Source organism: Vicia villosa, linkage group LG1, assembly GCF_029867415.1.
Source record: "Vicia villosa cultivar HV-30 ecotype Madison, WI linkage group LG1, Vvil1.0, whole genome shotgun sequence".
Lineage (NCBI taxonomy): Eukaryota > Viridiplantae > Streptophyta > Magnoliopsida > Fabales > Fabaceae > Vicia > Vicia villosa.
The window spans coordinates 154088399-154160487 of NC_081180.1; the positions used below are offsets into that span (position 1 = coordinate 154088399).

The window sequence follows — 72089 nt, forward strand, 5'->3', positions numbered from 1 at the left end:
TTCCTGGAAAGACAATCCTGAACCAGTTGGGGCCAAAACAACTGTTAGAGAATGGGGCCATAGATGAAAGGAAAACCTTGTTGTCTAGGAAAAGTTTGACGAACTTCTTAAAGTTAGTTTTGTTAGATTCACATTGGGGAGTCTGTAGAGCGAGTTTGATGCCTTCGACACTTCGATCATGCATGACTTCCATGATAGATGGTGATACGGTGAAACCTATGTGTGACTCAAATGTGGCATTTATTCAGTGTTGTAATAACCAGTAAGGTCCTGACAAAGATAGTTGTTTTGGAGTTAAATGAAGGTGTTTTATCCTTAATGAGGCTAAGCCTAGTGCATGATAGAGATAGGCTAGTAGAATTTTGCCTAAAGAAATCTTTCGACCTTCGTGTATCTGAATGGCCGTAGGTATATAGGCTTTTGCTACCTGAACGGACACAGGGCAAAATAGGAAGTATGGTAGCCAGAAAGTTAAGAAGGCTACATGTTCTTCGTCAGAGACTTCAGCATTGTCTGTGACATGATGTTCCATAATATATTCGGTCATGGTGGCGTTGTTTAAATTGAATTACATTTTTGTCGGGAGTGTGGGGTCGAAGGTTTCTCCTAAAGGCAAAACCCCTGTAATAGTTGCTACATCAAAGAGCGTAGGTGTCGTCATTCCACAAGGGAAATGGAAGGTGTTAGTCGAACCTTCCCAAAAGAAAAAGGAGGCTAGCAGCATGCAGGAATTGACTCTATGGCTATTTCTTGAAAGTTGAATAGCATCAAAGATGCCTAATTCTTCCCACCTTTGTTGTTTCTTCGCCTGAACCTTGTTAAGCCAGGCTAAATAGTCTTTGTTTCCAGGTGGTGGAGTTGAACAGAATACTCTCATTGTCAAATCCATGAAATTTAGGTCAAGTTGACGGTTTTTCTCAAATGCAACAGGCATAGTGGAAGAAAAAGAAGGAAAGAACGAGTTTACCTTGCTAGGGTGTGATCGGTGGTCAGGATACAGTCCCGTGAAAGCCAAGAGTTTATCAGAAGCTTGGTAAGGAATCAGCATTTGGTTCTTGCAAATAGTAACTTTCATTTCATCAAATTGGAGGTTGGGGAGCGAAGACCAGTCCTTTTTCTTCATCTTCACGCGATATGATTGCAGCTAAGGGATTAGCACCCGTGTCATATGCAGCGGAAGCGGCCGTTATTGAAGCTTGAAGAAGGTGGAAAAGAAATTTTTCAAGAGAAATTGATAAAATGCAGGTGGTAAAAGTGTTAACAAAATGGTAAGAAGCTCTTTTATAGGGGTTTTTTGACTAGTGGAATACGTCATTAAGTAAGGGCGTGAAAAGAAACGTCTTTTCATTTACTTTGAAAACTGAGTTTTTGGGGTGATGGCAGTTATGAGCCCACTACCTAGGGGTTAGGTGATGATGATTGTTATCTTGGAAATCGTAGCGTAATCATGGCATTAACGCCAGTTTTGGAAAGTCGGAAGTATAAAGAAGTCAAAATGCTAATCTTCTCCTACAAAGTTTCAGTCGAAAATTGGCCTTTTGAGGGGGAAATTTGTTACCCTTGAATTTCGACTTACTGTTTACAACGTGATTTGGAAGCGTGTCAATCCAAAATAGGAAGTTTTAGGGGTTTTTGTCGAAGAGCGTTCGACTTCAGTAAAGAACACGGTCGACAGTGATAGATTTCACTAATATTATACTTGGAAGAAAAGACTTGGAAATATTCATGTGTTTTCTAGGCAGAGGTTGGTCGAAGTCGGACTTAAAAAGATAATATCAGACGACTTTTCAATGAGACACGTGGAAGCCTGAAGGACGAAAGTTGCATGGTTGGGACGCGTGGTGGCAGATGCTTAGTTGACCGTTACAGCAATTATTATTTTAGATGTCTATATAAGTAGTATTGTTTGTAGTTTTCGGAGGTCCGCATTCCTATATTACTAAAGAAAACTCTCAATCTCGGTGCTGAAATGAGAAACGAGTGTTACTTTATGAAAATATACGTTTGCGTACCATTTTATATTCATGCAATAAATTTCCTTTATTTTACAAATTCATGTTGCCTTTTATGCCTTTCTTTCATGTCATTTACTTAAATTATGTGCATTGTTCTTTCATGTCATTTACGTAATTTTTATGCATCGTTCTTTTCAATATTTTTTTCACGCATTAAACACAAGTCAAACAATATTTAAACATAGTATAGCACAATAAAGTCCTTAGATTTCCTAGTTGATCCTGCAAGTAAGCTTTAATAAGAAACTAGTGGTTGCTTACCAAAATTATGGGTAAACAGGCACAAGGTGAGGAAGTAAAGGGCATTCTTTGTTGGTGAGTAAACATCACCTGCAGGATTGCATGGTCCTATATTGGCCAGATTCCTATCAAAATTCCTTCTCTCCACATGATTAATCTTCGCCATATAATAACTCTGATTTGCTTCTATATTTTAAGCTATTCCATCTTCCCTCCAAATTACAATCCTTTGGTGAAGTGAAGATGGGACTACCCCATGCCACGAATCCATTCACGGCCTAACAGTAAGTTATAATTGGCTCTCGCAGCAATTACCATAAACATGGTGGGTATGGTGATCGAACCCACTATCAATTCCACTTGGATGACTCGCAGAGTTTGGCCTCATTGCCTTCGCAATTCGAAAGCACCATGTTATGAGGCTTGATGTCTTTATCAAACATCATGATCCTCCTTATCATGAATTGTGACATCAAGTTCACTGATGCCCCTCCATCTGCTAGGATCTTATTGATCCCAACATTTTGTACATTTCCTCTTATAAATAGGGGTTTCAGGTGATTTTTCATCCCTTGATCTGGGCGTTCGAAGATCGCATTCCACTCTTTGACTGCATCATTATTCATTACGTACTAGCACACATGCCTATGTTTGGCCATCTCGATCTCATCAGTTTCTTCATCTTCATCTACCTTCGTTACTTGGTTGTATTCATAGGGTAATACTAAAACAACGTTATAATTTAAGTTGAGGGAAGATTCTCCGCCTGATTCAAAATTGTCACTCAGCATGTCTTCATCCTCCATTAGATTCTCAAATCTCTTCTCATTGATTTTTCATTGTCTTGGGGAAAATAATTTCCTTCCCAGTGGTAACCTCTCCTCAGTTTTCTTCGGGTTGACAGGGTTCTTCCCATTCGAAGGGGTTAACATTTTACAAAGATAAGGTGGTCCTTGCTTTAACTCATCCAGGTCCACTTTGCCTTCTTTGAAGGTTAAAGAGTTATTACATATGTCTTGTTCGCCCTCCTTGGCCTCGACATATGCAAGCCTCTCCTTTCTATTACTTTTGTTCGCTCTAGCCTTTTCATCCTTCAAGCGCTCTACTTGTCGAACTCTATCCGCCAATTAGGCCATATCTCTATGATAATTGGGATCTAATTTCTTTCTTATAGACAAATCTAACCCTCTTGAGCCATCTCAACCAATTCATGTCCAGACACTTGTGTGAAGCACCTTGCCTTTAATAGGTGAAACCTATTGAGATACTCATCTACGGGTTCACTAAACTTACATTTCACGTTGGCCAATTTGCTCAAACTTATCTTCGACTGGCCTATATTCAATTGTTCATGGAATAACCTTTCCAAACGAGTCCAATCTTGGATGGAATTGGTTAAGAGGGTGGTAAACCAAGTGAACGTTATAACAGCCCGGGCCATCGCATGGCGCTCCTGGAACTATTACCTCACGATCTTCTTTACCCACCTCTCTAGTAAAGTTTTTGCCTTCCTGGGGAATTGAACCATGTACCCTGGGGTTCAAGTACATGCTCAATCCATTCCCGCTACCAATTGAGCTACTACTTTTTATGTAACAGCCCAGGGCTCTCGCAAGGCGCTCTTGGAACTATTACCTCACGATATTCTTTACCCCCCTCTCTAGTAAAGTTTTTGCCTTCCGTGGGAATCGAACCATGTACCATGGGGTTCAAGTACATATTCAATCCATTCCCACTACCAATTGAGCTATGTCTCCCACCTCGGTAAGATACATGGCTATGTGTTCGACGGTCAATTCACTGGTGTCACAAGAGAATTTCGTGAATTTTGGGACTTTCCAGACCCTAGGTAATTCGGTTTGCAAGATGTACTCTGATGTGGGGGAAGTATAATTTGGCATTCGAAGGCTAACATTTACCCTATTTCGTGCCATTATCCTTTCGATCATGGCCGCCAGGTTATTTTCTCCTAACATCTCGTTTTGTCGAACGCGTTGGATAACCTCATCAGCATTCTGGTTTTTCGATCAACTAACATAACCTTTTGTGGTTCTTCTTACCTAGGCATATCATGTTGATTTCTGGGTGGTTTGACCCTTATTCCCTGATTTTGCTTGCCAATATTTTATGGGACTGGTTGGGCTTGGTTAATTGTTGGATCCTCTTAAAACGCTACACCCTATTTTTCTCTCATCCAATCACGACAAGGTGGTTGAATTTCTTCCCTGGGAGCCCCAAAGAAATATGCAATTTTCCCCCATTTGCGTTGCCATTTGTTGGTTCGCTTGGGCACTTTGTAAGTTCGTCTGGGTTGTATTATGGATTAAAGAGTTGAAGATAGTACTCATTTGTTGAGCGACTACCCCTACCATCTCGTGATTACTCTCATATATTTGCTGCCTCAAAATCGTCGAGGAATTTATGGTTAGTGTAGGCAATTGGGTAGAGAATCCTATTGGTCAGATATTTTGACCCAAATTATTAACACCAGAACCTGATCCTTGTAATTGTGAGAATGTTAATGTTAACGAATTTGTGTATGTGGATGTACTACTATGTAAATTTTCCATAAAAGACGTTTGCATGTCATATGGAGGATCTCGCATTGGGATGGAAAATCCTAGTGTATATGGCTGGATACATTGAATCCTGGGGGTCTTGGGGTCATGGGTTGATCCTGAGTCATTGCAGAGGAGATGTTTGGTCCACTCTGATAATTCGAGGGTATGGCCATTGAACCTGTCGTCGAAGGAATGGTCGTTGTACCTTGACTAGATGGTATGGCTCCGGTCATACTTGCAGCGACCATGCCTTCTAATATCGGAGGATGAATTTGTTTTACATTGTTATTGGAAGGGTTTCCCATCTTTCTATTGTATTTCCTTTTGGTAGTGATTCGTTGGTGTTGGCTAATTTTCCACTCTTTAGTCTCGTGCAACAATGTTAATCAGAATGATACTAAAATAAAAGAAAAACGCAAACAAATTTATGACTAAAAAACTAGACACTAGTCAGTGGGCATGCTAAATTGTTTACCCTGAAATTTGGTAAACAAGCGCTAGTCTTCCCAAAACACTATGTTCTGGTTATTTGCAGGATCGACTAGATTGACCCTAGGACATGTGTTTAGTTTTGATGTTTTGACGTCTTTCTGATACACATTCTTTCAATTGTTATGACTAGTTTACAAGTAAAGGGAATGTTTAAAATGAAATAAAGGCAGGAAATTAAAAGACTTTGAATCGAAAGTAAAGAAATCTAAAAGACTTTGGTAAAGATAAAAATTGGTAATTTAAATAAATTATGAAGAATCATATGTACATTCTCATAAACTCGTTTCTCAATATAAGTTGGTACTTTGAGTATTATTGAGTGTTTGTACAAAATTGAACATACTAAATCCTAACGCTAAGACTCTAATTTATATTAGTTCGACCATAATAGCCTTTTCCTATCGGAATGTCACATTGATTCCTTGCATGCTTCTCGATTTCTAAGGGTTCCATGCGTCCTTTCGGGATAAGATCAACCATTTGAATTTGAATCTTCTTCCTTTCGAGGTGCCAAACCAACCAATTTGACCGTCGAAGCAGTCTATTTCGAAAGCCTTCAAAAATATTCTAAATTTCATCTGCCTTTCGAGAGTAACTCCCTTCGCTAAAGCTTCTAGCAAGAAAAATCTTTCATGAGCTTAATATTTCGAACAACCTTCATAAGTTAGTCTTGAACTTCTCTTCGAAATACCTCTTCTTTTCAACAATTTTTATTTCACCTTAATACTTTCTCATTCGTCGAAATTCCCAGCTAACACATCCATATCAAATCAAATAAAACATACAGTACGATATTATAAAACAAATCATACAAAACATAATAGCTTAAGAGAAATCAAATTTACAAAAATCCTTATTTTACACTTATCTTTATGTATAAATATGCATGCTCTTATAACTACATGATCGAGATATAATCAACCCGCCACTAAGACACCACACATAATTCATCTCATATTAATCGGGAAAATAACCTGCCACTAAGGCAATCCGCAACTAAGCCAACCCTCCAGAAAGACAAACAATGCATATGCTACGAAATGATGATGCAAATGCAAATCAGACCACTTATGAAATCATATAATCATATAGTATCACATCATCCAACACGTCATCTTAAAATTTATTTCACATAATCACCCATCTCCATAATCGATTCACATCACAACCACACATAATAATAACAATCACTCACAAAAAGAATATTCATCAACATTACATAATCATACTCAAATACACCATATATCAAACTATTATTCTAAATTTGAACAAGAAATTAAAATTTATGGAATAACACTATACTTCAATTATCTCTTCTCTTTAGAACAATTATGCATTATATCATTTTATTCTATAATAACTAACTATTAGTTTCGTTATAATTAGTATGGGGAAGCGCCCTTACCTTAGATGTTTTTGTTCACAATTGCATTTAAGGATTACCACAAGTAAGATCATATCTTTATCATGCTTCCACATACTGATTTGAGTTTACATGTAGAACTTTTACTCTCTCGACTCCTCATCCTCCAATTGTTTCATTTTCGATCATTTATGAATAAATATTTAAAAATACGATATTAAAATACACTAAAAATACCAATTTCAAAATTTGGTAAAATAAAATTATTCTAAAACAAAATTCAAACTTGATTAAAATATCACTTACGTTCACCCCGTCGTTTTGACGTTTGTTTCGTGTAAATCAGAGTTACGGTCAGGCCCAACTCAAGGGGTAGGCCACCTAGGCTCTCCTACATTAGGCCTCTAATTCTTTTCCATGTAAATTCAATATATCTTATTTTTTATATAGTATAAATTTACTTTTGATTGTAAAAATGTTTAGGTTTTTTGGTTTTATCATTTATGTCAAAAACTAACATTATTATTATTATTATTATTATTATTACTACTATTATTATTATTATTATTATTATTATTATTATTAATAAAAATCGAGTAAATTGATTTTATTATCTATAGAGAAGATATCTATAATAATATATAAAAGGAATATTTTGTTTGGTGTAGCCTATTTTTCTACCACTTTTACACTTATAAAATTGTGTAATTTATATAATAATTTCTATTGAAACTACTACTTTTAACTTCCATATAACTCCTTACTATTAACTTTGACGTGCTGTATTTTTTTATAAAATTAAATTTAAATTCAATCGTACTGGTGGTTGAAATATTTTTTTTATGGGTTTCAGGGTTAATTATCATCTTTGAAGATTGGTGTTGTAATAACGTTTTGTAGTCTTTTCTGCGATCGTAATATATCTTTTAGCTTCTTCTTCAAAAAAAGTTAAATTTAAATAAAAAAATATCATTTATATTTTCATGCGCAATAAAAAGGGTTTTAAGAATCTAAAAATAGAATTTGAATATTTTGTTTTTTATTTTTTTGAAGAAAAAATATTTTATATTAGATATATTCATAGTTCGTCTTAAGTCTCCATATGTATTGGGTTGACCCTGATTACAGTGACGAAAATACGAACATAATACAAACCATAATTTAAACATGGTAAAAGAAAATTTAAAAGAAAATAGAAATATTTAATTTAGTAATCAATAGAAATAACATATTAAAATTTGTGACAAATCGAAGAAACTTTTTTGCACAGCTAATTTAACACCAGAACAGAATTTTAATTCCTATATGCATTTGCCGTTACTGTTGATGATGATGGAGGAGAAATTGCTAAATTGCCCGTACTGTAGCATTTTTTTAGAAATAGGTTGATTTTTTATTTTATTTTCATTTATTTGTTTGTTAGTTATTTAACTCATGACCTGGTCCATTTATTTAGTAACTTAACCTCTTTACTTTTATTATTTATCACACTAAATAACATACACATTTACTTATTTATTTTATTTATTTTTAATTAAAATATTAATATTAAGTATTCTTATTAAAATTCTATCATATTTACAAAATTATTAAAATATAAATAAAAAATTGTTGGCAAGGATTTTCAACTACTTGGAAAATCCAGCCAAAAGATGGATTTAGAAAATATTAAGTTTTGAAGACAAATACTTAAGTCGAATCTGATTGCTTAACTAAAAGTTGATAAGGTTTAAATTGTTTATTGGGCCTAAGAAAGACCAAAAGGCCCAAACGTGGGTAAAAGCCCATAAGATTTAAATAAAACAACTTGTATCACGCAAGAGATCATTTTTTGCGGGAAAACGACTGAGTGGAGAACGTGAAGTCGTGGATTGAAGGATACATGGAAGAACGTGGAGTTGATAACCTCCGTGAAATAGTTATTTTTATGCACTATAAATAAAGAACTTTGTACATAGTTTAAGAGGTTCACAATTTACAAAAGCCTACACGCTACACACTCAGAGTACCCAAGCGAAAGAGAAAAATGTGTCAAACAAGGGCTATGTATGTTTAAACCATTTACCTTTCTGCAAATTTTAATGTTATGTCATGCATTTGAATTCCTGTCGTTCTCTTTCTTTATTGTTGGTTTGATTTTCATCATGTATTTTTTACAAAACTATTATTTGCCGATCAAGCGTGTCGAACTCCTCTCTTTATTCTTGTTGGTTTGATTTTCACCAAGTACGTTAGTGAAAATACCTCTAGCAAATCCTGAACGTGTCAGACGTCGTGTCGACGCTATCATAGAATCAAAGGACTTCTCACAAAAATCTCTTGAAAACCATAGCACTGTTCTGAGATTCTCTGGTCGTTCTCGCAACTAACCTATAAGAAGAGATTAACGAAGTTTATCAAATCCAAAGGTAAACACAAATATAATATTATCAATTATTAAATTTATTAAATATCTATAAAATTACCATAACTTAGTAAGTACATAGAATTAATTTTAATATTATTAATTTATTAAAATAATTATTTCTATAATATATAATTACAATATAATGATATAAAAATGATCAAAACCAATTGTAAATAAATAATAAACTTATTAAATAAATAAATTTATTGTATATAAAATATAGGAATGTTACAACAAACACCTAAATGAATAAGTGCAGAAAGAGGATGAATTTTGAATTTTAGTTTTAAATAAGTCATTCAAATAAAAAAAATAAAAAAGAAGCTTTTAAAACGAATCAGTATTTTAATACCTAACAATGTTGGTTCAATTTGAAAACTAATATCTTCTAGAAGAAAGATTTATAAACAGATAATATTTAAGAATTTAACATAATTTATGATCAAATATACATTTTTAACTTCTTACATATATTTTTGTTTATATTTCACTCTAAAGTTAATAAATACTACTAATTTCTATAAATGAGTTTCTAGAAGACAGAGAAAAACAATTTCACGTATCTTTGTCATGGAAGTTTAATAATTATAGAAAGAGTTATAACATAAATAAAATACAGTAATACTCTTAATCGAAAATGATTATCATAAGTACCAAAAAAAAAAAAAAAAAAAAATGATTATCATAGGAGTCACTTTAATGTTGTTCTTTTCCTTAGCAAAAAAAAACATAAGCTTCTAGAAAAAACAGAGTTTGATTCTGTTAATAACTTAAGGGTCATGCTAACGAGTGCCCCAGTGGCATTGGTTAAGCATTCCTAATAAAGAAAATATGTATATTCAATGCATTAAATATACACAATATTTTAAAAAAAAAAAGTTAATTATCTATGTTTTCATGCATTGATTACATATATTTTAGGTAAAAAACTTATCAATGCATTAAATATACACAATATTTAAAAAAAAAAAGTTAATTATCTATGTTTTCATGCATTGATTACATATATTTTAGGTAAAAAACTTATCTTTTTTACTTTATTAAACAATGTTTTCAACTTATCTTTTTAATCTCTTAACCAGTACCCCTGAGGCACATTACCCACGTGGTTGAATTTCAAAAGTAATATCATTCCATTCCTGTAACAGGATATAATCATTAGTTAGTATGAGTTTCTAGAACAAAAATCACTTTTACCTGCATCTCAACCGCAAATATAGTTATTATTATTACTATTAAAATAAAATTTAATACTACCTTAAATAATTATTATAAATAATGTTTATGAATTAATTGAAATTAATTTAGTTAGTTAGTCTATATATAGCTACGAGGGAATAAGAAAAGCAATATAAACAATCTCAATATTTTCTTCCTGTGATAGCAACCCAATTTTAAGATGGAATTTGAAACTTTGGTTCCTTTGTTACTTTTTTCTGCAACTCTAATTTGGTTCATATTCTTATCCAAATTTAGATTATCAAAATTCCCAAAAACTCCCTCCTCCACCGCCACCGCCATTCCCAAAGCTTACCCTATTGTTGGTTCCGCATTTTCTTTTGCAGCCAATTTCCACCGACGCGTGCAATGGACCTCCGACATTCTCCAAACAATCCCTTCCTCAACCTTCGTATCCCGTCAAGCCTTCGGTTACCGCATGGTTTTCACAGCAAACCCCGCGGTGGTTCAACACATTCTCAAAACCAACTTTCCTTGCTACAACAAAGGTCCCAAATTTCACCAAACTCTATTCGAATTTCTTGGCGATGGAATTTTCAACGCCGACGGTGAAACCTGGAAGATTCAACGACAAATCTCCAGCCATGAATTCAACACTAAATCTCTCCGTAAATTCATTGAAACCGTCGTTGATGTTGAACTTGCTGATCGTCTTCTTCCTATTCTTTCCGAAGCTTACAACAACAAAACAATCCTTTCTAATTTTCAAGATATCCTACAGCGTTTTGCATTCGACAACATCTGCATAATCGCATTTGGATATGATCCAGAGTATCTCCTCCCTTCTCTTCCAGAAACCCCGTTTGCAAAAGCCTTTGACGATAGCTCGAGAATCAGCATCGAGAGGGTGAACGTCTTGACTCCATTGACATGGAAAGTGAAGAGAATCCTAAACATCGGATCGGAACGACGGCTGAAAGAAGCAGTTGCTGAAGTAAGAGGACTCGCCACTAAAATCGTTAGGGATAAGAAAAAAGAGCTTAAAGAAAAAGCAACGTTGGAATCATTGGATATTTTATCGCGATTTTTAAGTTCTGGTCATTCAGATGAAGCTTTTGTCATTGATATTGTAATAAGCTTTATTCTTGCAGGGAGAGATACAACTTCAGCAGCACTCACATGGTTCTTTTGGTTACTCTCTAACCATAGTCATGTTGAGAATGAGATTCTCAAAGAGATTAATGCAAAATCGGAATCAGTTAGTTTCGATGAGGTGAAGGATATGGTTTATACTCACGCGGCGCTATGCGAGAGTATGAGGTTGTATCCTCCAGTTCCTTTGGATCCTAAAGAAGCAGCTTACGACGATGTTTTGCCAGATGGGACTGTAATAAAGAAAGGGTGGAGGGTTATGTATCATGTATATGCTATGGGAAGGTCTGAGAAAATATGGGGACCTGATTGGGCTGAGTTTCGACCCGAGAGGTGGTTGCGTCGGGATGAGGATGGGAAGCAGAGCTTTGTTGGGATGGATCCTTATGCTTATCCGGTTTTTCAGGCTGGGCCAAGGGTGTGTTTAGGGAAGGAAATGGCATTCTTGCAAATGAAGAGGGTGGCTGCTGGAGTTCTGAGGGAGTTTAGGGTTGTTCCGGCGATGGCCGAAGGGGTTGAGCCGGAGTTTGGTGTGAACCTTACCTCGATAATGAAAGGTGGCTTTCCGATTAGGATTGAGAAGCGTTGCCATGCAAGTGAATGAAAAGAATAGCGCTGTGATTGTAACCAAAATAAGAGTTTCCCAAAATAATAAGGTGGTGTAGTATTAGGAGTGGTTCTGGCTTTACTCTGATTCTGGTTTGCTGATCTGCTCTGCTGTTTTGGTGTAGCCTAGTTCTGCATAGGATTGTTTCTTTGTTACTAGTGTATTTGTGCTCTTTCTGCAACATCAGTTTGTACTGGTTAATGGCATCTCTTATGCCAATTTCAATATATTTTACTTTTTTGCCTTTCAAAAAAAATAAGGTGGTGTAGTGTTGGGCCATTTTGTAATTTTTATTTTTTTGTTGCATAAAATGTTCTTTTGTGTGATCGTAACGATTTCCTTTATTTTGATACAAATGAACGTATACTAGTAACTAGTGTGATACCCGTGCGTTCGCACGGGTACCCGTCGTTTTGGCGCATTTGGGTTGAGAAAAATAAAAGGTATTAATAAAAGACTAAATTTGAGTTAAAATGGGATAAAATTATAAAAATAATAATATTAAAAAAATTGAATATTGAAAATAAAAAGTAATTAAGAAAATAAAGTTGATATTGTTTTAGATTGAATAATACAACTAAGGATGTATTTAAGAAATGTAGAGGTTCCATTGAAAAATAATTGGTTTTAAAAATAAAAGAATAATTAAGTGTTATTTTATTAGTATGCAATAAAAATTGAAAAGATCAATTATTTACTTAAATTATTACTCTTTTACCAACAGTAGAACAAAATGTGACCTGCATAAAGAATAGACAACACAATGTCGATTGTCCAATGCAATAAACTTAGTCACATTTACTTTCAACATATTAACATCGTTTCCCGTTAATATTGAATATTTTAATTAATAACTCTATGTTCCTGTTAATATTCAATAGTTTGATCAATAATTTTATGTTCCCGTTAATATACAATATTTTGATCAAATGAAGTTATCCAATTAAAAGTTTAAATTTAAGAGTATACATTGAACTGATAGTACATTACTTTTAACCTCGTATTTAACTATTATAATTTATTGATGGTATAAAAAATTATACATCAATGCTATCAATTAAATCATTTTTATTAAGCAGAACTTTTTACTGTAAATATTTTAACATATAATAAGAATTTTTATATTATTTAACTTGAATATGTTAAAAACTTTGTATTTGAAATCAAAATCAAACACAAGCTACTTGACATATTAAACCTAGCCTTAGGTTTTCTAATTAAAAATAATAAATGAGCAATACTTTACTTCCTATTTGAAAACACAAGAAATAGAGACAGTAGTTTAGAGACAAAGCCATTGCCAACTTTTACGCTAGTATATGCCACGCTACTAAGAAAAAATGAACGGTCTTTTACTTCTTATTTGAACAACATGTTGGTGATTTTAGTATCATCAATGCATTTTGGTAGTAATGTGATTTACTATAGGCCAATGCAATTATGCGTTAAGTTTGAAACGAGTTAGGGTAGTGCGGAGTGCACGCTCGTCGAGCCAAACATGCAATTGAATATGAGTAATAGAAACGGGGTTCCAAGGGGCGTAGCCCCTGGCGGGGTGCGGGGCAGCGCCCCGTCGGGGTCCAAGGGGCGGAGCCCCTGGCGGGGTGCGGGGCAGCGCCCTTTCCCAACGGACATAACAATTCGGTTTGAATAGTTGCACCCGATCCAACAGACATAACTGTTTCCGAAAAGGTGTGTCCTTTCGTCTCTATTATTGGTCTCCTATATAAGGAGTCTTTTGGTCTCAATTTGGTTTACGAAATTACACACTTCCTCTCTACATTCTGATCTGTTCTCCATTGTCAGAAACAGATCGTTCTTCAAGAATTATCCCCGCAAAGATTTCGTGAACCCAGACAAAGAATAGGGTCGAAATACTTTGTTCGGAAAGTGAACAAACACGATTCTTGAAGATATCCAGGATTATCATACCAAATATCTAACACAACAAAAGAAATAGAGACATTAATTAAGAGAAAGAATCATATGAAAGTCATTGTACTTGAATGAAATAATTAGTGAAGGTTATCTGTCAAAATTAAGGACAAATGGATAAGACAACAATCACATGAGAATAAAATCTTTCTGTACCAAAATTACAATCTTTTGACGGTGCCCAAGACGAGAAAAACGAATAGGAAAATACTTTCTATGTCTATTCCTGTTTGTTAAATTTGCTTCATTTGGAGATTTTCCCAGCAAAGGTTCCTCATAAAAACTTCCTTCATAGTCATCATCATCGTTTGGCTGATGGCATAGGTCAACTCTGCAAAAGGAACCCAAGTACAGCTTAGAAAGTAGTTCATATTTAGGTGAGACCTTGATAATGCTCTTATGCCGAAACATGTCGTCTCCATATCAAAAACAGTCTGAACTCCATGTCATGTGATTATGAGTCCGCAAGGGTATATCGTGTTGAACATATGAGTTCGCAAGGGTATATCCTGTTGAACATGTATCGACGACATGGTTATCACAGAAGAGTGCAAAAATGCCACAGTAATAGAGGTGTGATAAAAAGTATGGATCACTTATCTTTCAAATGGCGACCTCGGCACAACGGTTCACGCCTCATTCGGTTGGACATTCTGTTGTCAAATTCTGCAAGGACCTACGAATGCATAAACAACAATGCTGGTAGCAATAGAACACAGTAAATAGTTTCATTATTATATATAAGTAGCACGCGGAAGTATAACACAAACAACAATATTGCTAGTAGTAGAACATAGTAGTTCAGTTCTCTAACTAACGATCCAACAGAAAGTTACAGATAGAGAAAATCACTAACAAAAAAAGAATAATCAATGGATGTATATAAAGTTGTAGTATTATATATCATCAAAAGTTGTTAACACAATTACTAAATTTTTGAGCTTTGATTTGAAGTATAAAGACACGGTTATTAAATGTTCAATAATTGCAAGATTCTCGCACCTGCTGTAAACGTAAGTTGGTCAATCCTGAAGTGAGTGCTTGAGCAAGGACAATTAACGATCCAATGGCCATTGTAATATATCACTCTGCAAACCAGAGTTAACAACCTTAGCCATTGTAATAGATAATCAGTTTCACTTCCAATGTCATATTCAGAATATTCACTTTCAGCTTCACAATATTCGTTGGAGTTAGTAGAGAAAGGTTGGGCATCACTGGTAGCAGATGCAAAGTATGTTACAATAGAAAATGAGTCCCCAAACCCAAACTTAGACATTGCATCGGCATTAAAACCGTCTGATTGGGATGGTTCAATACTCTGATGTGCATAGTGTTGAGATTGAGCAGTTTCAACAGAACTATCGGCCTTGAATGGTGAATCACCAAATGGATCTTCAAAAGACTGCCAAAAGTTGAACCAACAGATAGATTATTTTGAATGAAAATTAAAATTTTAACAAAGACATGTGAATATATCTTACAATTCAAAGGATACATTTGAGCAAACTTGGCCAATTCTTTCTCTTGACGTTGCTGCTCTCGCTTTTGCCTATCATCCCGACTACTGCTACCATGCATTTCTTTCATTTGCTTGAAACACTTCATATTTAACATCAATGATTAAACATTAGATAGGGCTAGAGTGAGCTGAATATCTGTTACCTATTTTTTCAGGAGGGATCAAAATCACATTTGAAGCACATAAATATTCTTTCTCTGTGGAGAATATGTATTCATTATTGATCAAAATCACATTTGAAGCACAATGAAGAATATGTATTCATTATTGATCATAAAATAAATAAAATGTTCTGATAATCAATTTGTGAGTAACTGGAAACACAGGTTGACGAATAAAACTTTTTTCTTAATATTGTAAGCATAATAGTTTGTAGACAATTAAGCTTACTACTTATTTCCATTTCAATAAATCAAATTACCAGCTGCTGCTTGTAGTTAGTAAGTGATAGTTATGTATTATTGGTTTATAACAGAACTTCAAGGCTTATTTTGTACAACTATCTTTCTAAACCGTAGCAACATATATAAAAATCAGTTAACACCATTAATCTCTCCATTGTTCCCATCATATGTCGTCGTTCCACAATTTCAATTCCAACAAACACGACACCTCTACCATGGCTAGTTAAATCCAAACCAGCCATTTCTTCCTCAGCAGAAGTCCACAGCAATTTCATCTTATGAAGAATAAAAAACAGTGTTGCCATAGTAACACTAACCCAAACAACAATAGCCACAATCTGCACACAATGTGCACCCAACAACCTTCCACCACCTCCCAAAAACAAACCATAAGGCCTATCCGTCGAACACCCGTAAACTTTCATAACATACTGTTAACGTCATAAACGTGAAACCTGTGATGAAAAAAATTCATAGAGCAGGTGGTAAGTGAAGTAGCTCAAAAGGTTAATAAACTGATTGGTTGAGTTTTTGCACTTGTAACATGAACTATAGTTGTAACACCAGAATGATTGTTGTATCATACTAAAGCAAGCAGATGAATTAGTGCTATTTAATAAAATAGTAAGAAAGCATATGGATTAGTGTTATTTAATAAATTAGTAAGAAAAAGGGAGACATGCTATATTGATTATTTCCTAATTGTAAGGAGCTGCAATTTCGGTTGCCTACGCAATAGTAAGAGTTATCAAGGTGTAAAATACCTGTGATGAAAAAAATTCATAGAGCAGGTGGTAAGTGAAGTAGCTCAAAAGGTTAATAAACTGATTGGTTGAGTTTTTGCACTTGTAACATGAACCATAGTTGTAACACCAGAATGATTGTTGTATCATACTAAAGCAAGCAGATGAATTAGTGCTATTTAATAAAATAGTAAGAAAGCATATGGATTAGTGTTATTTAATAAATTAGTAAGAAAAAGGGAGACATGCTATATTGATTATTTCCTAATTGTAAGGAGCTGCAATTTCGGTTGCCTACGCAACAGTAAGAGTTATCAAGGTGTAAAATACCTGAATAAGTTGGCCATTGTCAGTTGCAGATATTGTAGATCCATAGACACCAGTTGGGATGAAAGATAGAGGCGAACAAAACCTCAAGAGCAACATTTTTGTGTTTCTCATAGAGTTTCTCGGCAAGGTTACGGAGCATGGCCGCCGGCATCACCGATAGAGCTTTCGCCCAATATCTTCATTTCCTTTATCTTCATTTGAATGGAATACGTTAAATGGAATAAGTTAGACACCCAATCATTTCCTTCAACTTATTTCAGAAAATTTGAATGGAATAAATTGGCCACACAATCTCTTCATTTCGTTCATCTTCATTTTTAACCACTGTCTTCAACACCTCATTTTTTTGCTAACAGGGGATTATACATTTCAAACCAGATAAATCCTTTGATGATGAAAAATCTACAAAACAAATATCCATAAAATCCATTAAAAAGCAAAGAATCAGAAGAAAAAGAAAAATAGAGATTGAAAAATGAACTCAGTGAAATCAAAGCATTTAGGTATCTAACATAAAAAACCTAAATCTAATTCCAAGAATAATCAATTGTTCAACTTTTAAGCTAACATCCGATTTTACATCCAGCTATTCAAAACCATACAACTACCAAATCAGTTAATCACAAACCTGATGTGGTTGTCGCTCTTATTTTGCTTTGTTTTTTCTCCTTTCTTTACCCATTACTTTCAAACATCAAAAAATAAAAGATGTGCAAAAAGTTTGGAGCTTTCACCGCAAATCTATCACAGCAAAACCGCACACTACCAGAAACATCATAGCCACCATTGTCACTCCTATTCTGATTGGTACCCCTTTTCTCCTTGATTTCACTTTAATCCATGATTTTGATTTTTGTTTGCAAGAGAGATGGGAGTGAAAAAAGAAGAAAAAAGGTTTCTTTAAAAGAGAGAACCATGTCTGAGAAACTAAAGAGAACCATGTGTGGGAAGAAACCAAATATTGGAAATGACAAGAGAGGGTGGCGTGAATGGATGTTCATGTCTGCAGAAGAGCATGCTTTTGCAAAAAGTAATTAGGGTTTTCAAAAAATTTAGGGAAGAGAAGAAAAAGTGGTGGCAGATACCCATTCCCATTGTTGCAATTTTTCGGGAAGAGAAGAAAAGTGGTGGCAGAAAAAGTAAATAGGCTTTTGCAACTTAATTGAAATTTCTTTCACGTGTTTCAATTGGTTTCTAAGCAAATATCCTTTTGTTTGGAATAAATCAGTAAAAGACATTATTTGCCCCAAAAATGTTAATTTAAACTAAGATAATCAAAGGGTATTATGGTGAATTCCAGAACAGCAAATTTTCTTATATTATAGATTCATGATGAGATTGGGCAGTATACCTAAAATGTTCATTTTTACGATGTTAAAATTGTAATGATATTGAAGGGGAGTGGGGGTGATGTCGTGGAAACTCTTACTTTTTCATTTGAGGAACAAAAACCGACATACTCCCCTCTCTCTCTCTCTAAGTCTAAGAGCACTCCATTATTTGAATGTGAATAATTGAAATGTTTGATGATTAAAAACGAAGGGTAAAGGGAACGAGTGTGGTAAAGATTAAAGAGGGGTTATATTAGATGATTGCATATCCCACACAAAAATCATGCCTCTACTGTGAATGTCTATTGTTTTTTATTATTTTATTTAAAATCTCAAATTACTTCATATTTTAAGTATTATGTATGTTTTATACTAGAGAAGTACTAATATTATTCGGTGTAGTGTAATATTGTAGCGTCAAATTAGCATACGTTTGACATTTCCACGTATATATTACTTTGTTTTATATATTATTTCCATTAAAGCTTCCTTTTAATTAGGCACGTTTTTTAATGAAAATAATAAATAAAACAAGATAGTATACTGAATACTCCTTCCGTTTTTTATTATAAATCGTTTTAAAAAAAAATTGTATTTAAATATAAGTCGCTTTACAATTTCAATGAATAATTAATACTATTTTTCTTATTATATTCTTAAATATTTATTATTTTCTCTCTTTCAATTATATAAATTTATCTTCCACATGTTATTAATGAAGGATAATTTTGTAAAAACTTTCATAATTTCTCATTTTCATACAATAATTATTATTTTCCTTAAGCTGTGTGAAAAGTCTAAAACGACTTATAATAAAAAACGGAGGGAGAAAATTCAGTATAAAATTTTCATTTTCATTATTTTCATTTTATTTTCATTTTATTTTCATTTTCATTATTTTCCTTAAATATTATTTTCCTTTATAGTTTTTTAATATTTAATTTTTTTTTGACAGATAATATTTAATTTACATCTTGAAATTTGTGTCTGTTAATAGTTGAATCATTACTCAGATAAGACTATTTACAATGGTTTCCAAATTCAACACCCTACTTTTTCACATTTTATACTCCACATCATCTTTTCTCTCTCTTCCACCTAATAATTCAACACAAATTCAACTTTTACTCACTACAATAGTTTTGTTTAATAAAATTCAACACCCTACCCCACTACTTTTATTTCATATTCTTATTTTCTTTGAGAAAATGAGTAATGCACTGACAGTGTAAAAAAGTTTTACACTGTCATCCAATCACGACCATGTATCCTACCAAGTCATATTGTTACTTTTAAATTACTAAGATGACATGGCAGATTGATATATTCTCATTGGATGACAGTGTAAAACTTTTTTATACTGTCAGTGCATCACCATTAAACCCATTTTCTTTTATATTTTTGTTTTATTATTATATATTAAAATTAATTATATATTAATATTATTATCAATTGAAATTATGAAAAATGATGAATTTTAATATTATTAATTATATATTAATATTATTATCAATTGAAATTATGAAAAATTATGAAAAAAGTGGAATTTTTTGGTGTGTCCAAATCAAATGAACCAAGTCTCTATTTATAGATAAAAAAATGATGAATTTTGGTGAAAATAAAAATAAATAAAAAATCTATTTACTATAAAATAAATGACATTAAATAATTATCATGAAATAAAAATATAAACACTCACAACAACCAATAATAATTTGCCAAAAATATTATGTGACCCCCACTAATTTCTCATTCAACATGTTGAATGTTTTCAACACTAAATAAACCACATCACTTTCAACATATGATTCAACACACCATTGTACCAATTCAAAATTCTAACACCTCTATTATAAATAGTCTAATAACATACGGTGTAGGATATTAGTGTCACTTTTAGTGTCACCATAGCATTCCTCTAATTAGAGTTCAGAGTGACTCGCGTTTTACTATTGAAACATTCACCAATTTTCCTCATCCTTTAACAAATGAAAATTAAATTTAGAAACTGCTTCCACAATATTAAAAATTTCAAAATATTACATATATTTGTTTTGATGAGTTTGAATGCATATTGTTTTATATATGTTGGTGCAGGGCTCTATTCCTCTTCTTCAATTTTATAAGAAACGGATTATAATAATTGGTAAACATTCATTTAGAAAATTTTGTATAAGAATTGTTCTTTCTATTATAATTATTGGTCACACGTTGTACCCAAAAAAAAATTATTGATCACACTAAAAAGAAAAGGAAAAGAAAATATTAAACTGAAATTGTGTGTATAGTTCATAATAGTGAGCAATTTATTTTTAAATTTTAAAATAAAAATAAAGGAGATAAAATAATAATAAAATTTATTATAAAAAGTTATGGATAATTATCTCTTTATAGGAATGTAATTTTTCACCACGGCGTTTGTTTCACGGTATAAAGAATTAATCTCAAAAATAATTTTTTTTCAAGCATGACATTCTAAAAAAAATTATAAAGATGTTTGTGTAGTAATTTTAAGAATTTTTAATTATTTAATTAATAATATATTATAATTTTAGATTAAAAAATAATTATAAAAATAAAATAATATGTAGTAGCGGGGTAATTAATTATTTTACATAAAATTTGATGGTAAGTGTGGGAATATAAATTTCTCACCCCCTATAAGAGGGGATACGAAAGTCAATTCCCTTCTAACAAACATAAGTATATATATGTTCAATCTCAAATTGTCAGAAATATATTTTGTATCCATAAAACAAACACATCAATACTAATATAAAATAATTAAATTATGCATAGATTAAATTCTTAAGAATAGGAGATGAATGAATTGGCTAATAATCTCCAAGATCATTTCTCGACCTCTCTTAAGAATGCTTAATACTTTTTGAGTACCAACCATCCTTCCTTAGTGGTTTCCTTAGGAGTTTATCCTTCCTCTTCTATTTCTCAGGCTCTGTCTCTTCTTCCTCTAACTAGTGTGTGTTCTTAGATTTAGGTGACTGCTTTATGCTTAAGTGTTCCCTACTTTGCTATCTACTGCTCTATGTTCGTTGTGCTTTCATTTTTGTGTTCTTTTTTCATCTACCTTCTCCCTTTAGACCATGGCAAAATAGTAAATATATTCAGATCTAACCCACTAAAAAAACAAAACTCTTTTAGTGATTAAATCACCTTAAAAAACATGTCATCTCAAATTTTGTGCTAGGGGGTTTAACCCCTCACAAAGTTGCTGGAAAATTAACCCCTAGCAATGCCTATAAAAAAGTAGACTATTTTTCTAGGCTACAGAGTAGCAGGTTGGCGCGGTAGAGTGATGTGATATATTTTACTAAGGATTAACCCCTTGATAATATAATATAACATGTTAAACTTTACGAGAGCTAACCCCAATGCATCCTACTTACATCTTAGGCAAAGAAGAGGTAAGTAAAAAGGTAGATCAAAAGCTCTACAGAGGCATGATCGGATCACTACTCTACCTAACTGCATCTAGACCTGATATTCTGATTAGTGTGTGTTTATGTGCAAAATTCCAATCATATTCTAGAGAATCACACTTGACTGCTGTCAAGAGAATTCTGAGGTATCTGAAAGGTACTACTAATGTTGGACTATGTTACAGAAAATCCAAAGAGTTTAACTTAGTAGGTTATTGTGATGCTGATTTTGCTGGAGATAGAATAGAACGTAAAAGTACATCTGGAAGCTGTCAGTTCCTAGGAAATAATCTAATCTCCTGGTATAGCAAAAAGCAAGCCACCATTGCAATATCAACTACAAAAGCAGAATATGTTGCTGCTGCAGGCTGCAGCACTCAAATGCTTTGGGTGAAAAGTCAGTTAGAGGATTATCACATCTATGAGCGTAAGATTCCTATTTTCTGTGATAATACTTCTACTATATGTCTTTCTAAAAATCCTATTCTTCACTCTAAAGCTAAACACATAGAAATTAAGCATCATTTCATCAGGGGCCATATTCAGAAAGGGATATTAAGCTTAAACTTTACTGATACAGACCATCAATGGGATGATATTATCATAAAACCAATTTCTGAAGATAGATTCAAGTTCATTCTAAAGAATATTAGTATGGATTTGTGTCCTGAATGAAATCATCTATTGTGCTTATAGTTGAACTATCTGAAGTACAACTTGTTACAAGTTATCATCTAGAAATATTTGACCCACTCGGTTCAGAAGTTTGTTTTCTAAGATGAGTCAGAAGTTCAGTAGATAAAACTTCCTATCCACGTAAATCTGAGAATTTGAGCACATGTTCAATGTCTGAAAGGTCGCGCGTGTAAAGCAAAATGAGTAATAAGTCATTGGTAAATGTTGCATTAATTTCTCTACGTTATCCCTAAAATGTTTTTAATCATAACACTACTATTTCTTGGTCATTGAAACATTTCTTTCTTTTCTCTTCATTTCATAATGCATGCGAGTCTATGCATTGATTACCTAGGTCAAACGTTTCCTCTCCTCATCAATCCCCTATAAAAGTTTTCATGTGTCAAAATTTTCTAAACATCCAACTATCCAATTCGCGTCAGTTTGTTCTCTCACTCAAAAACTTCTTTCCATCATGACATCACAAACAACCCTCAATGTCATAAAAGAACATAACTTATGGTGAACCAAAAGAGACAACTATTACATCAACCTCTGCCATAAACAAGGGTGGGAATCCTACATTTCTCTCTTGAATGGTTCTGTCCTTCCAAATCTAGTAAAAAAATTCTGGGTAAATGCTTCAGTCAGTGAAGATAACCTGAGTATTACTTCCTCCATTCATGGAATTCATCTTACAATTTCTGAAGCATCCATTGCTGAAGTAATTGGATGTCCAGCCAGGAATTATGTTGTATGTCTCACTGTCTTTGACTATGCTAACGCCTTTGTCATTCCAAACGACTTGAGTAAACTAGCTCGTCATCTTAGAAACAACCCGTACTACCTTTCTTCATCTAAACAAGTCTGGTTTAGGTTGATTCTCTCAAACCTCATTCCTCGATGAAAATTCCATAAAATCCTGTATGCTAGAGATCGATTCTTGATCAATCGCTTGGAATCAAACGAACCAATAAATCTTGCTGCGATCATCTTTGGACACTTGAGAGAGTCCCTAATAGCTTTCAAGTGTGGTCAAGAATTCTTCATACCCTATGGAAGAGTTCGGCCAGCGTGTTTTGAATCTGCAGGAATAGTGAACACACTTCGCACCTTAGAACTTCCAAACAAGAGGGAAGCACTGTATGCTGAGCGCTGTGATCGTTTTTTCTTTCATGGAGGGTATTAAGAATTTAACTACTAGGAGTCTGTGTTCCTTGAGTCTGTATCTGTCATTTTCTGATCAATGAATGTTCTCTTTTTACTGTTTCTGTCTGGGATAACATGATGTTTTTAATGCTTATAGCAGTCCTACCTGACTAAAATAACTCATACATTCTCATACATCATCATAAGTTTTTGATTATGAGAAAAGGAGGGAGAATAATTATAGAAACAAACATGTTAATTAAAACCTCTTAGAAATTTTGAAGAATCAGAAAAGGGTAAGTCTTATTTTATATCAAATACCCTGAACGATCTAAACATTATCTAGACAAGTCTTAGGAATTAAAGAATATTTTTAATAACTTGCGTACCAGAAGTTTCTGTTGTTAAAAGAATGCAGGAATATATATTCTTATAACTTTTGTGAAGATGCGCATATAAATAGCCACATCCATCAAACTTCTGAAGAATCAAGTCAAGGAGAAAATTATTCAGGGAAGTTAACTATTATATTTCTCTTTAAATATTTATTTCAGGGGGAGATTTCACATCTCAGGGGGAGGATGTTTCTCTCATATACAACATTTCTGAACAGAACGTAAATGTTTTGTCATCATCAAAAAGGGGGAGATTGTTAGAACATAGTTTGGTTCTAATCATATTTTAGTGTTTTGATGATAACAAGCAAATAAATTTTGTATAAGCAAACATGGTACTCTAATTATATATTTATGATTTTAGAAGATGTACCAGTTCCATCACAATCAAAACTTGGAATATATATAAAGTTGGATAAATGCAAGAGATACTCAAGTCTTCATGCAACTTATGATACTGCACCAAACCGCTGCGAATACATCTACATCAGAAGCTGAAATACAAGGCTGGTCAGAAGATCACAAAGACTAATTCAAAATAATACCGTTAAAGACATAATCATTAGAAAAACGGCTGCAACACTCCAAAAGTGCAATTTCCAAGGTTGATTGAAGAAGCTATCCACATGCAAATCCTTGGAAGAAAACAAAAGCTGAGACAACACGCAAACCATTTAATGTTGCGGAAAGGAGCTAAAGTTAATGGGCAAAATCTTGAGACTATATATACTCATGATCCCTTGAATCAAAATAACACAATCACACACGAGAACATTATTACTCTGAAAAATCATCAAGTGTGAAGAAAAACTCTCTGAAGCAAAACTCCCATATTCATACTCTGAGTTCATTACTTTGTACTTAAACTTAGTGAAATATCACAATGGTGATTACAACTTTCTAGAAGCAACACTATACATTGTCATCAGAAGTTACATGGTAACTAAGTCCTTGAGAGACCGATGGGGTCAGAAGTCTCAAGAAGTCTAGGACTAGTTGAGTCTTAGAAGTTGGTTAGTCACAAACAGTTGGTTTGTGTAGGATTGTTAGTCACCAGCATTTTGGCTCGTGCACTGTATTGTGAGTCACGATAGTTGGTCGTGCAAGTGTAATCAGGTTCTGATTATAGGGGATTAAGTCCTCGTTGAGAGAGGCAAATCACATTGTTGAGGGTGGACTGGAGGTAGCCTTATTGAGAAGGTGAACAAGGATAAAAATAATTGTGTTCTGTCTATCTTTCCTTCATCAAGTTAAAAAGAATCACTTATTCAACCCCCTCCCCTTCTAAGTGTTTTCTCAATCTTCACGGGTATCTTCCTTTCAATCCAAATCTAAACCCAAAATAAAGAAGTTGCCAGAAAAAGGAAATTTCCTTTGTCAAAACCAAGCTTTTTCCAATTTGGAAATGGTCTTAATTTGATCTTTGAAAGGAAATAAACTCTAAGAGATCTAGTTGGAAGAACCTTAAAGTCGAGTTGGCAAAGATCTTGCACATGTATTCATGTATCTAAAATTATCTATCCTCATGAATACTCATTAGTATCCGTCCAATTAAGAATGTATGGTCTTCTTTTATCAAGATTTCACATATAAAAGTATCACTTCCAAGTGACCGTTAAAACTCACATGTTACCAACCCATTAAGATAATCTAGCAACATTCAAAAGTTGTTAATTTGAAATTAACAAAACCTAGAGTAACATTGATGTACAACTACATGCCTAAGCATCAAACTAGAGGAGGTCAATAGTTTATTACCAATCATGATAGATTTAACTAAATCGAATAGATAGAAATTATAGCATATTGTTTAATCAATCTAAAATCAAGAATAATAAGAATGGTGTACCTGATAAGATTGATGATATTGCCTTGAGGGGAGATAAGATGAGAGGATTACTACCCTCATTGTCGTTTAGGGTTTTCATAATGTATTAATCGTCTAATGGAGCAATGCTTAAATAACTAAACGGTTGAGGGCATAGACCTCATTGGGCTTAACTGAATGGTCCAACCCATCACGGTCCATTCAGGCATAAAGTCCGAGTAAATAATTCATCAATAATTAATGTTTAATAATATTGACCATAACATAATTAATTAGTAATTAATTATTTCAATTCATATTTGATTAATTAAATAATTAATCTAACAATCTCCCACTTGGATGACAATAATTAATTATTAAAAATATTGATTCTAATATTAGAATATCAATAATGATCAAAACACCAATCAATCCAAAGAGAAGTAAATTTCAACGCTATAGAAATTGTATCTGATAGGGAAGACAAATCACACAAGTTAAAATTCACAACTTATATCAACAATGATGAATCTAGAGTAACATATTTAAGTTAAGAGTAATATGTTATAAAGAATGGCCCAAACAAATGATATGCTAATAATAAACTCCCACTAACCCAAAACATATCATAAGATTTACTCATGTGTATAAGTCTTTGGGTTGTGATTATACTAGTGAGTTTTTAAAAACAACAACATAAAATCTATGTTTTAGTCTTAATAATGTTTATTTTTCATTTTTTTTCTAAATTGAAACATTGCTTTTGACATCCTATAACAAAAATTAACATTATTAAGACTAAAACATAGTCAAAATCACAATTTTTTAAAAAAGTGGTATTTCAAAAATGATTTTTATGAAAATCTATTTGAAATAGCTTCAAAATTAAGTGATTTTTTTTGAAATTTTGATATCCAAAAAAAATTCAATAAAAAGATGAAATACCTAAAATAATATTTTAAGAATAACTATTCAAACCAAATTTTCATTTGAAGCTTTTATGAAAAGTTTCTTTGTAAATTTTTTTACACAAAATCATGTAACTCTATAAAAATCATTTTTGAAAATAGTTAAAACAAACGGGCTCAATTATCATCATTAGAATTTAACAAACTCAACCACATATTTTGTTTGTAAACATAATATACCATTATAGATATACTTTCACATGAAACAGTATGATGGTCATATAAAAGGTTTACCATCATTTGAGTGACATCAAATCCCTATAATTTTAAATATATGATTATATACAACATCTTAATAATTCACTCAAAACTCAAATGCTACAAATATAACTACACACATTTGAGAAATATATTATGTTATACGCAGCGGAAAAATATGAGACTTTAATTCAATTAATATTAAGGATATAACACAAGTAGTCGTAAATTTCCATCAATAACATAAGATTATACTATCCTCAATATAATTCTCCATAAAATAATATTATATTAAATAAATAATATTTATTTCACATTTCTATACAATTGACATGTTAAATTCTCCCATTTGATAGAGGATAATAGTTGAATTATTAAACCAAAAATTTGAAAATATTTAAACAAATATTTAACTATTTTCTCTATCACACAATGATCATGTCAATTAACGTCACACCGATAGGGTATGTCCATCATTTACATAATAATAGAGACTTGAAATCCATTTTAATAAAAAATATTAAATAAATTATTTGATTTCATAAAGTATTACATGTCTTTAAAGAATAATTTCTCATTTATTATAATCTTAAATGATAATATCAACATAAATAAATAAGAAATACAATAACAATGTACAAATATTGTGTTACAATTTGTTTTTAATATCAATAGAGTATTTGAATCATAATTTACAAAATTATAAATCACAAGTACATTGAACAAAAATAAATTATATTTGTAATAACATACCGATAGGATATAACTATTATCAATAAAATATTTATTAAAATTAAAATGGATTTATTTTATTTTACTAAACAAAATTTGTACATTTGTATTCACGATAGATGAGTTACAATCTTACAAAATTTAAAAAATATATATTTTATTCAAAATAGAAAATTTTGTATAATTGTATCTCCGATAGGTAAGATTACAATTATTCAAATTAAGCGTTATTATCTAGAATAAAAACTCTCCAACTAAGAAGATTTCAAATATACTCAAAAGATTAAATTTTATTTATTTGAGTATATAACAAAAAGTCAATTTATGAAAATAAATATAGAGTTTTAATTTCAGAATATTGTAAAAAATAACAATAATTAATTTTATATAATCACACCATTTTAATTAAAAAAAAGTGGATAGTAATATTGTAAACAGATTTATCCATATGGGTAATTATATAATAAATCATAGGAGGTTCAAAAATTATTATTCAAATTATGACTAACCTCAAAGAGTTTGACTTGCATCCTTTAGTAGAGTCTTCATTTACCTTGATGCAGTGATTAACATTGAAAATTAAAATCAATTGCAAAACACTAATATTCATATAATAGCTATAAAAAATTGATAGAATTTAATATAATATGGATTTATGAAAAACCTTGTAGAATCAATGTGTACGTCAAGAAATAGAATACGATAATATTGGTTAGAAACGTGAAGTATTTATAATACTTCCAGCTTAATAATGATTGTATATAATTTATATGAGAACATTAATAGTATAAAATAATTCACATTCATTCCAAAGAGTAGAATATCATCTGAGAGTAGAGGATAGCAAACATAAACCCTTATTGATATGTGTGATAAAATAAATATGATGGATTAACTCAAAGTTTGATACAAATAAATTAGGTTTCGTGTGATTAAAAACTGAAATCACAAATCAATTTCAAATTGTCATCTATTTGATTTGTGGCTAAAGGTTTATTCCATGAAACCATATTCATAAATTTTAGAATAGCTATAATATGTATCTAATTAGGTTCTAATACCAATTGATAGATTTAACTAAATCGAATAGATACAAATTATAGCATATTATTTAATCAATAATCAAGAATAATAAGAACGGTGTACTTGATAAGATTGATGAGATTGTTGTTGAGGGGAGAGAGTATGAGAGGATTACTACCCTCATTGTCGTTTAGGGTTTTCATAATGTATTAATCGTCTAAAAGTGTTACAACCGACATAATTCTTTGTGATTAATTAAACTAGTTATCTCTTTCCTTCTTTTTCGTGATAACAAAATCTCATTCCTTGTCTCATTGCAACCTTCAACACCACTTACAATTTTAAACCGAAAAACTCGTTGAATGCCTCTTCTTCCACTCCCATCCACCATCAAAATCTTAAATTCTCTATCCCTTTTCTACCATCACCGCATATCTTCCTTTCAATCCAAATCCAAACCCAAAATAAAGAAGTTGCCAGAAAAAGGAATTTTCCTTTGTCGGAACCAAGCTTTTTCCAACTTGGAAATGGTCTTCATTTGATCTTTGAAACGAAATATACTCCAAGAGATCTAGTTGGCAGGACTTCAAAGTCAAATTGGCAAAGAGCTTGCACATGTATTCATGTATCTAAAATCATCTATCCTCATGAATGCACGTTAGTATCTGTCCATCTAAGAATGTATATTCTTCTGTTAATAAGATTTCACATATAAAAATATCACTTCCAAGTGAGCTTAAAATTCACATGTTATCAACCCATTAAGCTAATCTAGCAACATTCAAAAGTTGTTAATTTGAAATTAACAAAACCTAGAGTAACATTGATGTACAACTATCCCACAAACCTAAGCATCAAACCAGAGGAGGTCAATAGTTTGTTACCAATCATCCTTTTCCTTGCCTTCAAAAATCACACTAAGATTACATAAGTATAATAAACTAATAGAGAAACCTATTTCCACTAGGTTGGATAACCCCAAAACGATTACCAGTCTAAGATTGAGTGAATTGACTATGATATCTAGCAAAAAATGACCATTCTCCATAAAGTGTGTGGTCGTAAAATTTCCCTTCACTTCCACTTACATGATAAAGTTATCTTGATAAGTCTCAAATCTCTAATCCATAGGTCACACTCCTATTTTGTTTTACAATTTAGACTAATAGACCCAATAAATATCACTGTTTTTTTTTATTTTCCAAGAAAATTTCAAACCCTAATAAGTATTTTTCAAAAAAAAATCTTTAAAAAAAGGTGTTATTAATAGTGAAATTTAGGGAAAAAACAATTATTCCTCCTTTTTTTTTTGTCGGTAAAATGATCATTCTTATTCTTCTTACATTTGAATACTTATTACTCTAAGACCTAAGTTGATCTCATATGTGACATTAAAATATAAAAATTGGATATAGTATTGTTCCTTCTCTAATTTTATATCTCCTATTATATTCATAATGAAATTTAGAGAAGAAAAAAAATCATTTCTCCATTATTTTCTTTGTAAAATGATCATTTCTCGTGCATTTTACTTATTATTCTAAGACTATGTTTGGATAGAGTAAAATGAAAGGAGCGGAATGAAGTGGAACATAATGGAGCGAAGCGGAATGTAATAAAGTTGTCATTTTATTGTTTGGGTATTTCATGACAGAATAGAGAAATGGGTATAAAAAATGATAAAAAATGATAAAATAAGATGAAATGCATTTTATCCGGTTCCACTCCATTTCATCCGTTTTTAAACAATGAAACATCAATTTATATCATTTCATTCCATTCCATCAATTCAAACATACTCTAATACCTAAGTCGATTGCATATACGACATTACATGAACATCTTATATGATATTGCTCCTTCTCTAATTTTATATCTTCTATTATATTCATCAACTTATACTTATTTCAAAAATACACAAAAATAAATTGAGAAAAGCTATTTCTACACCATTTGTTTACATCTACACCGTAAATGTTGATATATGGTCTACAAATTTTAGTTTTTTAATAATTAATTTTCCTTGATTTATGTGCAAAACAATAATTTGCTTTAAAGCCCTATACGGTGTACTAAATTTGAGTGTACAAATAGCACAGCTCAAATAAATTATACCAAACTAGTACTTTAGACCCGTGCGAGGCACGGGTTAAATATTTTATAAGTAAAAAATCTCATTTTAAAAACACTTATAATTTACAAATCTTACTTATAGCAATTAAATAAAAAACTATATAAAATAGATCTTTTATTTAATATATAATAAAATAAATTGAATAAAAAAAGACAAATTTGTGTTTTTCATAAGAAAGTTGTGTTTTTTATACATCATAATTGTCTCATGTCTAAGATATAATACTTATAACAATTTTTTAGTATAAATACAATTTGCATAGGTATATAATTATGTGTAATTTCAATGTACATATTTCTAATACTAAATTTAAATATTTCATAAACATTAATTTGTATTTTAGTTATAAACTAAAACCCATTTTTAATATGAATCTATTCAATAATAATAATAATAATAATAATAATAATAATAATAATAATAATAATAATGATGATATATAATAATATAAGTTTTATGTTATAAAATTATATCATCTCATTCACTAAAACAAAAACAAAAATGATATACTACATTAGCCTCTAAAATAATTTACTAACACAAATGAAAAATGACTCTTATGATATTTGAAGATAAGAATTTGAATATAATAAAATATATTAAATTAATTTATTGATCTTTATTAAATATAGTAGAAGAATATAAATTGTCCAAATTTTACCATATAAAATTTTAAAGTAATAAATTAGTGTATTAATCAAATATTTTTAAAATTTTTAGAATAAATATTAATATTTTATTTTAAAAAATACAAACTTTTTTGATAAACTAATATTTTAATATAATTGGTTACACTTTAATAGTGTTTGTAATTATAGTTAATTACATGTGTTTTTAAGAAAAAAAATCACAAATAAATAAAGTTTATGGATACAAATTATTATATATTATTTTATACATTTTTAATAAGATAAAATTTAATTTTGATGTAAATTAAAATTTATGTTAAACAAATTTCAAATTCTCAAAATAATATTAAATTTAATTAATTATTTAATTATTGTTTTAAATTCATACATTTGTTATATGTTTAAAAGAATAAATATGTAAGTCAAGTTTCTATGTAATGGTCAGTAGAAAAAAAAATAAAAAACTATGAATATAGAGAAAAAATAAAATTGAAATAAAAAGTAAAAAGATATCAGATAAAAAGTTATTGTTTAATTAGATCTATTGGAACATAATAAAAATAAATATTAATAACAATAAATATTAATAATTATTATAATAAATAATTATTATTATTATTATTGATAATAATAATAATAATAATAATCAAAATTTTAATACTAAAATTAGTATAAAAATTGAAATGATAAAAATAATGAGAAGGAGGTATATCTATATGGTAACGACAATAAAGCTAAATATGGATTATTGTGGATTTTAAATATAAGAGAAATAATGAAATACATTAATGGAATACATTGTATTAAAAAATAAAATAAAAATTTTGTTTTTATTTTTTTAATTGGAATACATGTATTAAAAATAAAAGAACAATCTTCATCTTCAAGCCTCAAAGGTAACTCAACATTCCTATAAGTAATATTAGGGAATCCACCATTAATCCAACTCAAAAAAGCAACCAATGATGTTGAACATGAGAAACATCATATACTTATAGAAACAACTTTGATATCCTTGCCCCTTACTAAAGTCAAACTTTTTAGACATGATTCAGAAAATTAATATCTACTGACAATTTCCCAAGCAAACGCTCAACTAAAACCTTTTCAATTTCATCCAATTGCAAAACCACCTAACCACTGCAGCATCGGCACCACAAACTCCGGTCAACAACGAAGACACACCGCAAACTCTGGTCAACAAAGAAGACACAATTAATCTCTAAAGTTCCACTCGAACTTAACCAAAATCTGACAAACAAAAAGAAAACAAACCGAAAAAGAGTGTTATAGCGGCGACGAAAAATTACACAGCATAACCCTTCAGCATATCTGAAACAGAGGTAAAAAGAGAAACAACCTACTCATGATTTTCAGAAAAAACTCACCATGCTTATATCTCTGCAACGCAAAAATAATTCAAAAACTTTAAAAGTTTATGAACTTTAGAAAAAACCAATCTGTATCTGTATTATAGAAATGGCTCTGAAATGGGATTAGGGCTCTAGGGTTTATATAGGAATACGTTAGAATCTAAAAAGTTTGTATTTTAATGTAGGAGGAAAATCTAAAAGCCATCAAATATTGTTTGAATCAACGAATATTTTGATTAATGTGGGAAGGAAATATCAAAAGGCATGGAAATTGTTCGAGATAGAAAACTGAATTGATTGGAAATATCAAAAGGCATGGAAATGGTTGGAAATAGAAAACTGAATTGATTTAGCCGTAAAAGCCTATCATATTGGAAGCGCATAGAGTTGGTTCACGAGAAACAATTTTTGGAAAAATAAATGGTCCATAATTATTATAAAAAAAAGTGAGAAAAGGGATCCTGCACTGACAGTGTAAAATATTTTTACACTGTCAACCAATCATCACCATGTATCCAATTAAAACATTCTTTTATTTAAAAAAAAACTTTAATGACATAACACATTCATGACTCCCTATTGATGACCGTGTAAAATAGTTTTACACTGTCAGTGCACTACCTTTTAACTCTAAAAAATTTGTAAATTAAATAGGCGGATAATTAATTATTAATTATAAATAATAATGATAAGACCAAAGTGAATATATAATAATTTTAAAAAAAATGAATTATTAAATTAACAATTATAGTAAGATTTCCTAATGTAGAAATAATAAAAATAGTAAGCTCTCTATAATTGTGACACTTGTCAAAATTGCCAAAAATCTCATTTTGCTTTATTATATTGTATGATTTGACATACTTTTTTGTATGCTAACATATCATTTATGAAAACATAAGCTGTCAATCCAATCCAAAAATAATACTAGTTCTATATAAACAACAATTAGTTAAATAATTAGTTATTTAATTAAATGAGAATGAGATTTCATTCCACTCCTATGATTCCAAGCACCCAATTCCTTGCTTATTCACTCTGATGTGAAATTAACTTAGTTATCTCTTTCGTGAAAACAAAATCTCATTCCTTGACTCACTGCAACCTTGCAATTTCAAACCCAAATACTCGCTGAATGCCTCTTCTTCCACTCCCCTCCACCACCAAAACCCTAAATTCCCCATCCCCTTTCTACCATCACCATCATCTTCACCATGTCTCTTCCTTTCAATCCAAATCCAAACCCAAATTCCAATTCCATCCAATCCTCTCTCTCAATCTCCCCTGCAAAGGTCTCACTCTCGCCGTCTCGTCTTCATCGCCGCCGGAGACCAAGCTGAGAAGCGTGGGATCCAAAAACATTGATGTTGCCACTATGGGTAATCTCTGTCTTGATATTGTTCTCAATGTCCCGCAATTGCCTCCTCCGTCTCTCCACGAACGTAAAGCTTTTATGGAACGTTTGGCTTCCTCTCCACCTCCCAAGGTTTCGTACATTCTATCATTTCCATTCACATTATTTACCCTAATTTACATTTTTTGGATTTTTCTATTAATTCTAGAAAATGTATTGCTATATTACCATTTTTGGTGTAGAAAAATTGGGAAGCTGGTGGGAACTGCAATATGGCTATAGCAGCTGCGAGGCTGGGACTTGACTGTGTATCAATTGGTCATGTGGGTGATGAAATATATGGGAACTTTTTATCCGATGTGCTTCGTGATGAGGGCATTGATATGGTTGAGATAAGTACTGGTGATGATACTGTGAGTACCTCTGGTGACTCTTATGAAACACTTGTATGTTGGGTTCTCGTTGATCCTTTGCAAAAACATGATTTTTGTAGGTAAAATCATTTATTTTCATTTGTATGGTCCCTATAACTGTCGTCAATTTTTTTCTCTTCTTATTTTGTTTATGATGACCTAATTGAGTTTTTTATTTTTCTACTAGTCGAGCTGATTTTTGCAAGGAACCTGCATTTAATTGGCTGAGCAAAATTTCTAGAGAAGCAAAATTAGCTATTGAAAATTCCAAGGTTTTGTTTTGTAATGGATATGGTTTTGATGACCTGTCTCCTGGTTTACTGCTCTCGGTAGTGGACTGTGCTGTTGAAGTTGGCACATCAATCTTTTTTGATCCGGGGCCACGTGGGAAGAGTCTTTCCAATGGGACACTAGAAGAACAAAGAGCTCTTAACCAGTTTCTGCGGATGAGTGATGTTCTTCTCTTAACGGCTGACGAGGTTTCACTTATAGCTCTCCTCATATTGCTTCTATTCTTTATAGGACTGTGATTGCTTATAATTGTTTGCTTTAGGCTTGTTCTCTACTATTTATGGTAGGTTTTGTTTAAGTTCTCTGTTCTTTGTTTTATAAACTATGGAATTTTTCTTTCTATCTCTTGTTTGAGAAACATATTTCTGTTTGCACTTTGCTTTCAGATGCATGGCCAGTGCTCCATGTTAATCTTTCTTCATTTTCTTGTTCTACTGTTAAGGATTTCATATTTATATTTTCTGTCTAGAAGAACCCTATTAACCATATCTAGTGTTTCAGCCGTTCCTCTAAAGTGTGGACAGTTGGGCATGTTTTGTTTGTTAGCATGAGTTATTATCTATGTTGTATATACTTTTGTACTTGCATATTTATGGACTCTTTCACGACGTCAAATTTAGTGTGTATCTTGCCCATTAAATATTATAAATTTCTATATCCTTTACTTGGGCTTTTGACATTGCTACTCAAAATCATGTGAAGCAATTGGAACTACGGAGTATAAGGAAAATCTTTAAACTGAGTTTTTCTTATAAACTCTTCTGCTGTGTCAGCCATAGTTTACAGTGTAATGGACTCAGGTTTTTATTCATGACGTGGCAGGTTGCCTGCTGAATTCATAGGCAGTTTCTTACAATGCTATCCTCTAGAAGCTGACCACAACCTTTACTGCATGCCAGCATGAATCCTCAATCCTCTGTTGCTACTCCCTGTTCCCCCTACTGTACCCCTTTGTTAGTGGGTTGTCTAGTATAGCAAGCAGCTCTTGGACCAACCAATTGACCACCACAGGCCTCAAAGGACGGCCCTTTCAACAAAAGAGATGTTCTTGGATAGTAGAGAAACAGGCTTATATATTGGCTTAGGTTGAAAATAATAAAAATGCTTCCGTACATTTGTTTCTCGCCTTCAAAGCTCTCCAATCCACATTGATGTATTGTTCTCTATAGTTTTGCTAGAATTTGTTTCTGCTCCACATTATTTTTAACATAATGCTGAATCTAGTCCTTTCCGCACATTTTTAATATAATGCTGAATCTAGTCCTTTCCGCACATTTTTAATATAATGCTGAATCTAGTTCTTTGCTCAAAAGTCCATTGTTCATCTAGCTTCTTGCTTAAGCTAAATATTATTGGAGTTTTGACTCTGGGTGAAATTTGGAGCTAACAATCTTATAGTTATATGATGCAATTAAAAATGCTTCCATTTTATACATCTATAATGTGTTGGTAGCTTTACAACATAATTTTCAATTTAATATCTTCTTTGATTTTTTTTATTTGCATGACAGGCTGAGTCGTTAACTGGCATAGGAGATCCCATATTAGCTGGGCAAGAGCTGCTTAAAAGAGGGATCCGCACAAAGTGGGTGATCGTAAAAATGGGTCTTAAGGGTTCAATTCTAATAACTACATCCAGTATAGTGTGTGCACCAGCATACAAGGTATCTTCTCATTCTGAGTTCTCTCTTAGTTGCTGCCATCAAATTCTTACAATTATGGAGCATAATGATTTTCTCAATTTATATACTGCCTCTCTGCATAACTTTGCTTTGGCATACTTTGTATTATGAATTTCATAGGTGAAAATTTTAGTTTGGGGCAAATTAATGAAAAGTGTTCAATTAAAGCTATAGCCACATATTACAAAGAATTATATTTTAAAACATAGTCTGTGTGAAAATTGAACGCTGTTTCTCTTACTAAAATATCTTTTTTATTTGTAAGAGTTAAACTTGCATTTCTAACATCCTTATATCAAAGGAATTATCAAGTGAGAGTCTGATATGCTCCAAATATAACTCGTCATTTTTTCTGTGTCCAAAGTATTTTTATTTATGTATGTCTCTCTTGCAGTAATATATCTTAAAATCATGTGATTTTTTTTACAATCATTAGTTTTTTGTGATAACTCGAGTGCAAACTAATTGGATTTATAAACTATATCATCAGGTGAACATTGTCGACTCTGTTGGGTGTGGAGACAGTTTTGTAGCTGCTATTGCATATGGTTTCATACATAATTTGCCAATGGTTAATACATTAGCAATTGCAAATGCAGTAGGTGCTGCAACAGCCATGGGCTGTGGTGCTGGTAGGAATGTAGCATCACTGGAAAAAGTAGTTAATATATTAAGATCACCTAACCTCAATGAAGATGATGAGTTTTGGAGCGAAATTCTCGAAAAAAAAGTGTTAGATCAGGAAGTAACATGTCTGTCAAGTATTATGAAAGGAAACAGAAATCATCTCAACTTTGTTTCATTTGACCAGGTTGCCTCTGAGCTCTTGCCCAAGCTTGAGATTCCACAAACAGTGGAGAATGTTCCAACTTGATATTTTGTGGAGAGTAGATTGTAGCCACTGTTTATCCACTCATGTGAACTAACCCTTCTCTGGATTCTCTTAACTTCTTGGCTCCTTCATCCTCTAAAAGTTCAAAAGCAAGCGTTAAAGGCGACAGTTTTTTCTCTCCGACAATATTACATTGCAATAGGTAATTAAAAAGGCATTGTTTTTGAACAAGTATACGGGAGATTGCTGCTCATCAAGACTTTAGCTTCTTTTTTTTTTAGTTTCAGTCTCAACGATATTCCTTTGATGTAAAGGTATTTTTCCTTCGAGAAAGGGTGAAGTAGCTTTTATCCTCGGACGAATTCCATTTTTTTGGTCTTCATTTTTGCATGCATGTTTCTGAAGCAGTGAAATGTAATAGTACATATTTTGATAGTTAATTGATGGCAGTGGGAAAAATGGTTTGTATGAATTTTCAATATTTTGAATACGGATTATAGTACTAATTTATGGTGCTTTATGATTGGAATTAGTTACAACACATCTGACAAATGTTTTTCTCTTATGACCTGCCAAAAGAGTGATGTTTTGTTTTAGTGGTGTTTGAAATGCTAATTTTGGTATTTATTATATTTGGGCTTATGTTTAAAATTTCTCTTATGACCTACTAAACTCTTGTACTAACAGAAGGACTAATACATGCAGTAACTAAATTGGCTCTTATTAAAGCTAGGTTACTATGGAAGTACAGAAATAATGCCCTGTTATTCTTTTCTTATAGATGCTTTGTTTTCTAAGTTGTTTCAAGGAATTAAAGAATTAGAATCATTGTTATTCTTCTCCTATCACTCTTAATCTTTGTTATCCCCTTTAAGGATTGAGATTTCTCAATTTTTATGGCATCATTTTTTCTTGGATTGCATGGTTAGACCTTTTGTTAATTTTGTTAAGTGTAATCACCAACTTTATGAGTTGTTGCACTTGCATCTTCACTAACCCAAAAAATGTATAAAAAAGGATAAAAGGAGGGAGGATTAGGAGAGGATACAAATCCCACCTAGATTCAACCCTATTATTAACAAAGATATTTAATTTGAAAAAAAAAAAAACTATGAGAAGATAGAAAATAAGGTCAGTTTAATAAATTTCTCAAAAAAACTAAGAAAATAGAAAATAAGGTCAACTTTTTAAATAGTTAAAGTTAGCCGTTCCTTTTATTCTTAATTATATGATGTTTTTCACTTTTTCTTTTATTTTTCAATAAATTTTATTTTATTTTTTTTACAAAAGAGGGTGTAATGGCCCAAAGAAGACAAAACTAACACTTGATCCTAACAAGTTTAGGAAGTGAGACTCCAATATTATCAACTAAAAAATCATCAGGAACACGAGAAAAATGAAGATCTCACAATTGTTATTAGAACAAGACTATAAATGACAAATCAATCAGCACAATGATTTTTTTTCATGCTAAGTATAATTGAACTTGATATGTTAATTCTTGAATCATTTTTCTAATTCTTGGACTAAGTATGGACTGGCCATATCTATCAAAATTTTAGATTCACTCTAAATAAATAAATTTGTAATTCTCTCTTGCCAAGTTAGGTCTATGCCATGCAACGTTGCCCACATTTCATCAGTGAACGCATCATACAAACCAATTTTAGGTGCATTTTCCGTCACCCAATTTTATAATGAGTCTCTAAGTAAGCTTCCACATCCAACAATGAAAGTACATATCTTGTAAATACCATCACAATTAAGCTTAATTCAGTTTCGAAATCGACAATACCAGTTAATATTTCTAATCTTCGATCTCAACAACCCAAATTTATTGTCCATCGGGTTTAGACGCTCACTGGAAGCCTAGACATAAATCCGATGGAGAATGATGGTCGGGCCAATATTAGTATTACTAACAATCAGAAACTAAGAAATATATCTTTCAGCATGACTAGTAGAAAATTTATCATCTCTATGTTTTCCTTCCCTATTAACGACATCCTTAATAGTTAGAGAAGTATCCAAAATCATATAATTTTAGTCCAAATTGAATAAGAGAGATTGTTATACTACATATGAAAATAAGGGATAAAATTAATACAAATTTACTCAACATAAGTCTTTCATTCAAGTTCAAATATTGGTGTTTCATACCACTCGGACGCCTTTGAACAATGCTCAATAGTATGCTGAAATCTATTCATATAGCTTCTACTATGAATAACGTTCGCCCCCAAGATATTTTTCCAAACTAGAGGCTTTTAACCATGTACATTGCATTGCATGATCTCTTAACAAAGTTGGGGATATGTGTTACTTGAAAAATACATTTGAGTTTTTTCAGAGTTAATCATTTGTCTCGATGCTTAACAAAATTGATTCAGACAGTACTTAATATTACTATAAGTTTGCTCTATAGTGATATCGACAAAAAAAAAGGTCATATGTAAAAAGGAGATGAGACACCTGAGGTCTCTCACGTTCCGCATACATAGGCTTTCAATATTTTGTATCAACATGATCATCAATAATACACACGACAAACAATTCATACAAATAACAAGAAGATAAGGAGAAAATGAATCCCTGGAAAAATACCCTTTGATGGAAAAATACCCTTTGATGGAGCAAAGTTAATTCTGGAGACATTGAGTTACAATCCAATTCGATGTCATAGGTTTTCTTCAAATAAATTTTTATAATGGTATTGTGATGAATATTCCTTAAAACTAGACTAACAAGGAGAGATGATATCATTTAACAGAAATTTCACAGTTCACCTCAATTTTGGTCACAAATTTATATATCACAATAGGACGAAAGTTTGTGAGAATCTCTTATTGGTCAACTTTAGAATTAAGCACTATGAGAGTGTTGTTTGCAAAACTAATCAGGAAATAATCACTCCAAACACTAGTAACAAAGTGGTGTAAAGAAAGAGCCACAACATTCAAACAATGCAGGTAGAAAAGAGCCACAGCATTCAAACATGTGCAGGTATAGGAATTCATATCAAACAGAGCATCTTTGATCTCTGTAATGGACGGCATGGCACACAAGCTAATCTGATGATTTTTTTCAAATAATCTACAATATAAGAAAGTTAACTGATCTGGAAAATACAATTCTGCCCCTTTGCTTCCCCAAGCTGCCACATGGACACCTTACTTGAACTCCTTTTCTAAAGCACCGTGTCTGAGTTCAAAACAATCCAAAGAAACCCATTTCAAAATTTTTGCATGTGATAATAATCATTTTATATTGCTATCTTTCTTGATAAACACAAATATTTCCTCTGCCATACTCAAAGTCTTTTCATTAGGTTTTCTTTCTCTCTTTCTATCTACCTCAAGGTTTTTCCTTTTTCTCCAACTCACGGGCGATTTCAAATCTTTCCCAGCTACCATCTTTATCCATCTTCAACCTCTCCATCTTCTATCTTCGACCTCTGCATGGTTCGTCCTATGGAAAAAATTAAGGACATCAACGACACCAAAGAGTTGTGGAAAGTGGCGGTGAGAGTTTCCCATAAATGGAAGGTAGTCTCCAACAACAAGGAGCACTTTGAGATGATATTTGAAGACAAAGAGGTAAGTGATGTTTCTGTTTGTGCGTGTGAATGTTCGCATGGTTTTTTAACTTCTGTTAGTGTGTATCATTGTTCATATGTTGTCGTCTTAATTGTTTTATGCTTCTTCGATCTTTACCTTTTGAACGTTCTATTTTTACCGTTGATGTTGTTTGATGTGTCAAGACCGATCTTTACCTTCGATCTTTCCAGAATCTGTTCCTTTTTTGTGGTTTTGAAGCATGTGTTCTTTCTTCTTTATATTGTAGATATACGAAAAATGGAATGCATGTGTACCATTTTCATGTTTTGAAACTAATTTACATAGTCTGTGATATTTCCGTGTGCGAGGTTGTGTTCTGCATCTAACCCTTTTGTTTATTTCCAGGGTTCTGATATCCACGTTGTTGTTCCAACTGCATGCACGGCCGCATACACTGAGAAGTTTGAGGTGGACCGGACCTATACTGTGTCTAATTTTTCTGTGCAGCCTAATAACTTAGTTTTCAAACCAAGCTCCCACAAGTTCTTAGTGAAATTTACTGGAGGAACTGCTGTTGGTGATGTTGACAAACATGACATACCCCCCAAACCACGCCCCTTCACCAGTTTCCCTGACATCATTAACGGGAACTTTCAGAAGAATGTACTCATTGGTAAAACTGCATCACGATACCATTTCCTTTTGCATTATATAGTAGCTCAATTACTTATGTTATTTGTTTTCAATAATCCATCAGATGTTATTGGTATGCTCGAAAGTGTTGGGTATCAACAGACGCAAATTGGTGGGAAAAAGTTTCAGGCTAATTTCTTACTCCGAGATGCAAGGTATGTCGTCCAACCATCTTCTTTTGGCTTCTTATTTTGGCATGTTTTCATCTGTATCATGTCTTATAATGATAACATTTTTCATCTACTCCAGCAACAACACCCTAAATTGCACCCTCTGGGAAGACTATGCTAAACAGTTTTTTAAGTTTAACGAGGACAACTCTGCGACAACTGGGCCGATTGTTATTATGATTCAGTATGCTAAAGTAAAAGAAGCTGGTATGGCATTTTGGAATGGAAAATACAACCAACGATTCCTTTTAATGCATTGTTAATTTTGATCATGTTACTTAATTTGTTTGTTTTCTTAATTTTTATTGTAGGTCAATACCCTCTCTCCGTTACCAACACATTCCATGTTACGAAGCTTCTTATCAACGCGGATTTGCCGACTGTCAAGGACTTCGTTAAAACGTGGAATCCATTCTCTATTTGTGTTTAACGTCATCTCATTTTTGTATTCCTCTCATGTCCAATATTTATTTTGATTTTCTCATGCAGATTCCCAAAGGAATCGTTGCGCGTCGTTTCTACGCAACTGATCTCTCAGTCTCAACAATACTCCCGCACATCCACAAATGATAATATTGGACAAAGTCATCTGCAGAAATTGCTCAAAGGGGCTATTTCTGTATCACTTAGTGAGATGAAGAAAATCCGCGAGGTAAAGAGGCGTAAATCTGAATTATAATGTATAAGCTATTTAAGGATGTGTATGCTTTCTTACAATACATATTCATTTTTATAAATATATATTTATTCTGTTTATGGACAGCTTACAATATTATTTTAATTTGATTTTTTAATGGTTTTGATAATGCTCATTAATATTCATTTTTATTAGTAATTCTATTTTTTAATTATTGTTTCTTTTTAATCTTCCTCTCCATCTATAGACTTGTGCTATCATTATAATTTCTTTACATTTAAAATTAACTCTAACTATTTCACAATTGCTAATTTATAAAGTTGCTTTATTTTATTTTTTTACGGTTTTTTATATGAAAATGCTCATTTTCAAAAAAATCATGGGATAATATCTGCGCTTTCATCATAATCAATCATGCTTTTTTTGGACTCAATATTTACTCTTCCAAAATATATATTAGAACTCTTTTTAACATATGTATTTCAACAAATATTTATTTTCTTGGATATTGCTGAATTTTATTTAATTTTTTATGTAATATAAACCAAAATCCATCTTTAAAAAATATATATCTTAAAAACAAATTATACATGTAAAACAAATGCGCGTGCCATACCAGAACCCGTGCGAACGCACGGGTTTGTTACTAGTTTGGATAAAAAGAAAAGGAAACGATAGACTCCTTGACTTTTTAAATTTTTTAACATGCATTAATAATTATGCTAAAAAAATACTCATTTAAAGTACTATTAAAAGGGTTGGCTCAGTTGGCAAATGAGCTTTCTCCAAAAAGGGACCGAACCGGCTAGTATCCGAGTTCGATCCCGGCTGGAGTAAAAAACGCCCTGGGACCACGGTGCCGTCGCCTCCGAGCCCGGGTCCGAATTAATCACGTGGGGGCCCCTTTCCCCCGCGGATACCGGTCGGTTAACACCAAAAAAAAAAAATATTAATTACATTTCTCTCCCGTAATTAGTAAATAGTCAATTCTTTTACCAAGTTTATCATGACAACCATTTTTTTAATATCCATAATTTTTGTAACAAGTGCTTCATAATAAGAAACCATTTGACAACTTTCATATGATAAACTATTATTTTATGAACCAGATATCATCTATTCATGCAACTTCAGAGGCCAATCTCACGAATCAGGGAGATAGAGGAAAAAAATTTCCCTCAATAAATTTAATACTGAGGCATTATATGACAAACTGTTTGATTAACCTGTTTATGAAAATACTGTTTCATCATTATTTCATACACCTATACAGAACTCCACAATCCAAGCATTGCATTTTATTCTTTATCATGACGAATGATTATATTTATCATTTTTAACGACATTAAATTCAAGACTCATGATAAATTCTATTTGGAAACATTAAGAAAACTGACAAGGTAACATTTAACAAATATTTTTTTTTTAAAACTACCAAATCATCATATTCTCTAGAGACCCTATCCCAGTGTTATACTACAAAATGCAGTAGAACTTAATACAAGAACTGGATAAAATTGGAACGAATTGTTTACAAAATCGTAAGGCTCCTCAACTAAAATTGAATATAATATTCTCAATAGCCATAGTTGGTGCCATATACAGAGCCATAATCTGCCGAAGGCGCGTGGCCTGCAGCACCTGGTGGCGGAGATGCATAAACAGGAGCATTAGTAGGATAGGAATTATAGCCTTGGTTAACTGATCCTCCCATATGATCTTGTGCCGCCGCAGCAGCAGCATTTGCAGCTTCAGCCATGAAATTCTGCATCAGGTAGATTGTGAGCAATTTGTGAAATAAACTAATTAATGCATCTTAAAATTTGAAAGGGATCTAATAAAAAGGGACTCAAAAATCAGAAGAGGGCCATCCATACAGGGATAAAAGTAGTATCATTTATTAACCTTAAGAGTACAAAAGACTGATAACAACATTTTCACTTTACCCGATAGACATATAAAATTAAGGCTATTATACAGAAATGATTTAAAAAGTACTTGGAAAAACTACTACCTCTGGGTTCCGTCCCTAAATATAAGACCCTCTTAAAAAGTTCTTTTCATCGACACTCTTTGAATCAATGTCAGACAATTCACACAAGTGCTTCAAAAAAATATCTTTACTTCGACACAACTTATACATTTTTTAGACATATCTCATACACATTTAATTGGGTTAAAGATCTGTTGTAGCAATATTGAGCAATGAAGGGATAAAGACATGAAATTTGATTAAAACATTTTAAACTTTTTTAATAGTAGATAGATGAATGAATGTCAAAAACTATCATATATGTGGTGGTGTTAATGTCCTATGTTTTAGACATTAGCGGTGTCGGAGGAGTGTCTATGTCATGCCATGCCCCGGTGTCCGTGTCGAAATACGTGCTTAGAATAAACCAAAAATGCAAATTTAACATTAACCTTAACCGGTGTTGGTGCCTATTAATCAATAATGACAAAACAGATAACAGCCAGATCAGAAATTTCAAAGCAGCCTCAAAATCAAATACCTGAACCAGCTGCTGGGCTGCCTGTATTTGTGAAGCAGTACCACTTATCTCGACAGTCATCTCCCCTGGCACACCCCTGGTCTCTTGAATAGTAATACTTGCTCCACTAGCACGGCGAATGTAGCTAATATTTGCTCCTGATGCCCCAATAACAGCATCTGCAAAGGACAGTGGGATTTGCATGTGCTGTGTGATCTATACAATAGAAAACAAATTACAAAAGTCAAGATAAAAATAAAAATACTTCAAAACCAAAGTCACACTCTGCAATGATCAGCTGAGCAAAGGAAGATACCTTAGTTCCACCAGATTGTTGTGGCTGCCCGACGGACGAATGTATTTCCAAAGAGGCATCCCTTGCATAGGCAGATGGTGGACCTTGATGCATGTGCTTGTCGATGGGAAGCAGGTCAGCAGGTGGGTAATAATTGTCATAGTTATGTTGTGGTGGCATATATTGAGAATTGGGTGGATACGCAGGTGCACCACCGCCAGGAGCAGAAAACCTTTGAGGAGGCCCCCAAGGTTGGTGTGGTGGCACATTGTGGTTAACACGAACATCGGGCCGTTGCATCTACAGTTTGAGTTTGCGAGGAAGCAAGAATAATTAGAAATAAAAAAATATATACAAGTGTAAAAATGCTCCACATAACCTCAAAAATAAACAAATTACAATTTCCCCCAATCCCGAGTACATAAAATAAAAGAAATGATAGATAGCCTAGAATGCTTTCCTGTCCACCCTAGTCCTATCACTAACCTATCCCAATCAACTGTTCCTCAATATATCCTATGTTTGAAGACATCAATTCACCAATAGCAAGCAATCTAATCTTAAGCTGCCCATCGTGCCTTTTATCTTTTGAAAAAAAATAAGTTCAGAAATAAGAAATATCTTACCTGTGTTTCAAATACTCCGACTATGCTGCGGTCAACCAAGAACTTGCGTAAATGAAGTGCAATAAGTTCAACAGCCTTGTGAACTCCAGCAGACTCCCCTTGTATCTCAACAATACTATCATCGCGCAGAGCGAAAATTGGCAGGTGTTCTGTTGTATATATTGCATATTACGTTATTCAGGTACAATATTAATCACACAATTACGTATTCATTAATCATGTTTCTAAAGGCATAATAAGAATAGTAGTAAGAAAACTAGTGCATCTGATATGGTGGGTGTAGTAATCCTGATAACAAGCATCAGTGAATGTATTAGAGCAATATTTCCCCACGTTTAATAATACAAGTAAACACACCTGAACCAAGAATGCGTATACTGCAACCTGTAGAATCTTGAAAGGTTTTTATAGTTGCCCCCTGCTTCCCAATCAAGCTTCCTGCTTGAGTATCGGCCACTAGAAGCCTTGTAACACCTGGGCGTCCTGCACCTGATGCGCTATCAGCAGGATCACGGTCCACATTGCAAACTTGTTTATGAACCCTTAACAACCCCTCCACAGCAGGTGGTATGGGGCAATCTGGCTCTTCTTTTGCAGACACCATTACCTTTCAGAAGCACGTGTGAAATAGAATTCAGAAACACCATGTAGGAAATAGTAGTCTTTCATAAAACAGCAAAAAAGACAAACTTCAGAAAATCTAACTTTATATGTTTAACTCAATGATTGATTCATTTCAATTGTTCCAAAGACACACACTAGACTAAGTACACTATTGCATCACTAGAATAAATCTATACAACTTCGTTATACCTCTTTACTTAATTTTCATTTCCTTGGACCAGTGCATCTCTTGTACATTTCCTTTAATTGTTTTTATGGGTTAATCTAATTTTTCCTTTAACTGTATTTCCATTTCTTTGGAATAATGCATCTCTAATTACACAATTTAGCAATTATTTTCACTATGTCAATTATTTATGAATACAATTTTTAATTAGTAATAATTTTTTAAGTAACTCAACAATGATAGATCTCCGTGAAGTAATTGAATTGATCAGGACTTATTTTAGATTAATAAATTTTAATGACATAGCCTCCTGATTTAATCAGTTTTAGTGTACTTAATAATATGTAGATCAAATTTTAGAAGCTTTTTTGTTTGTGACTATAAGTGTGTTTTGTAGGAAAGAGTTTGAGTGTGGCAAGACACCAACCGACCAAATTCTGAAGTTACCAGGTACAGTGAAAGCTTCTTGCCACCATAGACTGCACAAACTATTTCTGATTCTTAAGTCAGAAACAACATTTCAGCAGTTGTACATGCTCATTGCTGTTTCCCTGCAACTTGAACTTTGGCTCTTCAGTTTGAAGCCACTTTGTTCATTCATATTTGCTGACAACCTGCACACATCCATTTTGTTATCTCGATAAAAGACATCTCTTTTTATACATATTAACCTTTTTAATTACTTATTACTTCTTGTGTTTAGCTATATAATGTAATTTTGATAGTTTCGCTTCCTTGATAACTGATTAGTGTTTCCATTTTATATAATATGCAATTCCTTACTCCTTAGCAATACTCCTAGTGTTTATCTGGGTTACCGTGTTTTATCATAAATTAACTATTAAGTTTGAATTTCAAATTGATAAAATAAGAGGTTTGCTTCATCCAGTAAATAGTTACCACAAGATAGAGCAATAGGGTTTAATAATAAGCATGAAGTGATTGTTCCTTTTATTATATTTTCATTAACCTAGTTCTTGCTGATGGAAATCGTAGTTTATCAGTTAATGGTTAGGGCAACAGGAACATAACCGTATTCAACAAAAGAACTGATAAGTCAAACGAAATAGGAGAACAAGTATGTATAATACACTTTAATATCCAAGATTACCCCTAGTTACATTACATGAATAAGAAAAACAAACTGAAAAGTATACTCACTGCTCTTTCTGCGGTTCCCGGAGGTCCATCAAGAATTTTAACTCGAGCCCTAGTCTCTTCAGTAATTTTCTTAATAAACTCTCCTTTGCGACCAATGATACTTCCAACCTTCTGTGAAGCAACCAACATCCTGAAAACATTCTCTCCAGGCCATCCAGGCCACTTCTTTATTTCAACTCCTTTTGAATCTTCACTGAGCACCTGCTTTTCCGGCGACCCAAAATTCTCATTCACATCACCATCTTCAATTTCCTCCTTAATAGTATGCTCTTGTAGTACATCATCGGCAATATCATCAGCAATTTCAGCAAAATTTTCCACATCCACGTCGGTACCATCAAACTGATTTTCAGGAAAACCAACTTCCTCCTCCTCACCCAAACTTCCCACCTGTTCCCCATCAATATCATCACCATTCTCACCACCATCCTCGTCACCATCGTCATCACCATCACCATCATCGTGCTGCAGTTGATGAAACCCAGAGTCATCAATCACATCTCCTTCCTCGTGTTCTTCCAAATGGTTTTGAGGAAATTCCATATCCTCAGGCACATAACCAACATCTTGCCCTTCAAAATGTTCCCCAGACATATCTATTACTACAAAACCCATCAAAACAACAACTCATCAATATCTTTCTCAACAGAAACTAAAATCAAAACATAAAAAAATTTAAAAAATACAAAAATTAAACGATTAATACTATAATCATGAAGACTAGTGATCTAGTAAACACTATCAACAATCAGTGTCTACGTATCAGTATCGGTGTCGTGTTTCTCGTGTCAGTGCTTCATAGCTTAAACACAGTAACTACCAATGCCTTCAAATAAAACTGAACTAAACAATAACTACTGCATAAAATAGATAAAGAAGTTTGTGGTGAGTGGAGAAGAAACGAGTGAGAGTGAGAGTTAGGGTTAGAGAAGTTACTGTGATTCTTGAAGATTCGGAGAAAACGCGGGCGATTGGATTTGGAGAAGGGTTTTGTGCGCGGTGCGATGGAGAATTTAGGTTTTTGCGTAAGGATCAGAAAGAGAGACAAAAGGTTACCACAAACTATATATATAGTTCTATTTTCTCTAATCTATTTTTTTTAGTCGTATATTATTGACTTTGCAGTTTTTATTTATTTGAAGAAAACAATTTTTTTGAATTTTAAAATGGTAATAAGTGTCCCTCCAAAAAATTAACAAATGAGAATACTACTTTTTGTTAAAGGGTATGTTTATTTATTGAAAGAAATAAAGGGAATATTCAATTTAATCTTTAAAAAGAATTGTTATACCCAAAACTCAAAGGAAAAAATATGGGGAAAAAAAAGCAACTTTGTCATTCGAATACAATGTATCAAAACTCAACATCAAATGCATTTTACTATTATTGATCTGGTATAACTTTTCACTTTTAGATTTTGGAAATTTCTTTCTTAATCTTCCACCATTTTAAAAATATATGAATTCATCATAGTGAAATTTACAAAGTTTCAAGCAAATGTATCTTATGATTTAAATGGTTATTTAGTCATTTAAATTTTCATTCATCTTCAAATAGGTTGATAGACAAATTTTAAATCAATTATCAACTATCTAGCTATTAATGAAAGATGCCACCATTCTACCCAAAATATTCTTCACTCATTCAAAATTTACAAAGTCAAAAGGGTTGCTTTGTCTTTTCATAATCAAGTTAATATTTCAACTTTTCAAACAAATGTCCAACCGCCACGTGTATTGACCATTGGATTTTTCTTTGTCTCTCTTCACTTCACATGTTTCACTTTTGCATTTCTCTCTTTTCCAATATTTTCACTTTCATTTTAATTATTTTCTCCCTCAATTTTTTCCCTTTTATTTTTTTAAACATAAATAAATTAATAAATTGATTTTTTTTTAATAAAATGAAGAGGAACACGTCAAAATTTACTCAACCAAAAATATAATTATTTTATGATTATTAAAAGTGTTCATAATTATTAAAAAAATATTTTCAAATATCAAAATTTCTACTTTACTAACGGGCCACTATCAGCGAAATTCCTTTTTTATTTTAATTAAAAATTTTATTTATTTGAGGCACAATTTTTTTTTTCAATGGTCAAAATTTTTATTTTTTTCACGGGACATTATCAGTAAAATATCTATTTTATTTTAATTAACATTTGTCTTTATTTGAGACAAAAAAAATTATTTTCAAATATTAAAATTTCTATTTTTATTATGTGACACTATCAAAATGATACCTATTTTATTTTAATTAACAATTCTATATAAATACAAAAATGAATAACAATTATATATATATATCCATTGCTACATAAGATCATTATTTAGCTTTGTTATTATTTTTACAATATCTATTTCAAAATCATATTACATCTTACTCATTATAATTTTGCACTTGTATTTAATGTTATGGATACAACAAGTTAGATCCAAGCAACAAAACATGTAAATGTTAATTTGCACTTGATAAAATAACATTACACACGATTAGATCTAGACAAAAATATATACATAAATTGACCCTTTCAATGATGAAATATTTTAAATAATAATATGTATTCCAATATTTTCATCGTAATATATTAAATAACCGATTCATTCTTACTCTCAAGATAATTTGTTATTTAGTAGGTATTGAGTCGTCACTCATTTGCACTTGTCTTTAATGTTGAAAATGTGAATGAAATACTTTATAAAGTGTTACGGGACACAATCAATTAGATTCTAAAAACATACAAAAACATAACTCTCAATTTATAGTATAATTTTACACTACTAAATAATTTTTACCCGTGCGGACGCACGAGTATATTACTAGTTTATTCAAATAATTGTGCATAACTCAAATGTTGTTTTTTTAATCATAAACACATTATACTCGAGGAATACAAAGCGGTTGTGCCATTTTTTCAAAAATAAAATATTTTTAATTAATTACACCTAAAAAAGGTGTTTTTAAGTCCTTTTTGTTCTGAAATTGAGAGAAGTGGAATTCTAGTAAAAAAAACTTAGAGAGATAAACAGAGAGACTCATTGTTATAAGAATTAGAAAATATTTGAGGATGTCTGATGGCATTGAAAAACACTTATAAGCATATTGATTTTGTGGGGAAGAGAAATTGAGAAATGCTAAGGTGTGTTATAGGAGATGTTCTTGTGAACTCGAAAGGTTGTTTTTTTTAACTCGTCTGGTATCTTTTGAAACAACTCTTGAATAGGGATGACAGGCAGACCCAAACTCGTGGGCCCACCGGAACCCGAGTCAACGGGTGAAAACCCGAGCTGACTAGGTTTGGGTTCAGGTTTAGGTGCCACCAGATATTTCAGGTGCGGGTTTGGGTAGTGTGAAATCTGCACCCGAAACCATGCCCGCTTAGACTTGAAATTACATAAGTGCCCACACACACACACACACACACACACACACACACACATATATATATATATATATATATAAGTTGTAGGAAAATTGATGGAAAATTTCAATGTTGTTGTATTTTATGTGTTTTGCTGCGGGTTCGGGTGAAAAAACCGAACCCAACGGGTGTGGGCGTGGGTGTTATTTTGCCACCCGAATAGCCTTTGGATTTGGATGGTGATTTTGGGTACGGTTTTGGATAGTATGAAACCCGCACCAAACCCTACCTGTTGTCGTCCCTACTTTTGAAGTATAATGGATCAAATAGTTGCTCTTTTGACCATAGTAGATCGATTTTATTGAATTGGGTAAATAAATTATATGTGTTCTCGTCTTATATTTCTTCTTCATGTGGTCTATTTTCAATGTTTGTCAAGTTAATTTTGTTTCAAGACATTTTGGTTGTTGTTTTTCTTTGTCATGCACATTAATATTCTCGGTGTGAATCATTATTCCAATTTTCATAACAAGTGGCCTTCACCGTGAGGCAAAGGCGTTATAAGTGGGCATCATGAGTTCTAAATGGGATATCGATAAGTTTTTTAGACACAACAATTTTAGATTATGAAAAGTGAAGATACAAGCAATCTTAATTCAACAAAAGTTTTCAGAAGCATTAAAAGGTAAGACATAAGCGCTTGTAAGCCTAACACAGGCAGAGAAGATCGAAAGATGGATAAGGTCAGGAGTGCCATTATCTTGTGCTTCCGATATAAATTCCTAAAGGGATTTGCCAGGAAGAAAATCCAATATGGAGCGATTGGCAGAATTTCATAAAACTATTGATGACTTGCAATATTGAGGTGAGGATTAATGATGAGATAATGCTTTATTGTTGTTAAACTCATTACACAAATTCTTTAAGAATTTCAAGGATGCTCTTACGAATGGTAAGGAAAGTATTATCTCCTTGGATGAAGTATCAACGGCTATAAGGTCTAAGGAGCTATCGAAGATGAAAGATTTGAAGGTTGATGATAGTGGTGAAAGCTTGTGTGTCTTAAGAGGGAGGAGTTATAGTATAAGAAACCAAAAAGGGAAGAGATCTAAATCAAATTCTAAGTCCAATTTGTAACACCCCATACATAACTGACTAGTATATTATGCATGAAACATTAAAATTGATATTGAGTACATACAAAAGCTATAGATATAGAGAGATCCATATAAAATACAACATGAAATTCTACTAAGAATTACAACACATGTGTCTTCAATGGAGCTGCACAGCGGAAAATGAGATCTGACGAGGTCTCCGAGCCGTCACCACTTTAAGCCGTCAATCCGAACCTGCTATCTGTCAAAAGCTACTAAACTGCACCTGAAAAATATAAGTTGATTGGGGTGAGATTACTAAATCTCAGTGAGTCCTCCTATCCTATGGGTCCACTCGGTTCTACAGGGTACATGCATCACAAACCGAATCCACCATTGATCCGGGGTTTATCCTCACATCCGGTACAAGTACGGAGCAAACACATGAATCGTCCACCATAGGAGTCATCGCATCACAGTACACAAATAGTACAACAAACACGTATGCAGACCCATACTCATGTACGGGGAATCCAGAAGTACGTTAATACCACTAGACTAAGTTACTAACACACCCTCGGTGGGTTCACCCATGCCTATTTGTCAAGAGACTTACACAAGCACCCTGCAAGAATGATTAAATGGGTTCGCACAAGCCTACATGGCTGCGAGATGACCTTGCCTAAGAGGCGACATCGTCCCATTAACCATCTGTACGCACGTGGTGTTAACAGCAAGTGCAACACGCCGTCTTGACGCATGAGCCCATCCGGATAGGAACCTAATGATGTAGCCTACATGGCATCATTAGAGATGGTTTACCTGTTATGCGTAGGCTTACTTAGCCGCATAACGCCATCATACCGAGCACGCGAGTGTGTATACAGCAAGTGAGTAAAAAGCCCCGTACGGCACTCACAAGCACACTGCAACGGTAGTTCAGGTATGTGCCTCTGGGATCCATGATCAGGGCAGTCCCACGGACAACTCCAGGACCCACGGTCCGAATCGTAACTTAGTACCGGGTCTACTTCGATTCAAGCATACACACGCATAACAAGCGTTAATCCATACAATACAACCAAAGCCGATCGTTTAACCAAAACGACGGTGTCAATAGGATTTCATGCACATCATATAATTGCATATCATCTCAAACATAGATATCACATTCATAATAAGCATTAGATAATAAATGCCACACATAACAGGAGAAGTATTGGTCAAATAGTAAAGGCATAAGTTCTCATACTAATTCCTTGATTCACTAAGTGGGGCTCCACTATTATTAAATCAATAATTCTGGTTTGGGGACCTATTTAATTAGAAAGTACACGTCGCTAGCTTTCCAACGATATAAAGTTTGCGCAATTCCGATACCCGAGCAGGAAGTTACGACTTTCTAAAGTTTGCTGATTTTTGCACTTTTGCCCAGGGTAACCGGTTACCCAGAATCCAGTAACCGGTTACTGACATGAAAAATGCCCAGAAACGCAAATTTACACAGAGTAACCGGTTACCCAAATGCCAGTAACCGATTACCCTGAAGCAGAATCAATTTTCTGCATTTCTAAGGGTTCTAAACCATTCCAAATGTCCTATAGTTGATCCCCTGCATCTTTAATACAGTCCCAATGAATTTCTAACATATTTATATAATCAGAACCACCAGCATGCAATCATTAACAACATATGCAACTAGTAGCTATCACACACAACTAGCAATTTATCACATTTATCATTCATTTAAGCATGCAATATATTTATCTCAATCTAAACCCTTGACATGCTTTCTTCCCCAAATCCTACCCAAGTTCTATCTAAAGGACTCACCTTGCTAAAATGGAGGTTTAGAAAGATGATGTTTGCTGCCATTGGACTCCCACCATAGCCAAAGTTTCACTCCATCTTCATCAAATCCGTAATCACACTTGTACCCACTTTCAGCATCACTGACACAACTTCAAGGTCAGTTTTCTCCTTCGAAACAGAAGCTGATTTAGTGGAGCTGTACCCAAGGTGCGAAAATGAACTTGCTTCATGAGTTCTTCTCTTGCTCTTAAGTTGTTCTTCTCCACAAATTCTGATTTGCAAGCCAAACAAGTCCTTAAGTCCATGCAATAGAGTTAAATGTCTCTTGTGCCCCTCAACTAAGCCAAAACTACCACCTTGCCACTTAGTTCCATTCTAACCAATCCTCTTTGTTTCTAACCACTCCACTAATTCTTCTAATAATCATTCTTAGATTAATAGAGAATAAGACCAATGATCTCTCTCTAATTACCATTTACTCATTTAAATGATAATTATCGGTGTCAAAAGATCAGGATATTACATTCTCCCCCCCTTAATTAGAATTCGTCCTCGAATTCCTTCCGGTTACCACGGAGACCAACCCTTCTTATCTATCCAATCAAGGGAAAGAATGTTACTCACATTCGTCTTTAGATAATCTCACTACTCTGTCTGAGGACCATTCCATACGAAGAAACATAATCTGCCAAAACGCTTGCATCCCACTACACATGATTAGAAACCTTAACTCTCAAGCAATACGTCGAATCTGATACTTCGTCTTGACATACCTGGGGAAATATCCTTCCAGGGTCCTTGACCTTCCCTGCTCTGCACTGAATCCCCAGAAATTCAAAAACTCTAATAATCCACTCATGTCGGATATCCTTCGTTTCGTTATCTGGTGTGTTCACCCTCGTTCAACAAACATCACTGATTCACTCAGCTCCTTGAATTACTTCCCGTTCGAGAACTTACTGCCACAACGTCACTTCTGCGACAACACTTCAAATTATTCTCCACCAAAGTCCAAACAATGACGCTAGGCGTTAACCAAATGTCTTGGTCTTAACTTCTGGTTTCCAAAGTCTTAGGATGATTGTCCCAAATTTACCTTTATCTATATACTTAATCTCCTTACTTTAACCCTTACTCCAGTTTAGACATAACAACTGTCACTGCAACCCACGAAGGTGTAATCGTCTTGCAACTATCGCCTTGTCATCCGACAACTTCGAACAAGATTCTACTGATAAGACGCGAAATTCAACAACTGACCTGTAACCATTGTACCAGTCTTCCTGTACAATCATAGTACACAAGGCATAACTACAAAGAACTTGCGCCAACTGAATGCCCTCTCCAGCCTTCAGCATTTCGACGGTTTGATGCTCAGTCCAACCCTTGTGACTCGCAAGCTAAACTGATGACCTACGAACATCGGACCCCATGCCACCCACAAAAATGTATTCCCAAGCTGGTCCATTGACAACACCTCTCGAGTTATGGTGATCCTTGAGAGACTGGAATGGACGAAACGCTGCTCCGACAATTTCCCTTAGGAAGATACTTTCATCCCAACATAAAATCCTACAAAAGTCTGTTCGTTCCTGCCTCAGACTTATCTGATTCTTCCTTGATCCGTTGCGCTACTCTGATCCCAACAAGTCACACACCTTGAAATCCTCTGAGTCATATTATATCCATAATTCACTTAGTTTCCATTACTACACAACAGTTCCTTATCCACAGTTATCCAATTACAACACGTTCCAGAACTCCATATACATCCATCATCAACTACTACTCGTCAAAGTTGCATACTCTCCATAATCAAGCTTCTACTTACCCTGCCATTCCATATAGTTCATCCACCACAACTTAGGTACACGTTTCGATCTCAGGACATTGAAACCCAAAAATTCACTGACTTAGAGGTTCGTCCTTGTCACTGATTTCCACAGCGTACAACTGCTATGTTTTTCATTCCAACCAATCTTGTTGCTCAACCGGTATGTCAAACCCTTCACGACGTACTGCAGCTCATGATAACTCTAGCAGTTCTACACAACTTCTACCCAACCATACACCTTCATTCTCTTAGCGTAGTATCACCTCTGATAACTCGTGCAACTTACTGATATAACGATCCTCCCACAGCCACACTCCATTCACACAGTCATCTAACGTATGTTCCACCTCTGACCTAAACTGTCTTCCTTGGCGGCTGCATCCTTCATTGTGGTGCTTCTAACAGTCTGAGTGTAGCCACAATGCAAGAAATTGCACTTTGCACTTCGAACATCTCTCTTATAAACTCCTTAGCAGTTCCTAAACCAAAATGTCCATGCTTTACCAAGATTCACATTTCTTTACTCAGAGTATCTGGCAATACCTTACCGGACACATCACACATCGAGCCGATCCAAGATACAACTTGCATATTCCATCACCGGTCGCCATTGGTACATGATATCAACTCACTATGCTGACCAGGATATCATGACCGCACATGAGTCTCACTCTAGACACTCATGCAAAATTGCCAACCTAACACTTCATGAAACGAGAACGTCTCCAAGGTACAATCTGATACTAACTCACGCAATCACGATCACTCAGGGTCTCCATAAGTATAGTATTGGATCTTGATCCATCACATCATCGCCTGTCTAGTTATTCCTCTACTATCGAGCGCGATGTATGGATCCTTATCCCACATACCTTATGAGAGTCTGGATCTGTGTCTCACGAGTGCCAAATCAGAATTCCATCTTGCTTCAGATCACCTTCGTCCCACACATGTAGGAAAAAGGATGACTCACGCATCTCGTGCACGATAGCGATACTGTGGCATTATACCCGTCTAGTAGTACCAATATGGTGGTCCAACTCCGAGGCCATGTATCCGGGTAACCTACCTCAGTGGCGTATAATGATCTCCACGCGTATCCTAAAGTCACAACCGACAAGTGTCTGAACAGCCTCCAATAGGTTCATCGTTTCTCAAATCCTTCGAATCATACTCCTCAGGATGCTAAAACCTGAGAGTGCTACACACTAAGGTTTACTTACTCGGAAAGCCAAAACGCCAAGCACGAAGATTTGAAGTTCAACTTCGGATTGCCATGCAGTGCGCGTACCCACTCGCCCCACGCATGCATGAGATTCCAAGGATAATTCAGTCCGGATAGATCTTAGTTCTTACTCGCCTGTACGCCCAACGCCAAGCGTAGTTCTATGGCTTCACTCGGGGTCAGACGAACAACAACTAAGAGAACTTGAATATTGCATTTCACGCTTCTACATCATTTCATATTCCATCTAGCGTAGTTCTAGAACTAAATATAAAATGATAAGAACAGAAATACACATCTTCTTCTATCGACCGGGTATTCAAGCCTCACCCAATCGTAAGCTACCACGCTCGTACATCCCACCAACATCTACTAGGTAACTACTCTCAATTAGGATACTTCAAGTTGGATCAGGATCTATTACCTCATCCATCCAATTACTGTCCGTACTAGCACAAACAGAAAGGTCTGACTCCTCTATTCGCATTTCCAAGGGTTATTCTGTCCTATCAGCTCATCAGTCGCACTCAACACCAGCAGCATCATCAGTACTGAATCTTACTAATTCTCAGCTCAACACCTTCGGAGAATCCCACTTATAAGGCTCCTACTCATTCCTATTTGGATTTCCCTTGCTATTACCAAGACTTAGAGAAATCTTCACTTCGTCCAATCAAAATCCTGGGGGTTCAAGCTGTCTCCATCCACACCTTGACAGTTTGGGTATTACTACTTTGTGTCGAACGCTCTCCTTAAGCTTGACGACTCCAATATCATCCACTTAAAACGTCCAACAATTCATTACTCATCCCACTCCAACAACTTAGGTTCACAACCTTACAGGCTTACGAGTCCTCGTGGCGGCTCTGCCGTAATCCTACTGTCTCACACTCAGTCGATGAGTTGATCAAGTTCAACAACTGAATGAGATATCAGTAAAATCAGGCTAGCAACGCACACTTGAGAGGAGGAAAAGGAATTGCTAGTGATGTCTCATGGCTCGGCCGAGAATCGACCTGCTCTGATACCAACTGTAACACCCCATACATAACTGACTAGTATATTATGCATGAAACATTAAAATTGATATTGAGTACATACAAAAGCTATAGATATAGAGAGATCCATATAAAATACAACATGAAATTCTACTAAGAATTACAACACATGTGTCTTCAATGGAGCTGCACAGCGGAAAATGAGATCTGACGAGGTCTCCGAGCCGTCACCACTTTAAGCCGTCAATCCGAACCTGCTATCTGTCAAAAGCTACTAAACTGCACCTGAAAAATATAAGTTGATTGGGGTGAGATTACTAAATCTCAGTGAGTCCTCCTATCCTATGGGTCCACTCGGTTCTACAGGGTACATGCATCACAAACCGAATCCACCATTGATCCGGGGTTTATCCTCACATCCGGTACAAGTACGGAGCAAACACATGAATCGTCCACCATAGGAGTCATCGCATCACAGTACACAAATAGTACAACAAACACGTATGCAGACCCATACTCATGTACGGGGAATCCAGAAGTACGTTAATACCACTAGACTAAGTTACTAACACACCCTCGGTGGGTTCACCCATGCCTATTTGTCAAGAGACTTACACAAGCACCCTGCAAGAATGATTAAATGGGTTCGCACAAGCCTACATGGCTGCGAGATGACCTTGCCTAAGAGGCGACATCGTCCCATTAACCATCTGTACGCACGTGGTGTTAACAGCAAGTGCAACACGCCGTCTTGACGCATGAGCCCATCCGGATAGGAACCTAATGATGTAGCCTACATGGCATCATTAGAGATGGTTTACCTGTTATGCGTAGGCTTACTTAGCCGCATAACGCCATCATACCGAGCACGCGAGTGTGTATACAGCAAGTGAGTAAAAAGCCCCGTACGGCACTCACAAGCACACTGCAACGGTAGTTCAGGTATGTGCCTCTGGGATCCATGATCAGGGCAGTCCCACGGACAACTCCAGGACCCACGGTCCGAATCGTAACTTAGTACCGGGTCTACTTCGATTCAAGCATACACACGCATAACAAGCGTTAATCCATACAATACAACCAAAGCCGATCGTTTAACCAAAACGACGGTGTCAATAGGATTTCATGCACATCATATAATTGCATATCATCTCAAACATAGATATCACATTCATAATAAGCATTAGATAATAAATGCCACACATAACAGGAGAAGTATTGGTCAAATAGTAAAGGCATAAGTTCTCATACTAATTCCTTGATTCACTAAGTGGGGCTCCACTATTATTAAATCAATAATTCTGGTTTGGGGACCTATTTAATTAGAAAGTACACGTCGCTAGCTTTCCAACGATATAAAGTTTGCGCAATTCCGATACCCGAGCAGGAAGTTACGACTTTCTAAAGTTTGCTGATTTTTGCACTTTTGCCCAGGGTAACCGGTTACCCAGAATCCAGTAACCGGTTACTGACATGAAAAATGCCCAGAAACGCAAATTTACACAGAGTAACCGGTTACCCAAATGCCAGTAACCGATTACCCTGAAGCAGAATCAATTTTCTGCATTTCTAAGGGTTCTAAACCATTCCAAATGTCCTATAGTTGATCCCCTGCATCTTTAATACAGTCCCAATGAATTTCTAACATATTTATATAATCAGAACCACCAGCATGCAATCATTAACAACATATGCAACTAGTAGCTATCACACACAACTAGCAATTTATCACATTTATCATTCATTTAAGCATGCAATATATTTATCTCAATCTAAACCCTTGACATGCTTTCTTCCCCAAATCCTACCCAAGTTCTATCTAAAGGACTCACCTTGCTAAAATGGAGGTTTAGAAAGATGATGTTTGCTGCCATTGGACTCCCACCATAGCCAAAGTTTCACTCCATCTTCATCAAATCCGTAATCACACTTGTACCCACTTTCAGCATCACTGACACAACTTCAAGGTCAGTTTTCTCCTTCGAAACAGAAGCTGATTTAGTGGAGCTGTACCCAAGGTGCGAAAATGAACTTGCTTCATGAGTTCTTCTCTTGCTCTTAAGTTGTTCTTCTCCACAAATTCTGATTTGCAAGCCAAACAAGTCCTTAAGTCCATGCAATAGAGTTAAATGTCTCTTGTGCCCCTCAACTAAGCCAAAACTACCACCTTGCCACTTAGTTCCATTCTAACCAATCCTCTTTGTTTCTAACCACTCCACTAATTCTTCTAATAATCATTCTTAGATTAATAGAGAATAAGACCAATGATCTCTCTCTAATTACCATTTACTCATTTAAATGATAATTATCGGTGTCAAAAGATCAGGATATTACACAATTACAAGGGTTTTTATAAGTCGGAGTTAAAATGTTTTGCTTGTCACTAAATCGGTCATTTTAAGAAGGGTTGTTCCAAAAGAGACACAAGGGAGTTTTTGTTCAGATTGACGCTGCTTTAGATGAAGATGGTTATGAGAATTCTAGTGAACTAGTGGTAACAATTTTGGTGACAAAAAAATTGGGTCATGAACTCATAATGTTATTATCACACGTGCTCAAGAAAATAATACTTCAAGACTTTGGAACTAAAAGAAGGTGAAGTCATTCGAGTTAGTATCAATATGACTTGTAGAGTTCATGGTATTGGTACAGTTATACTTTAAAAAATTAATACCGTGAATCACTTTTATGTAATGTGAGATATGTTTTTGAGCTTAAGCAAATTTTGTTGTTCATAAGCATGTTCAATGATTTAGGCTACTGCACTAAAATTGTGGGTGTCATACCCCAATTTTTGACCCTAAGAATCCTCAATCACTTTGCATCCATACTACTCAAGATCACAATCTTGGGAGTGTCCCTTGGTTTTGTGCTCATCTTGCCTTTGAGGGATCACCAAGCACCCATGTTTGTTTTGTGAATATATGTCACACTAAACAATATACAAAAAGATATCTTATTTCCTCCAAATTATTGTACATTGTAGATAAGGAGCCAAATGCATTCGTTTCCTCTCCTAAATTAGGGTTTTAAGGATCGACTCTCAATAAACTGGTTGTCCATGGAAGCTTAATGGCTCAACCTTCAAAAGAGCATTCTCATTTTTAAAGTATCATGTGTTGAGCACCTTTTTAACCTCATTTGATTAAGTTTATCACAAGATCATGTGGGTTTATTCATCAAGGAAATCCATATGTTCATGTTTTATTTTCCTTCTTCAACAAGTTTCGTCAAGTTTTAAGCCTCATCATTAAGTATGCTTCAAGATAATATCATTTCAAGATCCTATGTACCTCATCCTACCTTAAGTTGCAAGCAAAGTTCAAGATATTCGAAGTTGACTCAAGGTGTTTAACTTAATTTGACAAGTTCTTGGTCCCATGATCAAAAGGGCGTAATTCTCAATTTTTAACATTTTTCAGTGCTTCTTTTTACAAATGACTCTCCTTGACATCATCAACAACTTCTATTCACAAGTCAAGAGATAATTTTGTGAAGAAATCTATCAAAGATGTGAAGATATTATAGGTCCTTCTTGAAAAGACAAAGAATTTTGTGTCAACTTCAAAGGATCATAACTTGCTCAACTTTTATCATTTTGAGATCACTCTTTTTTCACAATAATCTTAAATGAGTCTACTTCATTTCATCTTTGGGGTTTAAAAGCCAATTTTGAGTAGAAGGTCGTGAAAGATTGCAGAAGATTATAGGTCATCTATGGAGTTTTCAAGGAATTTTCATCAACTTCTAAAGACCATAACTTGCTCATTTCTCAACATTTTTAGTACCTTTTTTTTCTATGAACTCTTCTTGATGTGCTTTTCAAATCATCTTCAAGTACCATGTGCTAAATCATTAAGGAAGGCATTAGAATTATGCAAGACATTATAGGTCATTTTGGAGCTCTATACTTAGAAATTTTTCTAAGTACAAAGAACAGTTGGTTTTTCCTGATTTCAAACTTGAATAACTCTTGACTCCAAAATCCAAATGGAACCTTTCTTGGCACATTATAAAGTTTGGGAACTCATTTATCCATTGCAAAAAGAATGAGATCATAAAGCTCCATACATTGCTTGCACCATGGCTGTAAAGTTGGTACCTTGAAATTGAGATTTTCACTTGAAGTCAAAAGTGAATTTGATTAATGTGACCTCTAATCACTAAAATAATGCACGTTTCCACTTAAACATGATTAGCAAAGTTACTTGAACAATTTAGATGACCAAAACACATCATTTGCTTGAGTTTTGAAGAGCTGCAGGTCACACTTTCAAGGAGACATCAGGTTAGCATGATTTTAATGATTCTCGATCCTTCTTGCACGTATGAGCTCATCATTCACCTCAGCTATAAATAAGTACTTCATTCCACTCATTTCCATAAGCTTTAATAGGCAAAGAACCTCTATAGAACTCACCTTCGAGCTCTAAAATTCAAAAACTAATTTCATATTTCCAAAGCTTCCTGCTCTAAAATTTTTATTCATAAATCTTCCTTGATTTTCACTGAAGCTAACCACATCAAAACCAAAGCAAATCATGCCCTATTTTGTTCAGACCAAGTCAAGTTTCATAGCAAATTTTCTCTACTTCGTTTAGGTAGAAATCTCCATCAATTCAACTCAAACTTGTGACTAACATGAAGCTCTTAACTCATTGATACTCACTGCATAGTTAATTTTAAGGTTTGGCTTCATTCGATCCATCTATTTTCAAATCCCTTTTCAAAATTTCTTATGGTTTTTTTCAAAACGAGTGAGTTACACTTTGAATAAATTTTCGCAATGATGTGGTTGAGATCATCCAAGAGAGACGAATCCAATGATACCACTAGCATTTGATTTAGTTATGGTTTAAAGAACCTTCAAATTTCTGCAAATTTCTTTGATTTTCGTTGGCTGGAGGTTGAAGATGACATATGTGTCATCTTCAACCAATGAAAACGTGCCATTTGAAATGTTTGTATTGGTTTGACTTCTTTTAACTGTGTGTGTGCATTAATTGAGGTTTACCATGCGCGTGTGGCTTATAGCCATTAGATCTACAAGGTCAATTAATGAGCTCTCCATCCAACGCCTCTTATATTTTCTGATTTTAATTTTTTTTTCTCATTTGTTTTAAATTGATTTTTATTTCAAAAATTCATAACTCCTTCATTTTTAATCCAAAAATTATGAAAAAAAATTACCAAAAATACATTGAATTATTTCTGATTTTATGAATATTTTTCCATACTTTTATTTTATCATTTAATTTTTTAATATTTTCTCTCATTTTCTTTGTGTTTTAATTGGTTTAAAAATGTTTTTAAGTGTCTTAAAATTCTGGAGAAATTTGGAGATGATCCTATGATGATCCTTGACCTATGGTGATCTTTGGTTTAATTTTGTTTGATGTTTAGATGTGTGATTTGAGTTTTAGTTTTTTTTATTTCATTTTAAAAAAATTGTTTTAAATTCCTTTTTGATTTAAATACTTTATGATCCATTTGGTGAAGGTTCTTGATCTGATTTCTCTTTCTCTTCTTCTATTTTCTCTTGTCTCATGGATGCAAGTCTTAATGTATGTATTGTGTTGAGGTTATTGGTTCTACCATTCCTCTAATGGATCATTAAGATGAAGTCCCACAATGATAAAGGGAAATTCATCTGAACTTATGGTTTTGTGTTTAATTCATTCCCCTCCCTCTTCATCTCAGTCCCATTCTTCTTTTATTTTTTTGATCAATTAGGCTTAAAGATTCATCTGGTTCAATTAGAGTTGGATTGGTATTAATGAACTTTCATCATTTCAAATTTACTTTAAGATGATCATGAGATCATTTTAAGTACTTTGGATTGATCATAAGTTTATCCTAAGTAATAAAAAGGCTTTGATTGGTGAATGATTGCGACTTTAAGAGTCTATCGGATTAACTAACTACAAGTGCATTGTCTATCGTGTAGTTTTAGAAGATACTAAACCAACAAGACTAACAATCAAACTAATGCTATCAATTGTTACTATGTAAAGCTAAAGCGAAAGATGTTTATGGTTAAATGGAATTAAAACTAAAATTGGATTACTTTAGAAAATATGAGAATGAAAAGAGACCAAAATGTGTATTCTGTGTGCCTCGGGGACTCTGTAAATCGTTGGATTATGATGAAGTTAAAAAGGTGTTTAGTAGAAAATATCAGTTTAAAGATTAAACCTCACACTCTCGCGCTATTGAATAAAGTCATGTTCCTTAACCACAGGATAAAAGCGAGAAATGAAACTAAATAACATGCAAATCGAGTCGGAAAATATGACATGCTTTCAAGTTATCAATGTAATGATCTTGTAAGCTCCTTGATTTTGTCTTAATATTCTTGTTTGTTGTTTTACATATGTTGTAAGTTTTTGGAGAATGATCTTCTATATCATTTCTCTATCTTATTCTTAAACACATAAATTGCTATTGACCTGCCTCATATAGGTGCAACTTCTACATAAGTTCACTTACGATTGCTTAACATAGCGCTAAATTTGTCCCGTATCGGAAAATGATCATTAGTGGCTCAAACTTATGTTTGAAAGTCCAAGGATGGTTGATTTATTTAACTAATGACCCAATATCTATGAGACCTGTTGTTAGGAGGTTTTGATTTTATCAATCCTCTAACGAGTCTTCATTAATTTTAGCCCAAGTTCATTACTCAACAATCATTGATCATTCCTTATGGCAATTAACTTCTAATATCTAACTTTTATCTTCTAACTGTATTTTTTTATGCACCTTTTATTACCTTATGCTTTATTTTATTTTATGCTTTATTTTCATCTTTAGCATCCATTATCATATTTTGCTTGTGTTATTTTCCTTTTGTTCACTTGGACATTTACTTATGCTTGTGTACTTTTTTCTTTTGTCTCGTTGGACTTTTTATTTTATTCTTAAGACAATAATAATCAACTTGAACATTAAAAGACTTAAAGATCTTTGGACTATGGTTACCATTACCAGCTCAAGGAGATTGGATTTCTGAACTTAGGTTTAGGACTTTGACCTTAGAATCTTCATCTGAGATCTTTGGATTTGGTAATATCCTGTTGTTATTTTGTCTGAAGTCCTTGGAGTTTACTCCAAGGCATTTGGGAATTTTTCTAAATACAGGTGTTATGTTTGATATTAAAAGCTTTGTATGCTTATATGAGGCCCTTTCATCTGAAGCCAAACCAAATTCTTGAGTAAATGCTAAAATGGGAAGTGCTTTGTATGCTTATATTCAAGTGCTTTATTTACTATGCTTTGAGGTTAATCCAAAGTAAATGAATGCTTATGTTGACTTCATGTCAAGTGTTGGCTTCTTTGTTGGTTAGATTATTCTTGTCCTTAGCTTTTACTTTTATGCCTTAGGATAGTCTTTTCATCTCCTCCCTTTCTTAAATTTTCAAAATATTCTCTCTTTTTCAAAACATTATTTGTTTTCAAACTTCAAACCTTTTGCCATTTTGACTCTTTCTTTTAAAAACTTTTAAAGATTAGGCATGAGTAATTATCATAGGTGAGATGTAATTCTCTGTACCCTTGATATTGATTGATATGGTTGATTCTTTCCACTTGAAAGAGTTACCGACATACTTGTTAATTTCTATCCAAGTTGGAGCCCTTCTTTCACCTGTGATGCAAAGAATCCACTTGTTCTCATGTTCAAGTATGCTTAGCTGAGTTTTCTCTCCCAAGGTGAAAAAGTGCCTCTCCATTTTACAACAAATCATAATGTTTTCTTTTTTAGTAGAAATACAATTGCTCTGACTTCTCCATTGCACTGAGGAGGTATGTAGGCACAAGATGTGATGTCTTGTCGAGCGTAATTTAAAAACCCCCAAAAATTTCTTTTCATCTTTTACACACAATAATTTCTTTTTACATAGATATTCAAAAAGGCTCATGTGGAGTACCACAAATGTGAGGGGTGTTAACACCTTCCCCTTGCGTAATCAACCCCCGTACCACATATCTCTGTTTTAATTTGATTTTAAAAACTTCTCTGGGTTTTATTTCGCTATTTTCCCTTTTCCTTTGGAAACAATAAAGTGCAACTTTCACTAAAATAATGAGTCAAGTCAATCAATGGATTTGGTCTCAAATTTTCATCGCTACAGAAATTGGAAAACTCACTAGGGACTAGTCCTCTAAGTGGGTTAAGCCTATTTTTGTTTATCTATGTATATTATTGTTATTGCTTGTTATTATGTATTTTTATTATTTGTCTGTTTTTGGGTGCTTACTAATTCCTCTATGGTGAGATAAGTCCTATACTCGGACATGAACGCATATTAAGATAGGATGGCGGTATAGTTATTTTGACTTATGTGGAGTTAATCCTTAATAAGCTGACTTGAGATCCCCAACTCAGTGGAGGCCTCTTTGAGGGTGGTAGTGTTGAACAAGTCAATTGTGAAAGCATTGTTACTTTCAACCCGAGGACCTGAGAAGATGGGGACCTTAGAACCATTTTACCCATCTTGGCCTTATTAGGATGTAGTGCTGAGACTATTTAGGTGTAGACCTGATATAGTTATTATATGAGATTCTCTTGAGAATATTATTGGTTGGCAAGTTACTTGTTAAAATCGGTAATATCCGAAAGATGGACCAATGATTCTAGGAACTTTGTTAGAACTTATTCTACAAGTACAATAAACCCTTAGTATACACCTTGTGGTTGGTTTCTACCCATGGCTCCGTGCTCGTGATGTCAAACTTATGGACCTTGATTGTGATCTTGTGTGTGATTATTGCATTCATGCATCCATGCATTCATGAAAGAGATATTTTCCATTTGATTTTCAAGGAACTTAAAGTTTCTCTTTGTAAACATCACAAGTTTAAAGATTATGGAAATTGGAAGGAGGAATACCCATAAGTACAATTTCAAGAGTCCTGATTTAAAAAAGCTAAGAGAGTTGGCATCTTTGATGACTAATACCAAGGATTTCATAAAGCGTCATGGAATACTTCTTTATATCCTATCTATCAAAGTTGAAGACGAACTTCTTAATACTTTAGTTCAGTTTTATGATCCAGTCTACCGATGCTTCACATTTCCTGATTATCAACTGTTACCCACCTTGGAGGAGTAAACTTACTTTGTTGGTGTTCCTGTTTCTGATAAGATTCCATTTAGTGGTTATCAAATTTAGAAGAAATAATATTCTTGTGTATTCTGTTATGAGGTCACTGGACCTATATATATACATCAGCCTGCAGGCTATTTTAGGAAATAGACAGCTAGTTCTAAGGAAACAAATCCTTGTGATTATGGGATTGATCCTAAATAAATAAACCTAGTAATTAGCAAGATACAGCTGTTACAGAATTATTACAAATATAAACCTTCCTAAATTACACAAAGACAATCACTGTTTTGACACTCCCCCTCAAGCTGGTGAATAGGTGTTTTCCATTCCCAGCTTGGATATAATTCTTTCAAAGTTAATACAGTTCAGCCCCTTGGTGAGTATGTCTGCAAGCTGATTCTGAGTGGATACATATGGTGTGCAAATCATGCCACTGTCAAGTTTTTCCTTGATAAAGTGTCTGTCAACCTCGATATGTTTAGTTCTATCATGCTGTCGCTACCGCGAAAATTAACAGAGACGCCACTAACATATTTATCCTGAAAAGGAAGGGAATGCCAGCAAACCACAAAACAAAACAACGGTCTCACGACCAGAGAAAAAGGGTAAGGGAGTCGGTTACGCGAGGGGAAGGTATTAGCACCCCTCGCGCCCATCGTACTCGATGGTATCCACGCTTATGTCTAAACCTATGGGTGGGTAACAAATCTATGCTAATCTGGACTAAAATGCATGCAAAATGTAGGGAAAAGAAAGAGTTGTGCTCGCACGGGCCCTACCCCGCTGCCTACGTATCTGTTTTGCAGAATCAGAGCTACCGTAGCTCGGCTAACTAATTTCTGTTTGTTTTGTGTTTTTTAGGTGAACGAGTTACATTCACACTCTGCTGCTCGACCTTTGGAGACTTATGCTGGGAATGGAGCGGAAATAACAAGCTCTTAAGAAAAGAAAATCAAAGAGTGTGGTTTGTGTTTTAAAGAATGCATGAGGAAAACCTAAGCTAAAGGGGGGAAGCTTGCTACCTAATATTATCATACAAAGGGTACAAGTCTAAACTAAACTAGCAACCTACGGGGAAGAAGGGAAGCACACAAGAATATCACACAAACAAGCATCCGCTCGTGAAGCAAACAAACCAACGGTACTGACCGAATGGTAGAAAAGCAGTCCCGCCATAGCCAAGGGGAGCAGCTCAACCCAAGTCAACCAAGCATTAGACCTCGTGAAAATGATCGGGCCATAGACAAGAGGGCGGACCCCTCTCAGCAACCAAGCCGTCACGGATCATAAAGGAAAACGGTGCGTGCGTACACCGAGCATCAACGTCGAGCGACGCGAGCTATAGGAAAGGCGGGGGTCCGGCTACATGAACCCTTTTCCTGACATACTCGATAACAAGATCTTGTGCAGGTTCAGAAGCGAGCAACGCGTAGCGTGCGCATACTGAACAGACTCGATGAGACTAGGCGGGGGTTGATTGCTAACCCTTTCCGCATGCCTTCCATGAGGACTTAACGGAGTGCCATATAGGACTTATTACACCGTGACTCCCTGCCGCAAAGCACAAATATAAACACACCAACAAAAACAGAGCCTCTTTCGAGGGCTTGGCCAGATGCATGTCTAGGTCCTACTTCTCATGTTATAGGATGATACGGAAAGCGGTAAAAGGGACAAGGAGACAATACCAAACGGATAGCAAATCCGCAATGAGCTAGCAAGCGTAAGCAGAGAAGTCCGAAATACTTCGCGTAAGCCATCATCAAGCACAGCGAGTCAGAAAGCGTCATCGTGAAAGCCATCATCAAGCAAAGTTACAAGCGACATGTGGCAAGCGTCGAGCATAACCACACGAGCAACCTGCAAGAGAACACAAACCAGACAATACAGGGATATACATCTCAATGAATGAGAGATCAGGTGACTGGCATCGGAAATAGGTTCGTGTCCCACAAATAAAGTGGAACACAATGCAAAACAATCGCACCAGAAGCGAAATCGTGTCCCACAAATAAAGTGGAACACGAAGCAAGTCAAATCGCAACCGAAGGCTCTCTCGAAGTATCTCGCACATCTCAGCAAACAAATCAGTAATAACAAGGAGGCACGCACCCGCCATAGAAAATACTAGCAATTAAACTCTAAGTAAATTCTAAAATAAAATCTAACAAGATTAAATTGTTTTTATGACATTTTTATCAACTAAAACTAGAATAGAACTAGGTAAGAAAACAATTGAAGTCTAACAAGCAAAAGATTACATGTTTTTATTATTATCTCTCATGCAAAAGTTTAACAAAATAATTGTTTTTATAGCATTTTATTACCTAAAAGAAATAGGAAACAAACTAGTTAAAAACAACTAAATCTAATGTGAATTATACATACACAGGGGGTCTAAAAATGAAATAAGGTGCAGACTAGTAATTTGGACACAAGGCCCAGCCAGAATTGGCCCAAGGAGTATTTTTGTGTTTAATTTTCTTTCAGCAACACAAACAGGGAGATGCATTGGGCTCATAGAGGGTGCATGTTGCGATTTCGTGGCCCAAAGTTGATAATCCATAAATCTTCTTGATCCAACTCAATTAATCCAAATTTTATTAATGATTATTAACCAATGCTTAATCACGTTTATATTGCAGCATTAAAATCAAATTAGTGCATCAGTTAATTGAAAGACAAATGATTAAGAAAGAGGATTAGGTCAAGATTACTTGTGACTATTGGACTTTTGAAAATCAGACTCTTCCTCCTCTCTCACTCGCGAACGTGAAACAACGACGGCGCCGGAGGGAAGCTCCTCACCGATTTGCTGCTCCGTTCATCTCTCCGTTCGATCTCTGACTCAACCTCTGCTCCGCCTCGAATCCCCTCTCTCTCGATTTCATGCTCAAACAATCGTCTCCGGACTCAGCTCTCTGATTGGCTCAACAAATAAAGTTTTCTTCGCCTCAACCTTTCGATCTCTCTCGATCTCTGCTTTCAATCTCTCGGTTTCTCCTCTCCTGATTCAATTTTCTTCTCTGTGTTATTGATGATTCAGCCGCGGTGTTGTTGTTGTAGGTGAAAGCAAATCGAAGGTTTCGCGATGTTGTTTGAAAACGATGAAGATGATGATGAACGTTGTTGTAACGTGACGCTGATGCGAAGTTGCAGAGTCGTTCTTGAATATTCACAGATTGATATTGTAGTTAATTGAAGATGATGCCAAGGTTGATGATTATGGCTGAAGGTTTGTTAAAGATGAATGGAGATGTGCGATGGAGGTGAAGGTGTGGTGAAGAAAATGGATGAAGGTTCGATGATGATTTGAAGATTGAGAGAAAACGGTTACGGTGAAGAATTTGAAGATTGGCGAAGATTGATGGTCAAAGCTTGAAGAAGATAAAGATTGAAGAGAGTTTGTTATGGATTCGGTTAGAGTTTGTTACAGGTCTCTTTTTCTGTTATCTCTTTTTTGCAATTCTGTTATGAATTTTTCTCCCATTTTCTGTTATGAGGCTGAATCGAGAGAAAGAGAGAATTGAAGAGTGTCCTCATTGTTTGTGAATCCCTCCTCCCTTTCTTTTCTGAACCAATCTATTTTATCCTTTGTTCTGATGCTGAATTCTGTTACGGTTCCATCTGTTAAAGAGTTTTTTTTGCGAACCGAATCGGCTCAGTTTATTCACATATTGATTTTTCTGGTGTTGCAGCGCAGGTATTATGTCAAACCGATTTTGATGCGTTTATTCTGCAGCAAGTCGGTTTTTAGTTGGTGAATTGCAGGACTGTTGGTTTAATCATAGGATAGAATATGAGGCCAAAAACTTTGTGTAATTTTCTGAAATTTTGTCTGAATTTGTGAATGGATATGTAATGAATTGGACTTGTGGGTTTTTTGTTGTAATTTTTGTAATGAAGTGAACTTGGACCTTTGAATGGTGTAATGGACATTTGTTGAGAATTTTATTTGTGATATTTGGATTTGGTTTATGAGCTTTGTGTATATGTTTTGTAATGGGTTTTGATGGATATTGAAGTGAAATATGGTGAACTATTTTTTATACCAAACAAAACAACATGAATGAATTTGCTTCTCAATTCAATCCAAATCAACTTGCAAGACCAACAACAACTAGTAGAGGTAACTATAGTACTTTGATCACAAAATGAGTCTACCATCGTCATTCTTGCATCATGACTTGATCTTTGCACTTCGGACCATAAACCTTTTGTCTTGACGAAGTCTTTCTTTACTCAATGCTTTAATGCAACCATAGTTACCCGAGGATTCGTTGAGAATGAGTAAGAATTAGGATTAAACTGATACCTGGAGCATAGAAAGGGAACATGACCATGAAATCCAATTAATCTCTTCTAGTGAACATTTAACAAACTCCAACACCATGAACGGGAACTCTTTATTATTTTTCTTTGATTGTTGAACGACGAAATAAACGCCATCCCTAACTTATAGCACGGAGAAAGAGGGCAAATTTTGGGGTGCAACACATGCTGCACCGGGTTGTGGGCTATACTAATTGCAGATTTGTTGTCACAATATAACCTCATAGGTTCATCCCATCTTATCTTCAAGTCTTCCAATATAATCTTCAGCCATAGAAGTTCACATATTCCTTGGGCCATTGCTCGAAATTCTGCTTCGGCGCTCGATCTAGCTACTACACTCTGCTTTTTGCTCTTCCAAGTCACGAGGTTTCCACCAAGGAAGGTGCAGTATCCAGTAGTTGATCTTCTATCTACCACTGACCCCGCATAGTCCGCATCCGTATATGCTTCAAGACTTACACTCTTGTTTCGTTTGAACAAAATCCCTCTTCTTGGGGTCCCTTTCAAATACTGGACA

At 34.0% G+C, this 72089-nt stretch overlaps 4 protein-coding genes and 1 long non-coding RNA gene across 7 annotated transcripts; 3 read left to right on the forward strand and 2 right to left on the reverse strand.

Moving 5' to 3' along the window:
• The first annotated feature begins 10448 nt into the window (after positions 1–10448).
• Positions 10449–12288, forward strand: LOC131619287 (cytochrome P450 94A2-like). Its single transcript, XM_058890403.1, has one exon. It carries the CDS (start codon positions 10478–10480, stop codon positions 12011–12013), a length of 1536 nt encoding a protein of 511 aa, XP_058746386.1. The 5' UTR covers positions 10449–10477; the 3' UTR covers positions 12014–12288.
• A 1735-nt stretch (positions 12289–14023) lies between these two features.
• LOC131619291 (uncharacterized) lies at positions 14024–18092 on the reverse strand. Of its 3 annotated transcripts, none has more exons than XR_009288942.1 (6): positions 17579–18092; positions 16951–17352; positions 16195–16332; positions 15436–15553; positions 14954–15356; positions 14024–14627 (listed from the first exon to the last, which is right to left on the reverse strand). It is a non-coding gene; the product is annotated as an uncharacterized LOC131619291 (long non-coding RNA). The 3 variants fall into 3 exon arrangements; XR_009288943.1 differs by having other exon boundaries at positions 14954–15039; positions 15119–15356; positions 15436–16332; XR_009288941.1 differs by having other exon boundaries at positions 15436–16332.
• A 15690-nt stretch (positions 18093–33782) lies between these two features.
• On the forward strand, positions 33783–38165 carry LOC131644489 (fructokinase-1-like). Its single transcript, XM_058914998.1, has 5 exons — positions 33783–34290; positions 34401–34651; positions 34759–35050; positions 36374–36526; positions 37035–38165. Exons 1-5 carry the CDS (start codon positions 33940–33942, stop codon positions 37416–37418), a joined length of 1431 nt encoding a protein of 476 aa, XP_058770981.1. The 5' UTR covers positions 33783–33939; the 3' UTR covers positions 37419–38165.
• A 2681-nt stretch (positions 38166–40846) lies between these two features.
• Positions 40847–42475, forward strand: LOC131657869 (uncharacterized). The gene is made up of 6 exons (XM_058927223.1): positions 40847–40972; positions 41339–41606; positions 41691–41781; positions 41876–42003; positions 42108–42198; positions 42286–42475. The coding sequence occupies exons 1-6, from the start codon at positions 40847–40849 to the stop codon at positions 42473–42475; spliced, it is 894 nt and encodes a 297-aa protein (XP_058783206.1).
• Positions 42476–43794: 1319 nt separating this feature from the next.
• LOC131644490 (flowering locus K homology domain-like) lies at positions 43795–48873 on the reverse strand. Its single transcript, XM_058914999.1, has 7 exons — positions 48734–48873; positions 47798–48399; positions 46204–46453; positions 45847–45995; positions 45242–45520; positions 44947–45141; positions 43795–44198 (listed from the first exon to the last, which is right to left on the reverse strand). The coding sequence occupies exons 2-7, from the start codon at positions 48389–48391 to the stop codon at positions 44010–44012; spliced, it is 1656 nt and encodes a 551-aa protein (XP_058770982.1). The 5' UTR covers positions 48392–48399; positions 48734–48873; the 3' UTR covers positions 43795–44009.
• Between the last annotated feature and the right edge of the window lie 23216 nt (positions 48874–72089).

Coding starts and splice junctions, on each gene's coding strand:
- LOC131644490 (XM_058914999.1), bottom strand. CDS start 48,391: ATGTCTGGGGAACATTTTGAAGGGCAAGATGTTGGTTATGTGCCTGAG. Junction 45,996..46,203: donor TATACGCATTCTTGGTTCAG/GTGTGTTTACTT, acceptor TATATACAACAG/AACACCTGCCAATTTTCGCT. Junction 45,142..45,241: donor AACAATCTGGTGGAACTAAG/GTATCTTCCTTT, acceptor TCTATTGTATAG/ATCACACAGCACATGCAAAT.
- LOC131657869 (XM_058927223.1), top strand. CDS start 40,847: ATGGAAAAAATTAAGGACATCAACGACACCAAAGAGTTGTGGAAAGTG. Junction 42,004..42,107: donor TGCTAAAGTAAAAGAAGCTG/GTATGGCATTTT, acceptor TTTTTATTGTAG/GTCAATACCCTCTCTCCGTT. Junction 42,199..42,285: donor GTCAAGGACTTCGTTAAAAC/GTGGAATCCATT, acceptor TTTCTCATGCAG/ATTCCCAAAGGAATCGTTGC.
- LOC131644489 (XM_058914998.1), top strand. CDS start 33,940: ATGCCTCTTCTTCCACTCCCCTCCACCACCAAAACCCTAAATTCCCCA. Junction 34,291..34,400: donor CTTCCTCTCCACCTCCCAAG/GTTTCGTACATT, acceptor TTTTTGGTGTAG/AAAAATTGGGAAGCTGGTGG. Junction 35,051..36,373: donor TTCTCTTAACGGCTGACGAG/GTTTCACTTATA, acceptor TTTGCATGACAG/GCTGAGTCGTTAACTGGCAT.
- LOC131619287 (XM_058890403.1), top strand. CDS start 10,478: ATGGAATTTGAAACTTTGGTTCCTTTGTTACTTTTTTCTGCAACTCTA.